This window comes from Hyaena hyaena, unplaced genomic scaffold (assembly GCF_003009895.1).
Source record: "Hyaena hyaena isolate Hyena2069 unplaced genomic scaffold, ASM300989v1 scaffold_386, whole genome shotgun sequence".
NCBI classification, from domain to species: domain Eukaryota; kingdom Metazoa; phylum Chordata; class Mammalia; order Carnivora; family Hyaenidae; genus Hyaena; species Hyaena hyaena.
In genome coordinates, this window is record NW_024081020.1 from 1,665,154 (window position 1) to 1,732,800 (window position 67,647).

At 59.2% G+C, this 67,647-nt stretch overlaps 3 protein-coding genes across 4 annotated transcripts; all 3 read left to right on the forward strand.

The window, feature by feature from the left end:
* Positions 1–2,207: 2,207 nt before the first annotated feature.
* On the forward strand, positions 2,208–14,628 carry LBHD2 (LBH domain containing 2). 2 transcript variants are annotated; one of them, XM_039251208.1, is made up of 7 exons: positions 3,246–3,273; positions 5,997–6,069; positions 6,590–6,928; positions 7,367–7,646; positions 12,043–12,128; positions 13,217–13,373; positions 14,325–14,628. In XM_039251208.1, the coding sequence occupies exons 4-7, from the start codon at positions 7,619–7,621 to the stop codon at positions 14,414–14,416; spliced, it is 363 nt and encodes a 120-aa protein (XP_039107139.1). In that variant the 5' UTR covers positions 3,246–3,273; positions 5,997–6,069; positions 6,590–6,928; positions 7,367–7,618; the 3' UTR covers positions 14,417–14,628. The 2 variants fall into 2 exon arrangements, with proteins under 2 accessions (XP_039107140.1, XP_039107139.1); XM_039251209.1 differs by lacking the exons at positions 3,246–3,273; positions 5,997–6,069; positions 6,590–6,928; positions 7,367–7,646 and adding an exon at positions 2,208–2,387.
* A 5,198-nt stretch (positions 14,629–19,826) lies between these two features.
* On the forward strand, positions 19,827–32,426 carry EXOC3L4 (exocyst complex component 3 like 4). Its single transcript, XM_039251207.1, has 12 exons — positions 19,827–19,912; positions 23,619–24,028; positions 24,946–25,597; positions 26,310–26,421; positions 26,694–26,816; positions 27,182–27,282; positions 27,520–27,600; positions 29,103–29,217; positions 29,769–29,888; positions 29,977–30,129; positions 30,714–30,835; positions 31,885–32,426. Exons 2-12 carry the CDS (start codon positions 23,635–23,637, stop codon positions 32,075–32,077), a joined length of 2,166 nt encoding a protein of 721 aa, XP_039107138.1. The 5' UTR covers positions 19,827–19,912; positions 23,619–23,634; the 3' UTR covers positions 32,078–32,426.
* An 8,862-nt stretch (positions 32,427–41,288) lies between these two features.
* Positions 41,289–53,063, forward strand: TNFAIP2 (TNF alpha induced protein 2). The gene is made up of 12 exons (XM_039251171.1): positions 41,289–41,395; positions 44,275–44,641; positions 44,886–45,552; positions 47,554–47,668; positions 47,822–47,944; positions 48,122–48,222; positions 48,820–48,918; positions 49,425–49,545; positions 50,432–50,554; positions 50,803–50,958; positions 51,143–51,264; positions 52,916–53,063. Exons 2-12 carry the CDS (start codon positions 44,290–44,292, stop codon positions 53,055–53,057), a joined length of 2,121 nt encoding a protein of 706 aa, XP_039107102.1. The 5' UTR covers positions 41,289–41,395; positions 44,275–44,289; the 3' UTR covers positions 53,058–53,063.
* The last annotated feature ends 14,584 nt before the right edge of the window (positions 53,064–67,647 follow it).

Below are 67,647 nucleotides of genomic sequence, written 5' to 3' on the forward strand. Positions count from 1 at the left end.
TGACTTCTGTTACAGCTGAGTGCCCACCTTGCCAACATTAGGGACTCACAGGGGGCTCTTAATATGGCCCCGTTCCCCAGGGAGAACAGGCACTTGCCTAGTGGCAGGGTGATGACATTGGCCCCCTTCCATTGTGGATCGGGCAGTGATTTGCCCTTGCGTATTTCAGGTCAATACTTGCCTTTCCAGCACGTCGCTTCTACCAGCACCACCATTTGTAGACTTGGAGAATGTTTTATTTATCCATCACCATGGCAACTCAGGCAACACTGCGTTAGACCAAAGGCCTCATTTTATGGTGAAGGAAGTAAGGCAGAGAGAGCCCATGCCCATGAAATTCCCTGGACTTACCGTGTGCCCCAACACCCCAAAGGAGCTGGCTTCAGAGAATGCTAGAATGGTCTGCAGAGTTCTAGTTCCAGTGCTAGATCACAGGCAATGCCCGGCAAGGTCACACCGTTGTCCTGCAGGCTATGGTGTGTGCCTTGACCCCCAAGATAATATGGTGCCCTCCCTCCACAGCCTGCACGCCTGGGTCCAGGACCCACACTGGAGGTGAGCGAGTCCCCTCTTGCTATAACAGCAAATAGCACACGGGAGGAATTTTTGCTTTCCTTCCTGTGACCTTGGGCTAGTGTCCAAGAGAGGAATGCCTTCATCAGGAAACCCAGTCATGCTTCCAGTGAATTAAAGCCGAGGCTGCCCCTCCCCCACGGCTCTTCCTGGTTCCTCATGCCACGAAACCAGCAGGCAGAAGAGCAGTCACTGACTGCCTGAGATACTGAACCCAAGCGTCAGAGGGAATTGGAATTGGTTCCACACACTGGGTGGGGGCACTGTGCCTGGGGCCCAGAGGTGTCACCGTGGTGATTCAGGGTTCTTACTGGGATAGGGAAGGGAGCTCATTGATGACAGGCCCATAAAGGACTCGCTCCTGAAGGAACACAAGTCTGAGTCACCCCACCAAGACTAAAAGAGCAGTGCTGCTGAGGGGCCTGTGGAAGGAGGGACATGGTCAGTGGTTGAAGAACGTGCCCGGAGGCAGGAGCGATGGTAAGCGTACCCCTTGCTGACTGTTTCCTGCCCGCCTGTCTCCCCCTTCTCCCCTTATACTGCTGATGCCCAAAGCCTTGGGCTCAGCATGGCACACTCCCCAGTGGTCGTCACTCGGGACGATCAGTGGAGGACTCGTTTCCCCCGTAGGACCAGGGTGGACGCCGAAGGGCACGAGGGAGGGTAGTGTGCCTCTGCCTCCACAGGCCCACTCTGCCCTCCTCTGCCTGCTTCGTGCCCCCGGTGGGTTGTACCCACAGGATGGGGAGCTCAGCACAGAGTCAGACGGCCATCGATTCCCCTCCCTGCCTTCCCTGTTGCTGCGGCCACAGCCTCTGGAGCAGCTGTCCCCAGGCTCCAGCCACCCCCCTTTCCTGCTGCCCCTGGGGGACCCAGCGGTAGTAAAATCTCCCCACCACTGCCAGCCCGGGAGCTTGCCCACCCTTCCTCAGTGGCTCCGGGCCCTGCCCACACGTTGGTTACCAGGCCACTTTTTCTGCTGCCCTTGATTTCCCTGCTCTCTTGTGCCCTTGCTGGGACTCTGACAGGTACAGTCACACATACAGCAATAGTCATTATCAGTTACTTGCAGTTGGAATCATGAAAACCTGAATCTCCATCATCAGACAATAGATAAATCATGGTCCACGTAGCCATGAAAAGATTAAATAGGCCCAGGGCGCCTGCGCGGTTCAGTCGGTTGAGCATCCGACTCTTGGTTTCAGCTCAGGTCCTAATCTCAACGGTTCATGGGTTCAAGCCCCACATCAGGCTCTGTGCTCACAGTGTGAAGCCTGCTTGGGATTCTCTCTCCCTCTCTCTCTACCCCTCCCCTGCTCGGCTCTCTATCCCTCTCTCTTTCTCAAAATAAATAAATAGGGGCGTCTGGGTGGCTTAGTCGGTTAAGCGTCCGACTTTCACTTAGGTCATGATCTCGCGGTTCGTGGGTTCGAGCCCCGCGTCAGGCTCTGTGCTGACAGCCAGCTCAGAGCCTGGAACCTGTTTCAGAGTCTGTGACTCCTTCTCTCTCTGACCCTCCCCTGCTCACGCTGTCTCTCTCTCTCTCTCCTAGAAATAAATAAAACATTTTTTAAAAAATAACAAAATAAATAAACAATTTTTTAAATTATGTTGATCCATTCATTCAACCAGCCCAGAGCTGCCAAATGCCTGCTTTACACCAGTGCCGCTGTAGGTCTGGGGGCCACCGCAGGGGCCAGGCCGGGAAGCTGAGGGTCCACTCCAGGCCCGGGACAGACTGCAGACCCATGCACAGAAGACTGGGAAGAATTTTGAAGAGTGGTGATTGTTTCAAGGAGAGCTGACACGGCAAGGTGATGGGGGGGGGCCTGCCTGCCTTACAGATGGGGGGCTCAGGGGGGCCCCTCTGCAGCTATGATCTCTCTCCAGGCAGAGAACCCCCCAGTGCAGAGTGAGAGCAGAAGGTGGCCAGCGTGAGATGCCAGAGAGGGGGGCGGGCCTGCACACGCGTGGGGGCGGCTGATGGGACTCCCGCCGTGGTCCCACTTTTCCCGCCAGTCGCCACGGGGTCCTGCTGTGACCCTGGTGGTGCTTCCTGCGGTTTCCTGCCACCCACATCTCTGGGCCACGGCTCTTCCCGCACCGCTGTCCTTTCCGCCGCCCATACAACAGCATGGGGGACCTGGACAGTCAGAGGCATGAGCGAGTGCCCCGCCCGGATCAGACACAGAGAAAGCGCCCGCAGAGACGCGTGTGCATGAAGGAAGGAGGCTGGGAGCCCGGTGGGCGGCGAGGGTGGCGCGAGGAGGGAGGGCCAGACAGCTTCTCAAGTGCCACTTCCTGTTCCCCTGGCACCTTGACCCAGCCCCGAGTGTGAGTTTGCAAGCCCTGCCCTGCTGATCCCCTCTCGCATGTGCTTGCCAGAGGCTCCCCAGCACCTCGGGAGTGTCTCTGCACCTTCAGGGTGACATCTGCTTTGGACACGGCCTGTGGCCAGTCCCCTCCGGGAGAAGATTAAACCCATTAGCAAATTACCCCTTACCTGCTGAATGGGTATAATGCTCCCCACCTGGTGAGGATTAAGCGAGGTAATGGGCAGAGTGAGCATCCAGGGCACTTCATCACTCCCTTCTCTTTCCTCGTTAGAATTGCTGCTGTCACAGACCTCATGGCCCCTCGCCCCAGGCAGAGCTCAGAAGATAATCTCCCGAAATGGGCTTTCAAGACCCTCAGTGCCAGGTCTCCCTGCTGACTGTGGGGGAGGGGGCTCTGCTTCCCCCAGGGCCTGCTGCCCGGGTGCCACCACACCAGTTCTTCTTTGGTCTTTCCCCACCCGTTCACCCTACCCCTGCGTCGCTCAGGGCGCCCACTCCCGACGTGCAGGGTTTGGTGGCCTCTGCTCCCAACTCACAATCCTCACCTGGTGCGTCTGCAGTCTTGTGGTCTGCAGAATGACCTGCCAGGGGTGCGGTGGGGGTGGGGCGGGACCAAGATGGGGTGCCAGGCAGTAGGGGAAGTGCCTGGGCCTGGGCGTGCATTCTCTCTGGCTGCTCCCGGCACAGGACAGGGCAGGGCAGGATCAGGGGTGCCGGGCCCCACCTCTCAGCCTGCTCGGCCTCTGCCTCCGGGCCGTGACCCCCGCAGTTGGGGCTGGGGAAGAGGGGCTGTTCCTCCCATCCCCATGCCATCTGACTCCTCCTCCCCAGGCCCACTGTCAGGGCTTTGACTCCCAGCACTCGGTTCACACAGGGCTTTTAGAGCTCAGCTCCCATAGGCCCAAAGAACCGATCAAACAGGAGGCTGCCAGGAGTGGGCAGTTTCTATGCCATCCCTGAGCCTAACACCCACCCACACTGCCCCCCCCCCCCGGGGGCTTCAGGAGAGGGGCTCCAGGGTTCGCCTGCGGCCCCCCCATCTTGGAAGGCAGGAATCGAGCTCAGTTCAGCACTGAGAGCCCTGAGGCAAGCTGCTTCCCTCAAAGCCTGTGTCTAGCACTTACAGGGAACGGAGGTTGACAGCCCCCCTCCCCAGGGTTGCCAAGAGGGCTGGCAGACCAGCTGGGATGTGGCCAGTATTAAATGGAGGTATGGCCAGAGGTGTGCCCCCCCCCACCTCCTCTAGGACGCCGGAGCAGCAACCGAGCCCTGTGTGAGCAGTCTCATGTGCCGCCCCTAAATCCCAGCCTCGCCTCTCACTCAGCTCTGTGACCGTGGGCAAGTTCCAGCCTCTCTGTGCCTTGGTCTCCTCCATAGAATGGGCTAATAATGTACCATCCTTCCAGGGTCCCCACGATTAGCTCAGCTAGGCAAAGCATCCAGACAGTACCTTATACACAGGAAGTGCTATATAAACTCTGCCAGAATTACCGTGTATCATTCCAGAACATCCCATGCTATGCACACATCCGTGCATTAAAGGGGCACGTATTCTAAACACAATTGTTACACAAAGGCGGCTCACGGCAGGGTCATTTACCATCACTCCCGGAAGGACCTGTCACCACCTTTGTGACCAGAAACTGCGGCTTGGTGGGGTGGGGATGGGTGGCCACATCTGGTGAGACCCGGGGTGTCTCCCAGGGTCCTGGCAGTGGGCCAACCTCTGGAGGCTCTAAAGATCGAACCCCTGACACCCCACCCCCACCTCACCACCACGTGTCCTGCCCATCCTCAGTTTCTCAGAATGTGTTGGGGTGAGGAAGCAGGAAGGGCTGGGGACAGGGGTCCCCCGGTCCCCCAGTGGTGGGTGGTGGGTGGGCCCGAGGCCGGATGTGCCCTGCTCTCTGCTGGCAGGGTGCAGCTGGGAAGAGCTCAGCAGGCACCATGACCTTGGACAGCTCTCGTCCTCCCCTGCTGCCTGGGTGAGCTCTGCCCTGGGACCAGCCTCAGGTCCCAGCAGCGCCCTGCCCTCACCTGCCCCAGCCGGGGCCTCCACACTTGGGCTGCCTCTCTTGCTGCCGTCCCCACCTGTCCAAGGTCACCTGTCCTCCAAGCTGGAAATCAAGCACCGTCAGCTCCTCTCAGACCACGGAGCTGCAGATCAGACCCCACTGGGCTGTAACCAAAGCCCCTGCTCCCCTCCCCTCTGCTCCCAAATGGAGCTCCCAGCGCAGGGGACCAGCGGGCAAATGTGAAATGGGAAGCAAGCCCCTTCCTCCTCCTCCCTCCCAGGCCCCCCCGATCCTGGACAGCTCTGTCTCCCATTCTCCCGCCCACCCACTCTTCCGAGCCTGTTTTGCCTCTGTGCCAGGGGTAGAGGCCGCAGGCGGCGCGAGTGGGGAAGGAATATCAGCCAGATCCCCTCTGGCTCCCCCAGCCTGGAATCTGCGTCCGTCCCCACCCCACGGGGAGGAAGGGAGGGCCCAAGGCTCAGGGAAACTGAGACCAGGCCACAGACTCCGAGGGGAGAGCGGGGTGCAGCGCCCGCCGAGGGGGAGGCGTAGGGGTGGACGCCCCCAGGCTCTGGCTCTGCACGCGGCTGCCCCGTGGCCTGCCATCACCAGAGCCCAGGACACTGAGCGGCTGGTCTCCCAGGCTGGGAGGGGTGCGCAAACGAAGCGCTGCGGCCCACGGTGGGTGTCCAGCCCAGGCCCCTGGAGACCCGGAGCGGTGGGCCTGGCATCCCCGGTGGCACCCCGCCTGGGGCCCCCATTCACCCTGACGCCCCCTTCCCAGTCAGGCTCAGTCCTGCGCAGTGCAGGTCAAGAGGGGCGGTTCAGGTCTGGAGGACAGGCCCGGGCCCTCCTCCTGTCCCCACCCCCCAGGGAGGACAGATTCCGCCCCACCCCACAGGGGACCGTCCCACCCACTTGCAGGCCTCAGGGATGCTGTGTCGTGGCCACTGTGCGCTGTGCCCGCCCGCCTGCTCACCCTCATTCCGGGGGACTGTGGGAAGTGCCTCCATTGGTGTGACTCTCTTATTAAGGTATTTACAAAACTCTGAAATCTGATTATTTCCCTTAGAGAGAAACGTCCAGAAACTTGGTGCAGTCGATCAGTCTTTAAGGGCTGAAGATTCAGTGTTGGTGCAAGACAGGTGAAAATTTTATCGCGATGAGACAGTCATTAGAAGGGGGTTTTCTGTCGTCGACCTTCCTTCTTCCGTCCCCTGGCCGGTCCTCTCCTTGCCTGGGGTCATTTGCTTAGGACCCTTAGGACCAAGGGCCATAGCGGCTCAGTCCTTGACCTGCCTCTCATAGAGGATCAGCACGTGAGGAGAAAGCATAGGAAAATGGTGCTCAAAGTCGCACCTCAAAACATTAAATGTTTCAGATTGACACCCAAATGTATTGTCCCTGCTCTGCGGTGGCGACCCGGGAGTCTGGGCTGTTTTACCCCAGAATGACCGCAAGAGGGCGAGCAGAGCAAGCCTTCCTGGACCAGACCCAGGACCCCACCCACCCCAGGCCGGCCGCCCACACCGCGTTCAAGCCTTGGAGGGTGTGTGGGTGAGGGGTTGTTGAGGGGATAATTCTGGTCCGGCGGCGGCCGTCACCGCGGGAACACCAGCGACGGCTGGTCCTGACTCACACCTGGTCTCCTCTATCCTACGACAGAGGCAGCGGCGACGGGTCCAGAGAGGGGCAGGGCGCCCCCAGGACACACAGCAAAGGCCGGGCGTGGCCCGGACACAGCTCCTGCCTCCAGGTGTGCCTGTCTCCTGCGAGAGGCGCGGGACGGAGGGCAGGCAGCCGGGGTTGCCTCTGCAGGCTCAGATATGCGCCTCCAGGCCTGTCTTTAAAGACATCCCGGCCCCCGCCGGCTGCCCCACCAGCTGGGAGCCACCAGCTGGGAGCCCCAGGGGCCTGTATGCTTCCCGAGGACCCTATTAGGAGCATCCCCAGGAGCCTGAGGCCCTTGTCAGCTAACACCTTGGACGAAAACCAGCACCTCGGGTGACAGCCAGCGCCCTCCTTAACAAGCAGGGAAAGCAATTTCTGCCCACGTGGGAAGGGGGTAGGGTGGCCTTTAGGGGAGGGGGGGCGGGGGTGGAAATGGGAGCATGCCAGCACACTTTCCCGATGCAAGGGTGTCTGCTTGCCGAGACGGTGCAGTTGCAGACGCAGGGGCGGCTCTGGCATTGCTGTGTGACTCTCAGGCAAGCTCCTGCCCTCCTGGCTCAGGCACTCTCGGCGTGTGGGCATGGATGGGGGCTCCTCTGGCAGAACGCAGCTGACCGGGGCGCCTACCTGCCTAAAACCCTCCCAGAGGCCCCTGTTGTCACCAGGGACCCATCACCCGGCACCTATCCCCAAGCCGGGTATTCCTAGCCTTGCATGACCTCCGCCAACCTCCTTTTCCTTTCTTACCCCTCTTTATACCCACGTCATCAGGTCCCCCAAACCGCAGCCACCGTGCCAGCTCAGGCCTCTGCTGCGGCGTCTCCCCGCTCCCACCACCCTTCTCCAGGGGATCTTGTGCACAGAGCTCCACCCGTCCCATGGCCAGAAGATGGAGGCACTGAGATTTAGGCACAACATGCATTTCTACAATGACATCTCTCTGTCTGACTGGTTTACCCTTTTTGGGTCATCAGATTGTGAATTCATCAGACCGTGAATTTTGGATGGATCTGATTCATCCCGATGATCCTAGAACCCAGCACTACACTGAGTAAAACGTGTTTAATACTAATATTTATTAATAAATGTTTAGTGTATGAGTGAATGGGTGACAGAATGGTGAGAAGATGGGTGGGTGGATGAATGATGGAGATGGGTGGTAGAGAGAAGCAAGAAAGGTTACCCGATGTTTATGTGTACGGGTAACATAAGGAAATAAGAATAATGGATAAATGAATGGCAGAATGATGGATGGGTGAATTACAAGATGTCTGGCTGGCTGGTAGAGGATGAATAACTGGATGGAGAGGTGAATTAATGGAGGAAAGATGGATGCAATGGTAGAACGTGTGTGTGTGACATGAATGACCGTATAGATAATGGTTGGGTTAGTACTGGAAGCTTAGTAGATGGAGATGCTAGATGATGGAGAGATGGAAGATGGTGAATGGTGGATGCATTTGTGTAATGGTAATTGATTAAGTGATGAGCTGATAAATAGACTGTAGATTGATAGATGGAGGGTGGATGGATGTGGACACAAAATTGATAGATGGATACTGAGAGAATGTATAGATAGAAGGTGAATTGCAGGTAGTAGGTGGTGGATAGTGGATACTTGGTGTGTGGATGAATCATGGAAGCATGGGTGGATGGTGGATAAACAGTGAGTGGATGTTTTGATGCATCTATCCATAGAGAATGGATGGATAAATGGCAGGTACATGTGAGTAGATGTATGATTGATGGATGGACTGTGACTGGTGTAGAAGAAGCTGAATGGTACATGAATGAGGAATAGATGATAAATGAATGGGTGCTAGGCCAATGGATAATGGTTTGTGTACTATGGAAGTGCAGATGGAAGGCGAGTGGTGGATAGATAATGAATAGTTGGATCCTGGATGAATAGATGATGATTAGGTAATGAAATGATGATGATTAAATCACAGGTGGCTATATCTTGGAAAATGGATGAATGAAAGGTGAATTGTGAAGGGGAAGATGTTGGAGAGATGGTGGATGGATTGCAGATGGTGAGTGGTGTATGGTCAATGGCTGCTTTAATGTATAGATGGAGGAAGATGGATAGATGGCAAGTGGATGGTGAATGAATAATAAATAAAGATGGATATTGAATGGATAGTGAATAATGAGTGGGAGCTGATGTACAGATGATAAACGGATGGATCATAGATGGATTATAATGGTGGATGAGGTTATGGTGGGTGAATGCTCACTGCTATCTCTCTACTAGAACAATAGTTGGTACATAGAAGGCACTCAATAAATTTTTCTAGAATGGATGATGGTAGATGATACTTTACTGGGTTTTATTTTTTTTTAATTTTTCAAATGTTTATTTTGAGAGAGAGAGAAGAGGAGGGCAGCGAGAAAGAGAGATACAGAATCCAAAGTAGGCTCCAGGCTCTGAGCTGTCAGCACAGTGCCCGATGTGGGGCTCAGACTCATGTGTTGTGAGATCATGACCTGAACCAAAGTCTGATGCTTAACTGACTGAGCCACCCAGATGCCCCAAATGGGTTTTAGATGAATAGTGAATTACGGCTGGATGAGCGATAGATGGATAGAGGACAGTGTGAGATGGACAATGAGTGGACAGATATGTGGTGGATAGGGATAAGGGTTGGGTAAGCATTGGTGAGTGGGTGGATGGTGTGTTGTAGTTCATAGAAATATGAATAGAGGAGCGATGGCAACTAATTGGTAACTGAATTGTGGATGGATGAATTTGTGGCTTATTGGATAGATGGAGGCTAGTGGATGGGTGGTGGTGGATAAATCCAGATAAATGGAGAGTAGATAGATGATAGATTGAGTAGTGACAACCAGACATATGGTGGATGGATAAATGAATGGTAGACGGCTAGTAGTTAAGTGTTGATAGAAAGCTGATAGATTGTGGATGATGGGTGGATAGGTCATGGGTGAATAGAAGGTGAAGTAATGTTAGACTGATGGGTACTTTTGTGGTGTGTTGATGCTTGGCACATAGTGGGCATGGGTGGAATGGATGGATGCATGGTTGATGAATGGTGGTTGGATAGAGGGTGGTGATTGGGGTTAGATGGTTAATGAATGTTGGATGGTGGTTTGATGGTGACCAGATAATAGAAGATACATGAATAGGTGGTGGGTATAGACGATGGTTGGATGGTGGGCTGTGGATGTTGGCTAGAGGCTGGATGTTGATAACATCCAGATGGTGGATGTCAGGTGCTGGATGGTGGAAGGGTGGGGAGTCATGACGATTAGAGGTTACGCATCTTGGCCTCTGGTATCAGGTCTGCACACCAGGCTGAATGAAACTGTCCCAGGACTGTTTTGTTCCTTTTTTGGGAATGGCGTTGGGGATGAAGATGAGAGGTTAGCAGTGCAGGGACATACCCCACCCCCACCCCACCCCCATCACGTTGGCCATCCTACCTGGGTGTTTCCCTTCTTTTCCCTCCTTCAAACTGGAGGGTATCCTCTCTCCGTGCATCCGGCCCCATCGAATTTTCACCCCTCAGATTCCTGAACCACCAACCTGAGGCTTAGGGTCTCGAGCGGTTGGGGATCAGGCTGTGAGGGACACGGTTTTGTCACAGGGAGGATGAGGCCGAGGTGCTACCTGGGAGCTGGGACCGGGAGGGCGGAAGCGCCCAGGGGCCTGAGTGTGAATGGGGGACCCGGCGAGCGGGTGTGGGCGGAGAGCGCGGGGGAGGGAGGGCAGGAGCGAGGGCGGGCCAACCGGGCTGGCAGCTCCGAGCCCAGAGTGGCAACCCGGCGCAAGCAGCCAGCAGGAGAGGGTGAGTGTGAGTGAGGCGCAGGGGGCGCCCCCTCCCCACCCAGGTCTGGGCCCTCGCCCCCGGTGCGCCCTGGCGGCCAGGGCTGGGAGAGGAGGAAGGGGGAACTTGGAAGGGGGGCTCCGGAGTTCCCTGGGAGAGAGGAGGGAGTGGGGGCCGTGGTCAGTCCCCCGCTGCTGGGCGCCGGGCTTTGGGCCAGAGCAGTGCCCCTGGGGGCTGTGCACAGCCTGGCCTTCCGCACCTGGGGGCCTGCGGCGGTGTGGGTGGTGGGAGCCCTTGATGGTCCAGTGGCCGCTGGCGCCAGACAGGGGAGGCTGCCCTGAGGGACTTGCTCTCTGCCTGTCTGGCCCCTTGCTCAGCCCAAGGTAACAGCTGTCTCTCCCAACCCTGTCTCTCTCGTTTCGTCTGTCCATCTGTCTCTCCCTCTGTCCGTACCCTCCCTCCTGTCGTCTCTGCTTTGTCTCTGTGGCCAGCTGTTTTCTTGCCTTCCCTCTGGGCTCCTTCTGGAGTCTCTGCATCTCTGCGTCCAGTCTCTTGGTGCCCCCCACCCCAGCCCCCGGCTGCCCCGGGCTCTGGCTGAGGTTCTGAGTCCTGGGCTGGGATTGCAGGAGGGGCTCACGTGGAGGATCTGACCCCGGGCATTGCGCTCTGTGAGGGAGGGTAGGGGCTGCCTTCCTCGGGCTCTGGGATTGGCTAGAGGTATAGGGCCCCCCTCCCAGCCCTCCCTGGGCCTCCGTGGGACCTGAACTGAACCGAGCTGGGTGTTCAGTGAAAGAAACCCCATATATCAGAAGAGCAACCCTCCCCTCTGCACTGGGAGCCCACAGGACCCTCTCCCCCCGCCCCCACCAGCAAAGGTCTCACAAAGAGTCCATCCTACTGGTTACTGGTCGCTCTGCCCGCTTCCCTCCCAGCACTCCTGCCCCTTGCCTGGCCCCCTCCCAGGCTGCGCTGAAGTTAGATGTCGCCTGCCAGACCCACCCCCAGTCCGCCTGCGCCAGGTGCAGGTGGAGACTCAGGCTGGGGCCCCTCCTCCCAAGTTCTTGCTGTGCTGTCTCTGGCTGGGCTCCTGGCGCCTGCGTTGGCCTGAGCGGGCATGACCAAGTGCAGGATGCCGGGTTCCCTTTGGCTGTGGATGTCAAGGGCCCGGCCCTGGGTGTGTGTGGGCTGTCAGCTCTCCGAGAGGACCTGGCCACCTTTGCCTCAGGCCGACCTGAACCTGGCTCACGCTGCTCCCAGCCTCCTACGCAAGAACCCGATTGGGTCCTCCCATCTCTGTGCCCGCCTGTGCTGTTCCCTGCGCGGAACATCTTCTCTCCACTGGCCTGGCTGCCTCCTGCTCATCCCTGAGGCCTCAGATCAGCTGGCCCTCCTCAGGGAAGCCTTCACGGGCCTTGGGGCTGAGCCAGCCTCTCCAACTCTGCTCCTGCCTCTCTGCAACCCGGGCACGTTGTGTGGCGCCTGTCCAGTGCCCCTCCCCCATGGCGGGTGGGCGTGGGCAGGGAGCAGTGGTGACAGGGAGCCGAGGGGCAGTGGGCAGTAGGCCCAGGGCGGGCTGGCTGTGGGCTGGAGCGGTCCGAAGCTTCCGGGGGAGAGTGGATCCAGCACGTGGCCTCGTCTCTCCCCATCCTCATGCAGACGGACAGCAGACCAGCATGAGTGCTCCCCAGCCCACCGTGCCAGAGCCAAGCCCGGCTGAGGAGGCTGGAGGCCCAGCAGGGAAGGTACGTAGCTGGGGCCCTGGGGTCTTCCAGCGCTGGGGGACGGGAGGAAGCCAGCCTCAGGCCCTGGCCATGATTTGGAGCGTGCCTCAGTTTACCCATCTGGCTGGGAGAAGTGGTTGCTCTTCCATAGAAGTCTGAGGCATAAAGCACTTGGAGACCGAGCCTCGCCGGTGTCTCAGCAGCGGCCAGGGCTTGCCCCCCAAAGCACTGTGCTCTCTGCTGGCTGAGGCAATGCAGAGGCCTCTGCCCTCGGCTCTAGGTTTTGGGGGCTGCGCTGATACAGCTATAAAGTGAAGTCTCTGCAGGGAGTGCAGGCTGGATGTTCTGGATGCTCCTTCAAGCCCTCGTGCTAGCAGGGAAAGGAAGACAGGCACCAAGCGGCTGTCCTTGTATGTAGAAGAGGTGGGGGGTGGGGAGGTCCGGGAAGGGAGACCTGCTGGAGCAGAGGCCTGGACGTGGGACAGGGCGGGCGGCAGTGCTGCTGTGGCATTAGGGCCGGAGGGCTGGGCCTCTACCTTGGAAGGCCTTGAATGGGAGGCGGGGATGCTGAGGGCACCAGGAGGGCATGGGGAGGCAGCCCCCGCACACTCCTGTGGGCATTGAACAATGAGCCCAGAGCGCCCCACTCAGGTTGCCATGGCAACAGCTTCCCAGCTCCTCTGACGGGAGGGACCAAGGGCCTAGCAGCGAAGACCCCAGGAAGGGGCCGCACAGGACACAGGAGGGAGTTGGGGAGGCACAGAAGCCCTGTGGCCTTGGCCTCTCTGGCCTCAGGCTCTTGTCTGTGAAATGGGCCTGAGGGCTGAACCCAGGTGAGGCTTCTTTGGAGCCCCAGGGAGAGCTGCTGCTCCCCAGGGAGAGGTGCTGAGTGGTGCTCCGGCCACAGTGTGGGATGGGGGAGAGGCTGGCACCTGCATGGCCACACACACTCACACACACACACACACACACACACACACACCCTCATTCCTGCAGCCTGGGTGGGGAGAGCCCCGATTCCCCCAGTGGACACAATGCAGGACAGGTGTGGGGGGAGCAGGGAGCCCAGGGCCGGGCATTGCCCTGACCTGTGCCCTTCCTCCCTGCAGGCTGTGGCAGGTTCCCGGGAGAAGGGCCCTCGGCTGGGCCAGCGACTGCCCTCCATCGTGGTGGAGTCCAGCGAGGTGGGTTCTGTGGAGAGTGGGGAGCTGCGTTGGCCCCCAGAGGGCGCCCTGAGGGGGTCAGCCCAGAGCCAGGTTGCTTCTGGTGAGTGAGGGGCTGCCCATGGGGGTTGGTAGCCGGGGCTCCTCCTACCTGCTTGCACAAGCAGGGCCCTCCACCCCTGCAGCCTGTGTGCACTGCCCCCCCCACCCCCCCGCAATCTGCCGGTCCTCGAAGCCTCTGCTTGGGCACCCAGAAGCCTCCTGACCTTGACCTTCTTTGTCCACATGCCTCCTCCTCCTGCCCTTAAGGGCCCCATTGACTGTGGTGGCCCCAAGCCCAGTCCATCAGAGGTGCCCGTTAAGCATCTGATGGGCACAGGACTATATGCTCCCACTGTCCTAATTCCTCTTCCCCTCTCACTCCGGATTCATTGCCTATGGGACAAGCGGGTGTTAAAAGGGCCAGCCCAGGTGCCCGTGGGATGGGGCGGTGGGCCAGCCTGGCGGCAGGCTCCTGCACTAGCCATAGGTGCCTGGTCAAAGGCCAAAGGCCAAGGGACTGCCAGAGCCCTGGGGGAGGGTGTGTGGCTAGGAGAGGGGTGTTCCCGACACCAGGGGTGAGGCTGGGCATTGGGGGCCTCCACGGAGGCCACACGAGGGGTGAGCTGTGCCCTGGGAAGTTTTGTCCTCTGGGAAGTCTGTCCCCTGATGAGATAACAAATTCAGCCTCTCTGGGGCTGCCTGGCACCCAGCCTGTCCCCTCCCCCTCCTCACATGTCAGCCCCCCCACCAGCCTGGGCCCAGAAGGGGACCCCTCAGCTTCCCCCAAGGCCTCCTCCATCTCTATCACGTCCCCCCAGGGCCAAGAGCCGCACCCGGGACCATGCCACGGGTAACCGCCGGGCTCGGGCTGTGGGGAGGTCTCCAGGTGGGCAGATGCTCCCGGAGCGTGGCCTTGCCTGTCCCCACCTGGGTGCAGCCCCCTCCTCCCGTCTCATTGCAATCCCGTCAGGAAGGCAGCCTCACCAACACAGAGGTCTTTCTGTTTCTGCAGCCCCCTCAGCAAGTCTGCCAGGAGCACCAGGGAAGGTTCCGGATGACGCTGGCAGTGAGTGTGGCAGCTGCCAGGCCCAGGCCCCCCAGTGAGAAGACTAGGGCTCGGCACCCCTCACCCCTGCTCGCTGACAGCTGAGAGGCCTCAGCCCCAGGGCAGCAGGGCTGCTGCTTGGAGCAGGGAGAGCACAGCCTCATGGGGTGTGGCCAGGACCCCGGGCCGCCCTCACCAGTCCACAGCCCAGAGGGCCCATCACACCCTCCTTGCTCCTCGGTATGAAGCAGAAATAAAGGCTCTGCTGGTGGCCGGTGGGCATGCTTCCTGGGGACTCAAGGGGCTGGGGACGATTTGGGTTTGGCCGTGGCCTTCCAGACAAGGGCCTAGACTTGGAGCCCAGGCTGACAGGCCAGAGCACCAAGTGAGTGGCACTGGGTGCCCTACACTGGGGGTGGGGCAGGGGAGGGGCCGCCCAGGGCAGGACCAGCTTCCCCCACATGGCCTCCCCACCTCTCTTAGCCGTCTCCAGCTCTGGCTGGACCCCGAGGGCAGGAGTCCTTCCTCCTCGCTGGGTGCACAGGGCACAGGAATGAATGGTGCGTGGGGTGGGGAGTCCTGTTGCAGGCTGGATCCCATCAAATCCTTGCAAAAGTCCCACTTTACAGACGCAGAAACTGAAGTGTGAAGTGAGGTGCCCAAGGCTAGTCCTGGTCTCAGCTAGATGGGAGCCCTGGGGCTGGGAAGCACCTGGGTCCATGTTGGAGGGGCACCTCTTCCTGCCCACGTGAGGGTCCTGTCCCTCCATGGGATCCGGTGACACTGTCCCTTGGCGGTGCACTGTCCCACTGCACAAGGGGAGCCCTAGGGGCTGGTCGGGGTTGGCATGGGGGGAGCAGAGACCCGATCGGTGCCTGGGCCCAGGTTGCCTCCCCCTCTCCCCCATTCTGGTTCCCTGCCCTTGGCTAGCCTGACCCAGGCCTGAGGAAGCCCGGGGCCTGGCAGGAGGCAAGCCTGGATAAATGTTAGCTCAACCAAGTACGCAGGCCCAGGCAGGGTCGGACAAGACCCCGGTGAGCCTTGAGGGGCAGGAGGGAGACACAGTCCCCTCTGTTCTTTCTGGAGGCCTTGCTAACCTCAAGGATGAATAAGGCACTTTCTCCAGCATGCGTTCCTTCTAAAAATAACCACCCCCGACACGCAGGACAGGTGGGAGACGGAGGTGTGGAAGTTTGCCTGGCAGCCTGCTTTCATTGTAACCCTGTGGCCCCATGGGCCACGCGCACAGTCCCGATGCCCACACGTCCCCCCTGGTCTCTGGCTTAGGAGAGGTGCTGGACTGTCCTTCAAGTCCTTCCTGTTCTCCTCCAGCGCTTCGTGGTTCCTCAAGGAGGTGGGAAGGGGCAGCCATTTCTCAGGAAGCCCCACCAGGACTTGCTGACACATGTGATATGGGGCCCAGGACTTGAGCAGACGGGTGATTTCCATGTTCCTGGTGCAGAATGTGGGGTGGGCAACAGTGCCGTCTAGGAGATTTCATCCTAGCCCTTCCCAGGCACGGCGTCTCCCCCATTTATTTATTTTTTTAATGTTTTATTTATTTCTGAGAGAGAGAGAGAGAGAGAAAATCTGAAACAGGCCCTGGGCTCTGAGCCAGCACAGAGCCCAACGCGGGGCCCGAACCCACAGACCATGAGACCATGACCTGAGCCAAAGTCAGATGCTTAACCAACTGAGCCACCCAGGCGCCCCGCATCACCCCCATTTAAACACGACTCTCCCAGGGCACCTGAGTGGCTTAGTCGGTTAAGCGTCCGACTTCGGCTCAGGTCATGATCTCGCGGTTCGTGGGTTCGAGCCCCGCGTTGGGCTCTGTGCTGACTGCCAGCTCGGAGCCTGGAGCCTGTTTCAGTCTGTGACTCCCTCTCTCTCTGACCCTCCCCTGCTCACGCTGTCTCTCTCTCTCTCTCCTAGAAATAAATAAAAATATTTAAAAAAAAAAATAAATAAACACGACTCTCCCAAGGTTCCACAGCTGACAAACAGCTGAGCTGGGACAGGATCCGGGTCCACCTGAGACCCAGGCCCGAGTGGTACCCACAGTGCCACCTGGAGGCCACCAGCTAACAGGGCAGGTCTTGAGAGTGGAGGTGACCCATAAATGGAGGTCCCGGGACCCCGTCGTGCCCAGTGAGCTGGGGGAGTATCTGCTCGCCCCACAGAGCGCGGGCCCCCACCCTACAGGACACAGTCCCCTGATGTCGGCCCCAGCCTGCTCTCCGAAGAGCTCTTGTCCCCGGCACCAGCGGGGGACAGAAGTGGAGCCCCGCCCGCCGGGGCCCCGCCCGCCTGCACTCACGGGTGGACGACTGACTTGGGGAAAGGGCTTTGGGAATCATCCTGCGGCTCCCTCTGCCATCGGTTGGGGTCACTGCCTAGTGCCCTTCGGAGATGGGCCACCTAAACTTTGCAATATTCGCCCTGTCCCCTGCCCAGGCCCAAAGCCGGTGAGGGGCAGTGGGTGGAGCCCAGGCTTCCTGCTCTCCCACTGATCTGCGCCTTGGCCCCTCAGGCGGTGGTGTGGGTGAAGTTCACCCCCTCTGGCATCTCCATTCGCGCTGTGACAGCCTGGCGTTCCCGGAACCCCTAGGACAGGCAAGCATCTGGCGATGAGAGTCCTTCTTTCTCCCTGCCCTTCCCGACCTGAGAGCCAAGTCCTCTGCAGAAACAGACCCATTTGATGCCAACACCACCTCCATTTTATGGAGGAGTAAACTGAGACTCAGAGTCAGAAGTGCCTTTCCCACGTGCAGCCTCATGTGGGGGAGCTGAACTTGTACTCTAAGTGGGATCCCCAGCTGTGCCTTCCCTTCCCAGCTGCCCCCTCTGCTCTGCCTTTTGCTGACCCCAGCCTGACCAGCCCTCTGTCCAGGGCCCCTGAGAAGGCTGGGACTTTTCCAAAGGGATTTTACTGAGAAAGTTGGGGGGATACAACGTGGACATGGGATAAAAGAAACATCACAATCTCCTGCTGAAAAGTGGACGCAGACTAGAGGGGGCGGAGCTGGGAGCTGGGGAGAGGTCTGGCCCCCGCCAGCTTTTCAGGGACCTCACTCTTGAAAGGAAGTGACCCATAATTGGAGGCCCCAGGAGCCTAACATGCCCTGTGAACTGGAGACCAAGAAGATCAGACAGAGGAGCCCCCGTGTCTGTCCTCCAGGGCCTGGCCCTAAGGAAAGACCCAGTCCTCAGAGGCAGAAACCTCGGCTACACCCTAACCCCCGTCCCGCTAGCTGTGCAGCCCTGAGCAGGGTCCTGTGCCTCTCTGAGCCTTGTTCCCATGCAATGAGGTGGAGAATATTTACTCCACAGAGGCTCCAGGACTCCCACTGAAGGGCCCTGGGAAGTCACCTTGGGGTGTCCCCTCTGTCTCCTGAATCGTGCCGGCCCCTCCCATCTCTCAGTTTCTGACTGCCGGAGACACAGGGCACAGGAGGCCTGAGAGCAGACCAGCCCGAGCCAGGGGTAAAGGCCCAGCCAGCCAGCTGGGTGTGAACTGGGGCCCTATGACCAACCCTACTTCACAGGGGGCACCCAGGGCTCAAAGGGCTAATGATTCAGCTGTAAGCCAGAGGGCTTTCTGGAGGAGGTACTGGCATCTCTGGGTACAACTTGGCCTGTCTACAGAGGGCTATGGGGTGCTGCCATCTCCCAGGTGCCTTCCAATCTGTTATGGGCTGGATTTTGTCCTCAAACAATTCTTATGTTGAAGTCATAACCCCCAGTACCTCAGAAGGTGGCTGTATTTGGAGACAGGGCCTTTAAAGAGTGATTAAGGGAACGCTCAGTCAGTTAAGCTTTGTATTTAGGCTCAGGTCATGATCTCGCGATTTGTGAGTTCGAGCCCCGCATTGGACTCTGTACTGACAGCTCAGAGCCTGGAGCCTGTTTCAGATTCTGTCTCCATCTCTGTCTGCCCCTCCTCCTCCCCCACTCATGCTCTGCCTCTGTCTCTCTCAAAAATAAATAAACATTTAAGACTATTTTAAAGAGGGGTGCCTAGGTGGCTTAGTCAGTTAGGCGTCTGACTCTGGCTCAGCCCATGATCTCGTGGTCTGTGGGTTCAAGCCCTGCGTAGGTCTCTGTGCTGACAGCTTGGAGCCTGGAGCCTGCTTCGGATTCTCTCCTCCTCTTTCCCTGTCCCTCCCCCACTCACTCTCTCTCTCTCTCTCTAAATAAACATTTACAAATTTTTTAAAAAGATGGTTACGTTAAATGAGGCCATTAGTTTGAAGCCTAATCCTGTATGCCTGGTGTCCTTAGGAGAACAGGAGACACACGCGGACGCGCACGGAGGGACGGCATGTGGGACGGCCGTGTGAGGATGCCGGAGAGACCCTGTGGACACACCGGGAGGCCTGCGGAGGAAGCAGCCCTGCTGACATCCGGGTCTTGGTTTCCAGCCTCCAGATCCTTGAGAAAGTCAATGTGTGTTGTTTAAGCCCCAGCCAGCGGCACCACGTCGCAGCAGCGCTCGGCCAACAGCACACAGGCTTGTCCCCGCGTCCTCAGCATGCTGCCCAGAGCACCTGCCCTGCTCGGCCTCGGGCCGCGGTGGCTCCAGCCCGGCCAGGACAGGCCTGGATCTGTCCTCCCTGGATTTTCCCTAAGATTTTTCCTAGGATGCCAGCAGTGGTATTCCCCCGTGAAGATGTGTAGCCGCCTCTTCTGGGAAGTCTCAGTGACCCTCTCCACTAGACGCCTCCAACCTGATGGACTGTGGAGGAGGAGGCCCTGGGGCCTCCATTCAGCAGGCCCGGGGCCCATCTACACCTTTGCCGACCCCTGACCAGAACACCCACCATCCCTCCTCACCTGAGTGTAACCCTTCTTCCCTCTAGCCCCATCCACTCCAGCTCCTGAAGCCTTAAGGAATGGCTGTGGCTTAGCGCATTCCCTCTGCTGTCACTGTGACAGGACACTGCTGTCACTGTGACATCCCCTCCCTGTGCCCCCCAGCCCATGTTTCTGCCTGCCTGGCTCTCAGGATGAGCCTTGCACGTGGGCCTGGTGCCAGCATCTCTGTCCTGGAGGGAGGGGTTCTTCTGGGCTTTTGGGCTTTGGTGCCTTGGGCTGGATGTACCCCTGTTCCCCCATTCCCCCCCCCCACCCGGGCAGCCCTGCCTCTGCCCCTCTGGCCTCGGTAGGAGCACAGCAGGGGGCGGCAGCGCCCATCCCCCATCCATGCCTGGAGCTCTCCAGCGCTGCCCTTCCCCCCCCCTTCCCCACAGCCTCCCGGACTCTCAGCCAGAGCCGAAGCTGCCACGAATCAAAGGTTGTAGCGATAGTCTCTGGACCGGGGAGAGAGTAAAAGCCTTTCTGAAAGTGAAACTCTGGGGTCGGGGTGGAGGGTGGGGCTCGGGGTGGGGCTGACGGGCCCAGGGCGGTGCGACCTGGCTGGGAAGTCCCAGCTGCTGCTGCGGGTCCTTCGCTCCGGCTGCTCTGGAGGCCAGGCCACCGAGGCCCAGCTTGGAGGGCCCGGCGTCCCCGGCAGCCCTGATCTGCCTGGGGCCTGGCGTCCACTCGCTCAGCAGGTACGTTGGGTGCAGGTGGAGTCGGCGGGCACCGGGGTGCTGTGGATGGTGGGCGGGGATTCAAGGTGCTGAGAGTTCTGGCCCTGCTTGTGGCTTTCTGAGCCAAGAGCCTTAGCTCAGAGCCCAGGCCAGACGCCAGCGCAAATCGCAGTGTACGCGCACACCCATGCGGAACGCAGATCCATGTGGACACCAGGACATGCTCGTGGGCACAGACACACATCTGTGGACTCAATGGAGAGAGCGCTTGCACACAGACTGGGAAACACACTCGGGTCGACACGCAAAGCCCATACACACCCCAGAGCGGCAGCACACCCCCAGGCTACACTTTCACATTAGATTGCTTACCTGTGTTCCCTGGGTACCTGCCCTGGCAAGGGGCAGACTCCCCAGACTATGCACCTGTCCCTCGGTCAGGAGAGAAGCTACACCCAGGGCTGGGGCCAAGCCCAGAGCGGGAGGTGCTGACCTGGTCAGGAGAGGCTGCTTGGTATCGAAGCTCGAAGGTGGGTCAAGAAGGTGGGGGTGAGGTCCCTGCTGACAGAAGGAACAGCCTGTACAAGGTGTGGAGGAGAGAGAGGCGGGAGGTTAGGGTGGGTGAGCGAGGGGGGAAGGAGCTGAGGGCCGTGGGTTAGGAAGGGCCTCGAGTGCCCAGTTGAGGAGAAGTGTGCTTTTCCTGAGGGTGAAGGCACCTCAGGAGGCCTTTGCTTTGTCACTATTAAGAGGAACCTTTTTAGCACTTTTTCCTAACAGGCTTTTCCTAATACATAGGAAAGCTCTTGTAAGCAGATAGCCTACCGCCTACGAATAACGAATAACGACAGATTTAATGACAGATTTACCGGCCTTCCCAATATCCAAACCTCATTTATTCTCTTGCCTTGTTGCTTAACTAATCCTTCCTGGCAAATGTGGAATGGAATGGGCCAACAGACACCAGGCCCGAGCCCCAGGCCAGCAGCCAGCGCCTCTGAACATTCAGGACAATGGGCCGGAGGGCCAGAGAGAGAAAGAGCCAGAGAGAGTCCTGCTGGGTACGGGGTGGCAGGTACGGGGCGGGCCAAGGTAGAGTCAGCAGGGCATCCAGTCCGCCAGGTACCGGTGTGGCGAGGGCGGACCTGGTCCTGACGGCCACGCCTCCTTCAGGCTGGCTCTGGGCCGACAGGGAGGCTCAGGGGGACCGGGGCCCCCAGGCCAGTAAGGAAGTGTAGCGTGGCCCAAGGACACCTTGGAGGTGGGGGCACCCTTGCTCCTGGGCCCTGAAACCCAGGTCAGACTTGGAGAGCAAAGATGGGGAGGCTGGGAGCGGATGCAGCCTGAGAGGAAGCTGGGCGGCTGGACATTCAGGGGACAGAGAGGTGCCCAGGAGGCTGGGTGGGTGCAGGTCAGGGAGGCAAGGCTGGAGAAAGTTCTGTCCGGGATAGGGGGGCTTCCGGTGCGGGGCTGTGGGGAGCCACGGAAGGGCTTAAAGCAAGCGAGTGAGCTGGTTGGCTTGTGCTGTGGGAAGGTCAACCATGGCTTGGGAAACGGAGCAGGCCCGGAGGTGGCTGCCAGATGGGCCTGAGGCCTCGGTGGGCCTTCATGGCGGGACTAGCTCTGGACGCGGGTGGCTGAGCAGGCTGGGGGCACCCATCTGCTTCTGTGCCTCACATAAGACCCAACTGCCAGCTGCTTCTCCTTCCCCCAGAATCTGCCTCTAGACCCCCGTCCTGGCATCTGAGATCTGTCCCTACAGCGGGCCCCTCGGCTGGGGGAAATGGGTCCTCGGGCAGCAGCCCTGGCTCACGGCACTGGGAAATGCGGGAGCCCAGCCTCTGCTCCCCTTTCTACACAAGCCTGGGTTGGCTGTGGCTCCCCAGCCCAGAGCTGTGTGACTAGAGGCAAGGCCCCGCCCCTTTCTGAGCCTGTCTTCGCTTCTAGGAAATGAAATGACATCTTACAGCTTTGTTATTACGGGCATCTGTGTGCTCCAGGCTGTGGGCCTGGCACACAGTAGGTGCTTACTAAGTGTAAGCTCCACCCATCCAAGGCAGGGCCCACTTGTCCTTTCCCCACGTCCCCTGGTGATAGAGCTTGAAGCACATCTGGGCACAGCACAGGCCCAGATGATTCTCTTCATCATCCCCCAGACCCTGCTGGACGCTGAGGGCCACCAGGGAGAGGGGAGTTGGGGGGGGGTGCAAAGAGCTCTTGTGACCATGTTCCATGCGTGTGTGGGTTAGTCTGAGTCAGGGCAGTGTCCCTGAGTCCCGGTGCCAGGAGAGGACAAAGACCTGTGGCCTGGGAGGGGCAGATAAGGCCTCATCAGTCACCTGGGCCTGCCCCTCTCTGTGAGGCCCGTCCAGCTGTCAGATGGCATCTGGGAAGAGGAAAGCGGGCCTCGGCTGCCCCCTTCCATGTCTGACCCCTGGACAGACATCACTGGAGGGCGTAGGGGGGTGGATGAGGGTCTGGGCTCTGCCTATCCCAATGTCATCCCACCCAAGGCAAAATGGGGGCCTGGGGAGAGGTGTCCCACCCAATGTCAGCCAAGGGTCAGGTGCTGACCTTTGTCCCAGGGATGGGGCAGCCTGGAGAGGGCTGGGGGTTCTGGCCTCTGGTTGGCCAGTGACTTCAGTAGGTCCAGCCCTCCTTTCGGCTGCTTTCTCCAAGGCTAAAGTAAGATCTTGCTGGTCTAGTACAGCCCCCATCCCCAAACACAACACCCTCTTGATGGGGTGGGCGGGAGGTCCCAGCAGCCTAAGAAATCTTTCTCCTCTCTCCCACCCCAGCTTAACCTAAAGCCAGAAAATCAAACACCACTGGGCTGTGTTGAAAGGAGTGTGGGTGCAGCCCAGGTGGGGCCTGGAGCCCCGGGTGGGGCCTGGCCGCCCCAGCTTTGCACTTCCATGGCCTAGGGCCTCCCACACCACCCCTTATAGGGGAGCGGCCGGATCACAGCAGGATGGGTGGTGGGGAGATGCAATGAGTGCAGAACAGCCTGGGAACCCCCAGGCCCTGGTTAAATATAGACCTGTGGCCCCTCCCACCACCTCCGCCCACAGGGCTGCAAGGCCCGGATAAGCGGATAAGTTGGGGCAGCCTCAGGGGCAGCCAGAGGTGGCCAGAGACCCCGAAGCCTGGCCCTGCCTCCCTCCAGGTCTAAACACGGAGAGTTCTCCGAGCTCCCCTTTGAGCAGAAGCAGCTGGGCCTGATGGGCTGAATGGGGGTGAGCTGAGGGCTTTGGGGGAAGGGGGAGTGAGTGCTAGGGGGTGGGGAGAGTGGACATTTTAGGTCTCAGGACCTAAGGTCCAGGAAATCCTGGATGTGGTTGCTGGGCCCAGCCCTGGGGACTGTGGGCTGCGGGTTCGGCTGTGCCCCCAGAATCTGCCTGTTCAACTCCCCTCTCCAAGTCTGAGGGTGGGAGGCTCTGGCCTGGCAGGACCAGTGAGGGTGGGCACCGGGGGGATACCCGTTGGAAGGCGGTATCAGGGAGTTTTCCAGAAGGAAGTATCTGCCTACATCTCAGTGCCAGCTGCAGTCTGGCATGAATGGAGCTCTGGCCATGAGACAGCCTGGGGGTCATCTCCTGGGAGACGCTTCTCTGACCCAGGCAAGCCACTGGGCTCCTCCAGGCCTCCCAGGCCCTCACGAGGTTCCCGTGCCCATTCCCCAGGGCCGTCTCCCCCACCCCGGCCTCCTGAGACCCCTTTTCATCCCCAGCTTTCCTGCTGCCAAAATGCCGTTGCCGGAGACGGTGACCTCCTGGCCGGAACTGCACAGCCCGGAGGAGTCGGAGAAGGCACAGACCCCAGTGCGGGGTGCTCAGCAGGCAAGCAAGGGGGACGCGCCCAGCACCCACCACGAGGACACTCGGCCCGGCCTGGGCACCCTTCGGCGGGCCTTCTCCCGGGCAAGCTGGCGGGCATTGGGCCAGGCCCCCGGGGAGGACCCGAGCCTGCTGCAACGCAGCTCCCGGTTCCTGCTGCGGCCTTTCCGGCGCTCCCTAGATGGCGGCCCCGCTGCTGCGCCACGGGGGGGCCACAGCCCAGAGGGGCCCTCAGACATCACGGACGGTGGCAGTGGGCTGTCAACCACCAGGGTGGGGCCTGAGGAACCAGAACAAGAGGAAGGTGAGAGCTTCACAAAGAATACTGAGCATGGGAGGAAACAGGGCAGAGAGGGGGCCGCAGAGGCCAGGCTTCCCGGCAGTTCCCCCAAACACCCCTGCGCAGAATTGCATTTTACATTCTCCCAGCCTTTCAAGCAGGGGAGCATCCCCTGGGCAGCTCAGAGAGGCCAGAGTGAGCGAAGTGAGGCTCAGAGAGGTTAAGTGGTCTGCCTCACATCCCACAGCCAGGAAGCGGAGAAATGGGAGTTGAACCCACATTTGTAGGACCCCAGAACCCTCACCTCCCCACAGCCTTCCACAGGCAGGCCCCTGGCCAGACTACAGTGATGGACAAGGCGGGGCCCTCTCAGAGCACAGGGTCGCGGAGGGTGTGTGGCAGCCACGTGCCTGGAGGGGAGGTCACGGGGGGCTGCGGGCGCAGGACACATTGGCCCCGGGGCCCCGAAGGGGCGGCTGCAGGTGTTGGGGGAGGGCTGCTGGGGGCGGGCCCAGAGCGGGGGGGGGGGGGAGGCAGCAAGAAGCGCAGGGACCGGGGGGCGCGCACAGCCGGAGCTCTGACCCCAACAGCCCTGCAGTCAAGGCTGCGACTGAGGCCACCAGGCCCAGCTCAGCAGAGCCGGGGGTGGAGGTGGGAGCCTGGGAGAAGGTAGGGGCTGAAGGCCGGGAAGGCAGGGCCTGATCCCACCTGCTGTCTTCAGCCAGGTTTCGGGGGGCTTGGGGATACCCCTCTCCACGAGTGATTCCGAGGACGATCCCGGCAGGTGGGGGCCGTTGCTCCGGGAGCAGACTTCAGTGGAGCTCTGTGGCCGGGCGGCCCGGCTCCGATGGGCGAGAACAGGGCCCCCCGGGTCTTAGTTTGGGGCCAAGGGTCCGACGAAGCCCCCCCACCGCCCCTCTCCCTGCCTGCCCTTGCACAAGGCAAATCTGTGGCGGATCTCATCACGGAGCGGCGACTGCTCGCGGCCTTCGAGCAGCTGCGGCAGCTGGAGACGCGGCTTGTGGCGCAGAAGGCCTCGGGCACCTTCGAGCAGGACCCCACGGGCTTCGCGCGGCGCGCCATGGACGTGTGCCTGCACTACGACGGGCTGGCGGCGGAGATCGGCGCCGTCGTGCGCGAGACGCTGGGCGCGGGCGGCGCGGGCGCGGCCGCGCTCGCCGAGGTGGCCCGCGTGGTGCGCGCCGAGGAGGAGGCCCACCCGGCGGCGCCCGCCGACGGCGACTTCCTGCTCACGCCGCGCCGCTGGCGGCAGCTCTGGGAGGACGCGGTGCGGCGGAGCGCGCGGGAGCGCGTGCGGCAGGCGGGCGCGCGGGCAGCCCCCGCGGCGGCCGAGGGTGCGTCGGGCCTGGCGCAGCTCCTGGCCGAGCTCGGCGGCCTGGTCCGCGGCGACCTGCTCAGGGTGCGGCGGGAGGTGCAGCCCGCCTACTCGGCCGCCGGCCTCCCGGCGTGGGAAGCCTACCTGCGCGCCTTCCACGACGCGGTGGCCCAGCGCCTCCAGGAGCTCGCGCGCGACGCCCGGGGCTGCGAGCAGCTCTACGTCCTGCTGGACTGGGCCGCCAACGTCTACTGCAGGTGGGGCCCCGGCCGGAGCGCCCAGAGGGGCAGGGAGGGGCTGGGATCGCCCACCCGGGGGCGCGCAGGGCACCTTTTCTCTCTTTCTTCCCGGGAGAGGGCTGGTGGACGGGCGTCAGAGACCCCGGGGACTTTGACGTTCTTTTTTTCTTGGTCTGGGCCTCGGTACTCTGTCCCCAGACAGGGGTTTTCCTACGGTGCTACCCATGCACCCGCTCCCGCGAGCCGACAGCACCTGAGGGGAGGTTGCTTCCCGACGGGGAGCCCAGGCCGAGGCCTCTGTAGTCCTCAGGATGCCTTTGAGCATTTAGAAAAGGGCACCCCACCCCGGCAGGACACAACTGCAGCTCAGAGGTGCCTGACATGGGTTGGATTTCACCCCCACTCTTCCCCTTGGATGGGCACCTGCTCCCAGCTCCAGCCCTGTGGGGTGCGGTGGGGTGGGTTACCTTTGGCACTGAGCACTCTTCAGCTGCGAAGACCAGAGAGCGGGTGGGAGGAGGGTGCCTACACTCCTGGGCTCATTAATTTACTGTGTGGCCTTGGGCAGGTACCCATCACTCTCTGCACCTCCCTGGTGGGGCTTGGAGAGAGGCAGGTCCCTGAAGCTGTGTGGTGCTTGGGGGCTGAGGCTTTGGCCAGGGGGGAATTAGGGTAGCCGCTGGTGTGTCAGAGCCCGGCCCAGGCCCTCAGCCCCTACCCTGCCTTCCAGTCCTGACTTCCTGGGTGCCCCGGACCTCACTCTGTCCACAGAGCCGCTGCCCCCACTCCTGGCACCCGCCGTGTGGGCACGCCTGGAGAGCGACTACACCAGCTTCCTAGAGGTGAGGCCAGGGCAGGGCCAGGCCCGAGGGGCGCTGTCCAGGTTGAACGTGGCTGCCTCACTGTGGGGAAGGGTGGAGCCCAGAATCACCCTGAGTGTGTGGTCCTGGCTCAGGGGAGAGCCACTTCTCACCCTGTGGCCTTCAGCGTGGGCCTGGGCCCCAGCAGGGTGGGCCAGTTTCTCCCAGGGCGCGTGAACGGGCTCCGGACGCAGGGGAACCCGGACCTCTTTCTTGGGAGGGGCTCACTCTGCCCCCTTCCCCACCTTGCACAGACCAAGATCACAAGCTGCTTCGATGGCATCCTGCAGCTAGAGCAGAGTCGCTGGGTGTCCGTCGAGGCCCCCGATGTGCTCCAGGGCCTCTACCACACACCGCTGTCCATCGACATCCACATGGTGAGTCTCGGGAGGGGGGATGTGTGTCTGGGCCACAGGTGGTGTTTGGTCCCCTTCAAGGTTGGGGACACCCAGAGCTATACAGTCGGGTCTCGACCTCCCTTCCCCATTAGACAAGAGCCCAAGGCCCCACCTGGGTGGAATCAGGGACCCTGGGTCGCACAGCCAGGCTGGGAATGCCAGGACACCATGCCCAGTTTAGCAAGTGGCCTATGGATGTGGGGGGTTGGGAGGCTGTTGGAAGCTAAAGCCGAGACCATGAGAGCAGGTCAGCTTGGAGATGTCACTGGGCCACAGGTGAGGGACAGGGGGCATCAGGTGGGATCTGGGCTTCGGCGTGGGTTCAGCGCGTGGCATCCTTGCAGCTCGTGGCCGAGCACGTGAAGGCAGCTGGTGCCATCTCTGCGGAACTGAAGGCCACCACCCTGCGCATCTGCTCACGGGCGCTCGGCCTCTTTCTGGCCAGGTGCAGGGACATCCTTGGCCCGGGGTGGGGTGGTGGAGTGACCAGGGTAGGGATGGTGGTCGTCCCGGGGTGAGGGCCATCCTGTTTGCTCCAAGTCCGAGATCCAGGGACAGATGAGAGAGAGGAGCCTCGTTGTAAGGCCCCAGGTCTGGGTAGAGACCTGAGGGAAGCAGACCCCGGGTCATAGCACCACGGATAGGTAAGCGTCCCTAAGGCTTTTGCATACTTTGCCCCCAGGTTTGAAAAGGCTTTTCTGCAATCGGAGGCGGTGAGCGAACCTCATCTGGGCGCCTGTATCAACGCCTTCGAGGAGCTTAGGTGAGTCTCCTTTGCGCCTCCGCAGGGAGGTGCCTGGCGCGGCCAGCAGGCGGCATGCGAGCTCCGGGAACCAGGGCGCAGTAGGCTCCCGTGGCGGCCCGTGCGCACGGAATGGTCTGGACTTGGAGCCCGGCGGGTGGCGTTGGAGAGACTTCCCAGAAAGCCTCCCTAGATGGCCCCCCTCTCCGCTCTCTCCCCGGCTGGAAGTTCTCCCTCCGCCCTGCGGGGGTGAGGCCCTGGAAGAGATGCAGGGAGTTTCAACGCTGAGCAGAGGCTGAGAAGTTCCCGCTGCCCCAGTTCCCGCCTGTTGCCTGCCCAGTGTGTCCCCAGCCGCCCTGGGCTCCTTTCTTTCCTCCCTTCATCCAAGTTCGCCGGCTTCCTTTTTAGGGACACCCCCTCCTCTGGGTAGCCCTCCCTTACACTCCCGCCTCCTCCCCACTACCCTGAGGGTGAGACCTGGGTCCCTCTGCCCCCAGAAGGCAGATGCCCTCCCTTTCTGCAGGCAGTGGCTGCCCCCCTTCTGTGCCCTCACCAGCAGGGCAGGCTTCGGTGCACCCCACATTGTGGATGCACCAGCTGCTGCAAGGCATGGACCTTGAGCCTCCGGTCTGGGCTCCGATCCCACCTCTGCCACCTGCCCACCAGAGATAAGTCACTTCCCCCTCTGTGCCTCTTTTTGTCAACCGTCAAATGGAGATTGGAGCACCTGCTCCCTAGGGCTGTGTGGGGACTCAGTGCCTTAGAGGAATCATTCCGTATTCACTTTTTGGGAGCACTTGGGACCCAGGCACTGTGCTGGGGCTTTAGCCGCCTGATGTATTTCATCCCGAGGGTCGCGTCCCCATGGACGGGGCAAGTGGAGGCTCAGCAAAGAAATGCCTCTTGGCCACCATCATGCACCATCCAGTATGTGCTGGACTTGGGGCCTGAACCCAGAGTGCGACCATGATGAGGACCGCTTCTCCAACACTCTCTCACCCCTCATGTGTGCCAGCTGGTCTGTTCATTCAGCCCCAGGAAACATTCTCTGACCCCTGGGTAGACAGCCTCCGGCCCAGCCCCTGGTGGAAACTGAGCCTGCCTTTCTGTGTCCCTGTTCTGGGGACTGGGCATAGCCTGGCCCTCAGTCGCCTCAAAAGTGAAATGGGGACATTGTCACCTTCAGAGAGACAGTTGTGAGGCTCAAAGGAGGGCCTCTGTGCCAGTCATGGCCGGGCTGCGCTGTCTCATCACCAAGACAGTTGGAGGTTTGGTCCAGAGACGCAACAGGGGAGTTCTGCTCTGCATGGGGCCACCACCATCACCCTGCTGACCTACCCTCTGTGATCAGCTCCCGGGGCTTTGTGCCTTCAGGCTACTACTACTACTGTGCAGCCCCGTGGGCTGCCCTTCACACTATAGTCTAAGTGAATGGCACCTGGCCTCCACGGCTGTATACTGGAACTTGTTCTACAACCTGCCCCTCCTTGCCCACTCCATCTCCTGTCCTGGCCCCTCCCCAGGACCAGACTTCTGGCCATATTCCCAGGAACCTTTGAAGAGCTGGAGAAACCTCTAGTGACAGCCATCTGTGTCTTCCAGAAGCGGCTGCTCCAGGGCTTGCAGTGTGATGTGCAGGTGAGTGGGGCAGGCCCTTGTCGCCCTGCTTTCCACACCCAGCGGGTGCTCCTGCGCCCTGAGCCTGGGGGTCCAAGTCCTAGCATTCACTTATGTCAGGGGCAGTTTTGGGGGGTGTGTTGAGGTGTGGGCAAGGGACCCAGATAAATCCCTAGCTGTGCAGTGAGGTCAGGAAACGCCTACCTACATCAGGCTCTGCCTCTCAGAGAGGATGGGTTCAAGAAACCAGACCCTTCACCCAGTCCCTCAAGGCCTCCCCAGGCTCCCCTAAGCAAGGCCTGCCTAGAGGCTTGAACTCAAACCCTGTCCCCTGGTGCTCAGGGCCCGGAGGAGTCATTCTTGCAAAAGGCCTGTTGACACTCGTGGCTGAGAGAGGAGATGTAACTCGGGTGACATTAGAAGGGTGTCAGCTAGCCCCCCCCCAAGTTTCTTCCTGGTGACGATTGTCCCTCGGCCTGAAACACCCCTGTTGGGAGCCATGCACCGGCTCTGAGGAGAGAGGCTAGGGGACGAGGAGAGGGTTAGAAGACTCCTGTCCCCTCTGCTCCTAGCCGCTGTTCAGGGTCCTGTGCACCAAGGCCTGGCTGACACAGGACGTGCTGCAGCCCCTCATGGACAAAGTGGTGGCCTTCGCCCACCACCTGGAGCATGTGGCCCCACTGTGGGCACAGGTATCTCAAGGGGACAGGGCTCTGGTGGGGGCATGCCCAGGGCTAGGGCCGGGGGCTCTGACTCTGACGCTGGTCCCGGATGGCCCAGGAGACTCTGCAGGAGGCACACCGGTTCGTGGTCCGCGAATACCTGGCGCAGGTGCTGAGGCCTCGTGAGCGCTTCCGCGGTGTCGAGCGCATGACTGGCTCCCAGAAGATGGGCCTCGACGCCCAGGCCATTGGCGACACCTTCCAGGGCTTGGTAGGAGCATCGACTGACTGCCTGTCCCCAGTGCTAGCCTCCTCCTAGGGCCTCTGGCCTGAGGAGCCTCCCCTGGCACCCTCTATTCTCATTTCGGGGGGAGGGCCTCCGCAAGAGGCCCCTGGGGCGAGCTTTGGCAGAGCGGGTTCTCCCCACTCTCCGTCAACACCGGACGGTTTGGGAGGTCTGGCACGGCTGGGGCGGGGCCAGGCAGAACAATCTGCATATATCTGCATATAGTCTGGGAGTGAGCAGCCAGGGGGCGGGGCCTGCTGGAGGCCCCGCCCCCCCGGGCCTTCGGATCCGGGCCCGGGGCACCTCCTCCGGGTGCAGACACGCTGTAGGGTTCCCGGCAGGACTTCCAGGCCCGGGCCTCGGTTTACCCATCTGGGCAGAGACCGGAAGACATCTCTGATCGTGCTGCGGCTCCGTCCACAGCGCCAAGAGCCGAGCCCCCTAACGCCACGCGTGCGGGAGGCAGTCACAGCGGGGACGGTGCATTAGCATCCGGGTTACAGGCAGGGGCGGCAAGGCGGCCCCCACCGGAGGAGGCCCATGCCGCCAGGGGCCCCCTTTCCGCGCAGGGCTCAGAGGCCACGTGGCTGGGCCAGGCTATCCCGTGCGTTGCTGACATTCTCGGGGAGACTTCCAAGGACGACATCGGGCGGCACCTGGAGACACTCATCGGGAGCTACCCAGACATCAGGTCCTGCCCCACCCGCTCCCTCCCTGGGCGCCGCCGGCCCGGGGTCGGGGGCCTGTGGCCTTGTGAAGGGACCCAGCGGCTCTGGGTGGGCGGTGGATGCGGAGCTGGGCCGAGGCGCGGGCGGGGCGCGGGCGGCGAGCGCTCGTGTGCGCGGGTGCGCAGGTGCGGGCGGTCGTCCGCGCACGGGGCGGGGGCGGGGCGGGGGAGCGGGGCTGCCCCGCCTTCCGCTGTTCTCGGTTTGGCATTAGGTGCCTCGGGATCCCGAGGCCTCTAGAGCGTGAGGGGGGTCGGGCCTCTCCTCAGGCGCCCGAGGACGAGGACAAGTACCCGTCCGGGACTCTGAAAGGGAGGCTCGGCCCCCTTGCCAAAAAGCCCTTCTGGGAGCCTGAGATCCTGAGACCCGGCCAAGAGGAAAGAAGCTTTGATCCCGGGGTTCGGGGGGAGTTTGGGGGGGGGGATGGTGAGTCATCGAACTCGCGGAAATTCCAGCCTGAATCTCTCTATAGCCTTGGAGATTCCGGGATGGGGAGGCCGCAGAGAGCCCGGGGCAAAGCCCGTTTCCCCAGCCCGGACAGGGCCTTTGGCCGGAGGTGACTACCCCCGCCCCCCACAGTGCTGCGGGGGTTCCCCCTGGTCGCTGGGGCTGCCCTACCCGGGGCTGCCCACCCTTCTCTACCGCCACTTCCTGGAGGCGGACTCTCCTTGCTGCCTGTCTGTGGCTCCCTGCACAATGCTCACAGTAAGAGGCTTCTTGGCCTGCACCCGCTCTTCCTGAGACCGACTCACTTCTCGCACTCCACGGTTCCTTGAATCTCTGCTTAGGCTGTGTTCCCCCAGGGCCATGCCCCTCCCCCTCCCTACCCAGCTCCCCTTCCTTCCAGTCCCAGTCAGAGTGTCCAGGGCTCTGCCCCTCCTGGCTCCCCTCCTTCTCAGGCCAGGCTCAGGAATGCTGGGTGCACCTGCCACTTGCGCCCAGGGGCTCCCCTCACTCCAGGCTGGAAGCGCTGTGGAGATGCCAGGCCTGCAGTGAAAGGGATGTGTCTTTGCAGGCGGGACCACGTGGTGGCCATCCTGGCGCTGCGCAGGCTCGGCCGCCGTCGCAACCAGCGCCTCCTGCAGCAGGCCCAGCACCTGCTGAGGGCTGCGGCCAAGGCAGAGGGCTCCGGGGCTTCTGGAAGCCATGTGCTCTTCGAGGAGATCCAAGTGCCTACCTCCGTGGACCTGCTGATCACCTGCATCTAATGTTCCCGGTCTGAGAGGGGGTGGGCCTCAGGTGGGGGACTGCGTTAGCCAGAGGGTGAGCACCTTCTCCTAGGCACTAAGCTCCCAGCTAGGACCCTAGGGAGGTGCTCTCAGCCTGGCCCCCAGCCTGGAAGCCCATAATCACGCAATGCTCTCCTCAGCCACGCATGGCTGCCTACCAGAAGGAACAGCAAGAGAGGCATTTCAGGCATTTGTGGGGGAGTGTTTGGGGGCGGCTGAGGTTCAACCCTGCCCACAGGGAAGGCCTCCCAGCCTATGTCCGGCACCACCCCCAGTCTGAAAGTGAAACGGAGTATTTATTTTTAAAATAAAGGTGAATTAAAATGGTGCTTCCCTGAAGAGGGTGCAGGGCCAAGTTGGCCGGGAGCAGAAGGTCTGGGTGTCCAGGTACCAAGGGGTTGGGATGGAAGGTTCTTTGGTGACTCCACTTGGTAGATGGTCCTTTCCTGTGCATTGTAGAAATGGGGAGACTGAGGCAGGCCCAGAGCTGGGGGGGCTTGTGGCTGTGGCTGCAGAGGAAAATAGTCTTCAACCCCGGGAACCTGGGTGCACTGGCCTCATGTGCCAAGTGAGTCTCACCGAGCAGGGGTGGGCACTGTTCTGTCCCGTTCTAACAGGCCTAGGCCCCTAGGAGACAAGAAAAGGCCAAGGCTTGTACTGTGGCCTGAAGTATTTGGGTTACATGTGAGAGGGACTTCCCAGCAGTGAAAGCTGTAGAACTGGTGCAGGGCAGATGTGAGCCACGGGGTGCGCGGGGTGGGGTGATCCTGCCGGCCTCAGCTCTGCAGGCGGGGCTGCAAGGAGATTGCTCCAGTGTGCACCTGTTACCCGCCCCCTCCCCCCTGTCCTTCTCTCCCAGAAAGCTGGCACTGAAATTTGACTCTAGCCTCTGGCGAGGCTACTGGGAAACCCATTTGCATTGGCAGCCTCCAGCTTGCCAGGGAGGCTGAGTGCTGAGATGGTGTGTGTGGGGGGCGGGAGGGTGGAGAGACACTGAATAAGGCAGTGACTGATGACTTCCCCACCCATCCCTCTGCAGCAAAGCCCCACGAGCCTGACCTTGACCTTGGCAGAGGTGGGGGGCAAGGAACTGCAGGTGGGCCAAGGTTCTAAGAACCCAGTGAAGTTGAGTCTCCCAAGGACAGGGTGAGAGTTCTGAAGGGCTGCAGGGCCAGGCAGGTGGGGGGTCTGACTCTCCTAGCTCCTTCTAGGCCCACCTCCCGGCACTGTGGACAGCCAGGGGCAGGTCTGCCACAAGCCTACACCAAGGCTGGAGAACTGAGTCTTGTTGGGGTGCTGAAGGGAGCGGGAGCAGGTACTAGGGGCAGCGCCTCCGTGGATACATGGGGGTCAGGCGTGGGGCAGGCAGGAGGCCCAGGGGGTGTCCAGACTTCCCTACGCAGGGAATGCAGTGGGGTGGGGCGGGTGGGGCAGGAATACGGATGAGGAGTGGTTTGGGCTCCCAGGCTCCAGGCCAAGGATGGGGACACAGTGTTTTCCGGTGTTGACACTGATGGGCAGTTCTCTGTCTTTCTCTTGTGGGGAAACTGAGGCCAGCAGAGCGTGGAGGTTGCTTCATACCAGGCCCCAGCACAGATAGCCTGAGACCCTCACAGCCAGGGGAAAGGGAGGTATCAGAGGGGCACCTCTTTCCCCAGGGAGGGCAGGGACTGACAGGCCAGCCTGACTCCACATTTGACCTCAGTAGCCATAGTGGCCTGGGTGAGTCCAAGGCGGAGGGGGGGCGGGGGGGCGCATATAAGGTTTGATTTGGTCCTGGCCAGGTTCTCCCTAGGGAACCCATACCCCGTGTTTGAGACCCAGTCTCCTCACGGAAATCTCCCCTGGCAGCCCCTGCCCCTAACAGGCCTGGCCCCCCCTGCTGAAGCCCTGGGGCTGGGTTCCCAAGGCAGGCTGCAGGAAAGCTCTGCCACCTTCTAGTCATGAGACTGCAGGCACATTCCTTTACTTCTCCATGCCTCTGTTTTCCTGGCTGTGAAATGGGGGTGCTGTCTGTGCCTCCCAGGCTGGGAAGGGTTAAGTACGAGCCAGCCAGAAAACCAGATCCCTGGCTCTCCTATAATCCCCTGTCCCCAGGGCCTGGCCAGGCCACAGTCTGCGAACAAAGGTTAAAAAGGTCCTGGTGCAGGAGTGAGGGACCTCTGAGTGATAGCAAAGCCCGAGGCCGGTGGGGTCGGCGAGTAGGGAGAATGCCCAGAAGGAGGCTGGGAAGAGGCCGCAAAGTGCAGTAGCCCCTCGCTGACGGAGCTCCTGGTTGCAGTGGAAAGGACTCAGGCTGAGACCCAGGGCCATCTTCCTGAGTGTGTCTGGGCCTGGAGACAGGAAATCAGATTTTCCTGGCAGGAACCTTCGTGCCCAGGCGGGTATGTATGCCTCGTGTGCTCCTGCGAGCCCAGTGGCATCTGGAGACGGGCTGGCTGTCCGAGGCCGAGCTGAGCTGGGCGGGAGGCCGGGCAGCAGCTCCTACGAGGGTGCAGTTGGGAAGGCTGGGGCCCGGAGGTGGGCCAGCCTGGGGGCACCGGTCTGGCCGTGGACGGCTTTGCTGCAGAGCCCCCAGCTCTCCCAGCCCGCCAGGTCCAGCGAGGCCTTGCAGGGAGCCTAGAGCCTTTCGTTGGCCATCCTGTTGTCCAGGCCAAGTTGGGGGGGTGCCGGCCCTCAGAGGCTTCCGGACTTGCGGGCCAGGTTGTCTGGCTGATAAGGAAGCATGTGTGCATGTGTGTTCCTGGAATGTGCCTGGGGATGGAGGGGCCGTGCCCCGGGTCTGCATTCCTCAGGTGGAGCAGGACATCCGATGTGCCCCTAAAACTCGGGTCCTGGGCCCTCCCAGCTGGTCCCTGGTCCCGTCCCTGTCTGGCCACCCGCTTTCTCCTGCACAGCTCCCTTCTCTTTCCTCCCCAGCTCAGCTTGGCTTCCTTCAGTGCCCACATTTCTTGGGGTTCCTTCCTGGGTTGGGGGTTGCTTCTGGTCTCTGGCCCCGAGCCCTGCAGGTTCTTGAAACAAGGCCTGCTCTGAGAAGTTGTGGGGACCCTGGCCCAACCTGGGGAGGGCGGTGAGAACACGCGGAGGGCCACCCTGCCCAAGGCACAGAGCCCGGGCCCGAGGACTGATGAGCCACAGCCTGCCAGTGCTTCTGCCAGCCCCGGGACAATCCTGGGGTAACGGGCGGGGACGTGAGTGTCCCCTAGGAGTCCAGCCCTAGCTCAGCCTGGGACTCGTGTGTGGGCCCCGCTCCCCTCGAGAGGGCTGTGCTGTACAAGCCCCCGGGGCCATACCAAGCAGGGGTGCGTTCAGGCGTCCGCTCTGCCCTCCTCACTGGTAATGGGGGCCGTTCCCTCCCTGAGGCTCGGTCTCCTGGCCTGCAGTTCGGGAGAGCACCAGGTGAGGGAGGCCGCAGTGCACGAGACCAGATCTGGGCACCAAGGGCGCACTGTGGATGGCCGTCAGTGTCGCCTCTGTCCCCGCACAGCCTCCCTCTCTTCCTTGTTTGCCTGGTGAACCCAGCCCCTTCCTTCCAGGCCCCTGACCACATGGGGCCCCAGTGCACGGGGGCCAGCACGCCGTCCAGACAGGCCCCTACGCCTGCAGAGGAGGGGAGGGGAGAGGCCGCAGTGTTCCCAGAGTTCCCCTGCAGCCCTCTTGTCACTTCCTTCCTTTGCTACCACAAAGTCTCTTTGGGAACTCCAGCAAGCCAGGGGGCCCCCTCCCAGGTCAGGCCGGCCCCTCCCCCGCCGGCTGTGGCGCTGGCAGCAGGCTGGTGCTGAGGGCCCGCTAAGGGCGCTGCTGACGAGGCCCAGCGCCACCAAGGCCTGGGTCTGGGAGGACCAGGCCCTCTTGAAGGAGAGATGTGCTGGGAGCCGGGAGCTCCCCGGGGGGAGCCCCGCCAGGGTCTCAGCCCGGCCCCCCCGGCGCCCCTCCCCTGGTGAAATGGTTAGAGGGGACTGAACGCTGGACAAGTCAAACCCACCCCTGGGTCCACTTCTCTCCTGGGGCCCGTGGGGCCTGGACTAGTCATTGCAAAGACTGCCCTCCTCCCCGGGGGTCCCCTACTCTGCACATATAGCTCACATTTATTTGTGAAATGTTTTCATTTTTAACTCTCATAATGTTTTGGATAGTGACACAATCACATAGCTCAGACTTTTTAAAAACGTTTACTTACCGATTTTGAGAGAGAAAGGCCAGAGAGAGGGGGAGAGAAAAAGAATCCCAAGCAGGCTCAGCACTGTCAGCACAAAGCCTGACGCGGGGCTTGAACTCACGAACTGTAAGATCATGACCTGAGCTGAAATCAAGAGTCAGATGCTTAACTGAGTGAGCCACCCAGGCAACCCCGCATAGCTCAGAATTGTAAAAGTACAAAAAAGTTAAACTGAGGGTTGATGGGGGTGAGGGAGAGGGGAGAGTGGGTGATGGGCATTGAGGAGGGCACTTGTTGGGATGAGCACTAGGTGTTGTATGGAAACCAATTTGACAATAAATTATGTTTTAAACAATAAACAAAAATAAACATCTGTGCAAACTTGGAGGGGGGGAGTACAAAAAACGTTGTAAGGTGAGATGTCTCCATATTCCCTTCCCCTGTTCCTTCCCCAGAAGCAAGCAGGGACCCTCATAGGATTCTGGCATCTGTAAAAAGCGATGCTCATCTGAGGAATATCCGTGAATAATGAAATGTCAGGCGTCCATGAAGCCCCTTGCCGGAGGTGGCTTGGCTGGGGACGGGGGCAGTCCTGTAAAAGCAAGTGATGACGGACCCAGTGCTGTCCGATTGCCAGAGCCCTCAAATCCTCAAAACTCAGGACCTCGGAGAAGAGGAATGTCACGAAGAGCCCTGCCATTTCCAGGGCACCCACTGTGGGCCTGGCGGTGCTCAGCGACTTATGGCTTTCCTCCTTCCCGTGGGTTCCGGGCAGGGCTGAGAGTCAGCTCTGGATTCAGACACTTCCAGCCCAGAACCCCAGTTCTGCACCTTCCTTGCTGTGTGACTATGAGCAAGTTACTCCATCGGTTCTATCTCCAGGCGTAGAATTGGGAACATTACAAGAGAAAGTGCAAATATGGTGCGGGGTGAGGGCCTGGCTCACGGTGCTCACTCACTGAGAGGAGCGTCAGAGTTCTTTACAAGCATCATCTCTTGGAAACCTTTCCTGAGCGTGTGTCCCCTCCATTTCCAGAAGGGAAGACTGAGGCCTGAGGGAAGGAAAATACAGAAAGTAAGTGATGGAGCTCTGAAAATACAGATGTGATGGAGCTCTCCAGGGACCAGGTGGTCTTCATGCCTAAGCCCCCATCATCATGCCTTCCATCTCCAAAATCCAGAAGCTCACAGCTCCCTGGAGGCCAGTTGGATGAGGGGGAGTTCCCATGGCCCAGGCCCTGAGAGGCTTCAGGGAAGCCTCCCTCTCCTCCTCACCTGGCCAGGCCCTTGCAGGGCTGGGATTCCCAGAGAGCTCCAGCCCTGTGACTTGCCTCTGTCATCAGTGGGGCCTTTTGGGGAGCAAGCCTCCCGGCTGTTTTCCTGGAAATCCTACTGACTCAGAGAAGGGCCCCAGGGCAGCCCCAGGCCACAAGAGATAGGAGTTGAACTTGACCGTCTTGCATCACCACCTGCACTTCCCTGCACTCCTTGAAAGAGTGCTGGGCTTGAGGTGGGCCAGGCTCATGGAACACCTGCAGAAGCCATTTCTCCTTGCCTCAGTTTCTCCATCTGCCAGACTCTAAAAGGACTGTGTGGCCTGGCTTCCTCTGGGGGAGGCGGGGAGAGGAGGGGCTTCATGGGTAATGGGAGGGACACTATCTATTGGTAAACATTTGGTCTGCTGAGTGCCCTCATGGGAGGGCATGCCCTGTGAGGGAGGTTCCTGGTCAGCTGTCCTGGCCATCCCGTGGTCCCTGGGGAGGTCAGCAGACTCCAGCGGAGGTCCAGTGCATCTTCAGTTACCCCCCCGACAAATGACTTCCCCCTTTGCGAAAGGCTGGTGGCAGCAGGGACCACAGCCTCAAGGCCTCAAAACTCTGTGTCCACTTACACTCTGAGACTCAGTTTCCTTATCTGTCAACATGGGATCCAATCGCTCTGCCCAATGTCATTGGTGAACGGGGCATCCCCAGGACGTGGGGAAGGGTCCCAGGCCAGTGACGTAAAGGGAAAAGCAGGACTGTCAGGGACAGCCGGGGTTAGGGCAGTGGTAAGTGCAAGTCATCTCACAAAAGGAAGTGGGCCTGTGCCGTGGGGGAAGGGCTCAGTGTCATCCTGGAATGCCCTAGACGCCCGGTCCTGGGCAATCCATTGCACTGCCAGCCCCGGCCGGTCTTCCCAGTGAATCCCCGCCCTTCATTCCTGCGCCACCCCTTCCCTGGGCCTTTGCTCCTGGGGGCCCCTGCCGCAAGCTGCACCCTCCTTCTACGCATGACTGGACCTATCTGTGCCTTGGTTTCCCTCGTCCGTGGAAAGGGGGTAACCAGGGAGTATCCGTGAATGCATGCAAAGCACGTAGAGCAGAGCCCAGCACCTGTGGAGGTCGACAAACGTCAACTGACCTCCCACGGAATTGAAGGCAGGGTCTTAAAGGGATATTTGCACACCCATGTTCAAAGCAGCGTCATTCACGATGGCCACAAGGTAGCAACAATCCAAGCGTCCAGTGACAGACTATGTTGGATAAACAACGAAATATTCAATCTAAAAAAGGAAGGCGAGTCTGACACAGGCTGCACACAGATGGACCCTGGGGGCAGCATGCTGAGTGCCACAAGCCAGTTACAAAAGGAGTAATACTCTTGTGATTCCACTTCTGTGAGCTACTTGGAATAGTCCAGTTTATAAAGAGAAAGTGGAACGGTGATTGCCAGGGGCTCAGGGAAGAGGGAACGGGGAATTAATGTTCAATAAGTATGGAGTTTCATTCTTGCAAGGTGAAGGATGCTCTGGAGATGGATGGTGGTGAAATAATCCTATCATAATACTGCATGGTAATGGAAACATTACTGAATTGTATACCTAAAATGGTCAAAATGGGAAATTACGTTCCGTGTATTTTATCACAACTTAAAAAACCATCCAATTGTCATTTCTGAGCAGAGGGAAGGGAGGCGTCCTGGGCTTCGGGGCCCGGGGTTGCCGGTGAGGAGCTGACCACTGCTCCTGGTCGGGTGCTGTACACTTGACTTCTGGGCTAGGCTGGGGAGGGCGGATGCCAGTCTGCCTCTGCCTGCTGTCCACTCCTCTCTTCCGGGTGGAGCTGGCCTGCTCTCCCCTACTCATCCCCCAGGGAGGTGGTAACTGGGACAGCAGCTGGCCAGGAACACTCCCAACCAGCATCTGATGCTCATTTCCTGCGGAGAGTGGACGTCTTGGCTGGCCTTCTCTGGAAGTGTCTGGCCTCTTGGGGAGGTTTCCTCATCTCTCCAGAGGGGATAAGAAGAGCGCGTGCCCCACTGGCTGTCATCCCTTGGCCGTCTATGCAGCCCTGTTTTCAGAGGCTTTCCCTTGTGTTGGGGGCTCCATGTAGGCAACCCTTGACCCTCCTATCTCAACTCAGGGAAAGGGGAAGTGAGTGGTGCAACCGCAAAGGAGAAGGCAACTTTTCCCAATCCCTGGCTGCTTCCTAGGGTGAGGCCACGGAGAGGGAGCTCAGGCAGCAGCTGCCCTATGAAGTGTCCATCCTGCCTCTGCTGATGAGGATGGGGGGGTCCCTGACAGCCCCCCACCCCCACAACGGCCCAGAAAGCTTCAGATTCTCCAGTGATTTCCCAATCTGTTTGGGGTGAGGAGAGGAGGTCTGGCAGGAAAGCGTGGGGATTGCACAATGCGGCCACAGGAGGCGGTGAGCCAGAACCCCTTGGTTCCCACCCTCCTCACCCTTGTCTGGCTGGATGAACTTGGGGGTGTGGCCTTTCATCCCCCCAATCTGTTCGCTAGGGAGGAAATGGAATGACCCTCCCAGCCCTGGGGCACCATGGCTCTGTTGGCTCATCTGAAAACTGCCACACACATACCCCCAACCCCCCACCGGACTCAGGGAAAGAGTGTGGAATCTGTCTTACTGACATTTCCTGAGGTCCCCCCCACGAGTGCCCCCCCCCCCAGGGACAGAATCTATAGCCAAGGCCAAGACTGGTACTTGTCCACCTCTCCCAAGGAGGAAGAGGAAGTTCTTAGTCCCAAGGGGCACCCCCAGCTCCCCCCTACCCCCTACTCCCTGGCCTCAGAGACCTTTGCCCAGGTGACAAGGGGAGCAGGAATTTACACGTTGGGGGAGACCAAGGGTAGGGGCAAACAAAAGGTTGGCAAGGGCAGAGGCTCAAGCAAGAAGTAAAAAGGGAAGCTGGTGCCCAGCCGGGGAATTCCTTAATGACACTGGCTCTTTCCAGAAGGCAAGAATTCCTAAAACAAGAAACGGGGAAGGGGGCGAGTCGCCAACGGTTGCTCTTCACCAGCAACAGCCCCCCACTCTCCCAGACCCAGAGGGACGGAGAAACTGGGTTTCGAGGGAAACTGAGGCCCAGAAAGGGGTCTGACCTGCTCAAGGCCAGCCGAGTCAGACACAGCTGCAAGGAGCGCTGGCCTGGCCTGAGCTGTGGGGGTCTGGGCCTGGTGCCCCCGGAGCCTGTGCTGGCCCAGCCCCAATCCCGGAAAGGGAAAGGGCCCCGGCGGGAGTCCCGCCACACGGTGTGCAACCTCGGGAGACTTGTGGGTCGCCTTTCTGAGCCATTTCCCCCTCTCGAGCAAGGCTTGTGAAGCTGAGCGGCTGCAAAGCCCCCGGCACAGCGCGCACGGTCGGCAGCTGGCGGTCCCCGCAGCCCCCGGCCCGGCCCACCGCCTCCAGCGGCGCCGCGCCCCTGCCTCCCTGGGGCCGCGCCGGTGCCCGAGGCGGGAACGCGCTACCCGGAGGGAGCAAGCCTCGCGCGCCACAGGCACCGGGGGGGGGGACGGTCCCCGGGACCCTGCGGGGTCGGCGCCGGCTCTGTGACGCGAGAAAGTGGTCCCGAGCCCCTTCCAGGCAGCCAATCAGAAGCCGTGGTCGGACAATGCCAGCGCCAGACCGACCCCGGTCCGCCCCGCCACCCCGCACCGGCCACCCCGCCCGGACCGCTGCGAGGCGGCGACGCCCCCACTCCCCGCGGCGGGGCGCGCGCGACTCGGGGCTCGCGGACGCGGGCCGCCTCCGCCCGCGGGTTTTCCGCGCCTGCCGCGGGCGGGGCGGGGGCGGAGTCTGCGACTATTTCAGGCGGCGCCGGGCTCTGCTGCCACAGCGGCGGCCCGGCCCGGACGCAGTAAGTGACCTCCGCCCGCACAGCGTCTGTCCCCCGCCGCTCCGCGCGGCTGCGCGCCCGCCTCCACCCCGAGTTCCCGGCCGGATCCCCCGACGGAGCGGCCGGGGCGCGCCCGGACCGAGGGGGCAGAAGGCTCCGAGGGCCCCAGGCCTCCGGCAGCCCCACTTCTAGGGAAACTGAGGTCCCTGCGCTGCGCTGCGGCGCGTCAGGGTGCAGGAGACCCGGATCTGGTAGCCCCACAGCCAAGAGCTCAGTCCTGCAAAAGGCAGGGAGGGAGGAGTGTGGGGGAAAGGCGCAGGGGTCTCTGGTCCTTTTACAGGAGGAAGGCTGAGGGGGTGCGGCTGGCTGGCTTCTGTGACCTAGGCCAGGTTCCTCTGCCTGCCCTCACTGAGGGGGGCGGCGGGGGGGGACAGCTGTGGAACCAGGCACAGAGGCCATGAGAAACTGTGGGCATCAGCCCTGACTCAGGAAGGATTGTAAGGGGGTGTGCGGTGCCTGAGGAGAAGCTGGGAGGCTGGGATCCGCGGGTGGGGGGGTCACTGCTGGGCCACAGGCGGTGGTCACATGATATGACTGAGCAGGCCCCTTGTGTCAGTGTGCCCAGCCTAGAGCCCAGGCTTGAAGGACGCCTTTCCCGCCCTCCTCTGGCCTACCCCAATGCCTTGGCGGGCTTGACAGACAAGGGGACAAAGGACAACCTCCCCTTACAAAGGCTGGCTAGGGGCCAGCACATAGCTGTGGGGTTTTGCCATTTCCTCTCAGCAGCACTACGAGGTGGGGGTCCTCATCCTCATTTCACAGATGGGGAAACTGAGGCCGGTGAAGGTAGGGAGGTATTGCCCACACGCTAGAGAGAGGTGCAGCTGATCTCCTAGCCGTTTAGCTTTCCACTGCACCAGCCGCCTCTGAAAATCAAGTCCCGAGACCGAGCCACAGGGGCTGCCACAGGACCTCAAAAGGGTGAGGGGGATCTTGTGTCACAGGCAAGGAGGCAGCGATGTCATGTGGGGACCCGCGGGAGCCAGGCCTGAGGTCAGATAGAGCCCAGCATGTGCGGGCACCGAGGGGGTATCGGACGAGGCAGGGAGAGGTGAGGCTGGTGGGCAGCACTGCTGTCAGGGCGGCCCGTCCCTCCCCCTAGCTGATGGGCAGAGGTGGGGCCTGGCCATTCGAGGCGCTGGACCAGCTCCCGCGGCTGTGTGGCAGGGAAGCGGGATGGATGGGGGAGAGCGCTGGGGCGGGGGTGGGCGGAGCAGGAGAGCCTGTGGCCTTGCACCTTGGCTTTGGGGCTCCCCAGAGCACCCCCTGCTTGGCCCTGGTGTGGACCCCTCAGCCCAGGGGGCACGGGAGACAGCTGAGGTCCAGCGGTGTTGGACTCTGCTGAGGGCACTTGGTGAAGCCACTTGGGAGACACTCAGGCCACTTGTCCCCCCAGATGGCTCTGGCCAAACTCAGGGATTTGTGACGAGGCCCTGGAGGGATGGGCTGGGGGTAGTTGGGCTGGTGGGGAGGTAGCAGGGGCTGTGAGAAGGGCCTGACAGCCCTGATCCATGCCTGCCAGGGGCTTATAGCCACCTCTCCCACGACCCCCCTCGCCTCAGTTTCTCCCAGATGAGGGATCACCCTGTCTGCCTTGCAGGGTTGCTGCAGAAGTGGGTCAAAGTCATTGTGTTCCATGAGTCACAACTCGTGTTTACCCTTGGGTGGTGGGGCAGATGCCAGGTGGTGGATAACCCGGCCATCAGGGAGGCCTGATCCTATCTGCCCCCCCCGTTCCCAGGCCTGCCTTGCTGCCCTCTCATGGCCTCAGCCAGGTTCCCGGCTGGTTATCCTCCACTGGCCTTGCTCTGACGATGGTCACGGTGGGGGGGGAGCATGATGCTGGGCACAAGGGGGTCCTGCTCTCCTACGCAGCCTGCGATGTGGTGGGGGACCGGGAGGTGGGAAGACGCAGCACCAGGTGATTGGAGTTCCAAGCCCAAGCTGTTGGCACAGGCACATTTCCCTGAGTCAATTTTGTGTAATGAGGATAATAAATCCCCTCCTTGAAGGGAATGAGGAAGAGATGGGCTAGGCATCTGGGGAGGGCCCAGAAAGTGGAAACTTTTGTGACAGCGATGTCACCAAATTTGGAGCAGGCAGGGTGGAGCAGGAGCCGGAAGCCTGGCTCCTGGTCTGAGTTGCTGGGTAACCTCAGATAGCTCGGTGCATCATTGGGCCCCTTGTCTCTGCTGACGTGTGGAAGCCTCTCTGAGACCCTTTCCCACCCCTTGAATTTGAGGGGGCACGTGATTTCTAGATCTGAGCCCCGAGGCCAGGATGGCAGCTGGGCTCTGCTCCCCTCACGATCCCAGCAGGGGCGCCGTGCTTCTGCTCAGGGCCTCCCTCTTGGACTGCACACAGAGAAGAGCCAGGCACGGGGAGGATGGAGCAGCCTCGGTGCCATGACCCTCCTGGACCTCAGTTCTTGCTCTACGCGGTGCCACAGCGGCCCGTGCTCTGCCCCCTCTCCCGGGGTCTCACGGGGGAAGGAGGCACTCACGCCCTCCGGTCCTCTCTCCTTGCTCGGGAAGACTTGCCAAAATGAAGTGAAGGCCCCCTCTGTCTGGGGCATTTGACACGTCCCAGATTCCTCCCTGCCTCTGGCGGTCTTGGGAGGGTTGGGGGGGGGGTGTACTGGAAGAAAAACTGCAGGTGCTGAGAAACTGGTTGTGCGGGGAGGGAGCTGAATCGTTCGTGCTGCTCTGGGCCAGGATCGCCAGACCCGGAAGGTCACATGGTGAAAACAGACCAAGCAGGCTCACGCGCCGCGGAGGCTGTGTACTTGCGCCTGTGGCTGCAGCTGCTCTTACCTTCCCTCTCCCCTTGCCTGTCTGCAGGCCCGAGCCTGGGTGATGCTGAAGATGATGACCTTCTTCCAAAGCCTGCCAGGCCAGCAGACTGGCCGAGGGGTTCTTGACCTCCCCGGAAGCTCCCAGAAGCTGCCCTCCACCTCAGAGGTGGAATCGGAGGCCTCCATGTCAGAGGCCTCTTCTGAGGACCTGGTGCCTCCCCTGGAGGCCAAGGGGGTCCCGGACAGGGACGAAGACGAGGCTATGAAGAAGAAGAAGAAGAAGAGGCCAAAAGGACTGGCCAACGTGTTCAGCGTCTTCACCAAAGGAAGGAAGAAGAAGGGTCAGCCGGGCCCAGCAGAGCCCGAGGGCCGGCCGGAGTGCCAGCATGAGCTGGGCGGCCCGCTGCCCACAGGTAGGCTGGGGCCCCCAGGCGGCCTGAGCACCCCGGGGTCAGAGCCGGCCCGGGCCGGGCAGGGCTGGGGCTCATCCCGCTGAGATGAGCAGGAGGGCAGAGAGACGGGCTGGGCCTTAGCTTCCACCCGGCCCGTCGGAGCGGGGGTTTGGGGGGGGGGGGGCGGGCCTCGCGTCCCCTCCCGTGGGCGCCGCGGGGTGGGGACCCCGGCCGCCCCCGCTGACCCCGCGTCCCCGGCCCGCAGTGGAGGAGCTCAAGGCGGACCTGGAGCGCGGGCGGCTGGAGGCGGCGCGGCCGCTGCTGCTGCTGGAGCGCGAGCTGCAGGCGGCGGCGGCGGCGGGCGGCCAGAGCGCCGAGGAGCTGGTGCGGCGCCAGAGCAAGGTGGAGGCGCTGTACGCGCTGCTGCGCGCGCAGGTGCTCGGCCTGCTGCGCCGGCCCCTCGACGCGGCGCCCGAGCGGCTGCGCCAGGCGCTGGCCGTGCTGGCCGAGCAGGAGCGCGAGGACCGCCGCGCGGCCGAGGCGGCGGCGGCGGCGGCGGCGGCGGCGGGGCCCGCGGGGCCCGGGGCCTCGGCGCTGGCGGTCGCGCGCCCCCGGCGCTGGCTGCAGCTGTGGCGGCGCGGCGTGGCCGAGGCGGCCGAGGAGCGCCTGGGCCGCCGGCCGGCCGCGGGCCCCGACGGCCGCTCGGAGGCCGAGCGCACCTTCCTGCACATGGGCCGCACCATGAAGGAGGACCTGGAGGCCGTGGTGGAGCGGCTGAAGCCGCTGTTCCCCGCCGAGCTGGACGTGGTGGCCGCCTACGCCGAGAGCTACCACCGGCACTTCGCGGCCCAGCTGGCGGCCATGGCGCAGTTCGAGCTGTGCGAGCGCGACACCTACATGCTGCTGGTGTGGGCGCAGAACCTCTACCCCAAGTGAGTGGGCGCGGCGCCCCGGGGGGGCTGCGCGCCGAGTCCCTGGGGCTGTCTGATCCCCAGACACTCAGAGGAGGGGCGCCTGCGCTCGGTCTGCTTTGCACTTGGAACCCTTGATTTCCTGGCTTCTGCCACATCCCGCTGTTGGGGAAACTGAGCCTCCGAGAACGGCAGGGACTTCATCTTTCCTTCCTGAGCTCCCATTCCGAGGAGGGAGCGAGGCGGTGACCATCCCGGGCAGGAAGGGGGACAGGAAGGGCAGTGGCAGGGAGACCAGTGACCGTGGGAGCCAGGGGCCGGGGCCATCCTGAGTCACTTGAGGAAGCCATCTGCCAGGTGGAGGAGGAGGAGGGGAAGGGAGGAGGAACCAAATTCTGCTGGCTGCTGGCAGTGAGAGAGGCAGGCAGGGAGGGGACAGGGCAGGCCTGGAAGAAGGCAGAGAATGGTGCCCCCACAAAAGGAGTCATCTTCCAGCGCCTGAGGCCGAACCCTGACACTTTCTGACAGTTGTGCAGAACTTGCCAGCGTCTGGATTTACCCAGCGGGCCATGGGACAGTCCCAGGGGTGCAGCAGAGCCATGTGGCCATCGAGCCGGGTCACCGAGTGAGCCCACCGCAGAGCTGGGTTCTGGTCATTGAGGCCAGAGCTCCTTAGGTGGGAGGCCGGCTCTGCTAACAGAGCGCCTCAGGGTGCCTCGGCTCTCCTCTGATTTACCCAGACTCCGTGGGGCCCCGAGCGCATCTGTCATTTGTACACGCCAGGTGAGGAGAGACTGGCCATGCTGTGTGGAAAGGCCCAGGCCACGGAAAGCCAGGGGGTCCTATGGGGGCTGACCCTGGCCCCCAGTGTGGAGCCCGCAGGAAGCCTGGAGGTATAGACAGCGGGAGCAGTGTCTGAGGGTCTCGGAGATAAATCTGGGTGGCCAGGGGTCTCAGCTGGCGGGTCAGCCTGCAGCGGGGGCCCAGAGGAAGGGCCCTGCGGGGTGAGGCAGTAGGGCAGAGATTGGCATAGGGCAGGGGCTGTGGGAGAGACAGGCCAGCCGCGGGCCAGTTTCTTCTTGCTTATCCTGACTCACCAGGAAATGCTGGGCACTTACACCTCAGTCTTCCTGTCCCAGTGACCTTGGGGCGTTTGGCCTGGGGCCCACCGGGGTCAGTGCAGCAGGAAAGCGGGGCCAGCCGAGCGGAGCCGTGGGGAGAAGGAGTCCCGGGAGGTGCTGTGGGGGCCTGTGTGGCCAGAGGGGCCAGAATGCAGGGAGCAGAGGGACACAGCCAGATGCAGATGGGGAGAGGGGCGAGTGTCCGGGTGCACAAAGGCCCCTGAGGAAGTGCTGGGGCTGGGCAGTCCCTGGGGACCCAGGGTCCCACACAGGCGCCACGGAGTGAGTGGAGCAGCTGGGGTGGGGCGGCCCTTCCGGCCTGGACTCACCCACCCTCCGGGGGCAGCAGGGCCAGCCTGGGGGCGGTGGAATAGGCCAGGAGGCCGAGAGTGCAGTGTGGGGGTGCGGTCGGGAGGAGGCGGAGAGCCAGTGGCTGCTGCCCAAGGAGCCACATTATATCTGTGCGAGAGGGAGGCCTTGTGGCAGGGAGGAGGCCTGAGTCGGATTCAAAAGGCAGTTCCGCCTGCTGGGTGGCGGGGGGACTGCTGGGGACCAGGGGGGGAGGCAGGGGGCTGGAGAGGAGGCCTCTGCCCCGAGCCGGGTGGAGATGGTAGCGGCCGGGCATCGGGCTGGGTGGCTTGAGTCTGACGTAGCCGAGTATGTGGGGTAGGAGTCGCTGGGGGAATGAGAGAGCCGAGCAGACAGGAGGATTCCAGGGCTTCTGGCCCGAAGCACACTGGGCAGATAGGGGGCCCTCGGTCCGAGATGGAGAAGCAGGGATGGGGGAGGGCGAGCGAGTTCTGGGCCTGTCAGAGTCTGAGGCTGCGAAGGTGAGCTCCTGCGGGGGTGATGGTGCCAAGGGGGCGCAGGCTTCCTCACGCCGGCCCCCCTGTCCCCGCAGCGACATCATCAACAGCCCCAAGCTGGCCGGAGAGCTGCAGAGAATGAGGCTGGGGAGCCTCTTGCCCCCCCGGCAGATCCGGCTGCTGGAGGCCACGTTCCTGTCCAATGAGATGGTGAGTCCAGCGCTGCGCCGGGACGGGGGAGGGGCAGGAAGGAAGCCCGGGGAGGCTTGGAGACAGGACGCAGGCAAGGAGCTTGACAGGGACTTCCACGTGGGCAGGGTGATGGGCTCTGAGCCACCCTAACCTGCGTCTCCTCTCCCCCAGGCCAGTGTGAAGGAGCTGATGGCCCGTGCCCTGGAGCTAGAGAGTCAACGCTGGGCCCGGGATGTGGCTCCCCAGAGGCTGGACGGCCACTGCCACAGTGAGCTGGCCATTGACGTCATCCAGGTAGCACAGCCAGCCCCTGTGCTCCCATCCGCGGCGCACCGTGCGGGGCCCCCGCCCCTGGGAGCCCCGTGTGCACACGCACGTGTCTACTCTGAGCACTACCCGCCCCAGTTCCAGCATGTTCCCCAGTCCTGGTCCAGGTGGACTCTTACTCAGCTCCCACCTTCCTCCTTGCAGATCCTCTCCCAGAGCCAGGCCAAGGCCGAGAGCATTACCCTTGACCTGGGCACGCAGATAAAGCAGGTGCTGCTGGTAGAGCTGGCCACATTCCTGAAGAGGTGGGTGTGCGCCTGCCTGTGCATGGGGGGTCCGCGTAGCCACTGCTTTCAGAGCCAGCTCCCCACCTTGTGTCCCGGATGGGTATCCCTTTCCAGCCTCTGGGGTGTCTGTCATTATGAGCAGGAGTCCTTTCTCCCTCCGCACCTGCCCCGGGACCCCTGAGAGCCTCAGGGGATCTGACCACCCACCCCCTCCCAGCACCAGAGCCTCCGGCTGTAAGAAGGACCCCCCCCCCATGAGGAACTGAGGTCCTGGCCTCCCTTCTGGTGGCGCCCCGGGTCTCCAGCCCTGCATTTCTCTTGGCTGCCTCCCTCCCCAGGACTCCTCCGTCCCCGCCCCTCACCCCCTTTCCAGTCTTCCTGCTGTAGAGGGATCTGGGGGAAGGAGTGGGGGCAGCAGGAGCCTTGATCCCATGGCCTTCGCGTGTGAAGCCTGTTCCACGATGCTCTGGGGCCAGCAGCCCCTCCCCGCGCTGCAGGGAGCCTGCCAACCGGAAGAGCAGTCTGTGGACCCGGGGAGGCCGGTGGGCAGCCCGGAGGCTGCTATTGTCCCGGTGTTTGTGCGGGTCCAACATGTGCCCCTTCCGGTTTCAACAGCTACCAGCGAGCCTTTGATGAATTTCTGGAGAGATGCAAACAGCTGAGAAATTACAGGGCTAATGTCATTGCCAATATCAACAACTGCCTGTCCTTCCGGTAAGGGTGCTAGGAGGGGTTTGTGGGAGCGGGAACCACTGGGCCTGTTGGCCTGTTGGAGGGAAAGGCCGCTGGGAGGGGAGAGGAGGGTGGGGCTGCGGAGGGGTGGGGGGAGCAGCATAAGCGAAGACAGGGACTTAAAATGGGCGTGCCCTATGAGGAGTTGACCGGGGTCTGTTGAGGCAGCAGCAGCAAACGTTATCAAGTGCTAGTGGGTTGGTTTATTCCTTATTTTAAAATTTCTAAGGACAGCCCGAGGAGGTAGGCGCAGTGGTTACATCTGTGAAGCAGATGTGGATTAAGTGCACGTGTTCCCTGGGGCTGAGAAGGCTGGGTGCTGCCTGGGGCACAGAGATGGGATGACCTGGACTTGTTTCCACAAGGAATGGGGAGTCACAGAAGGTTCTAGAGTGAAAAGATGGTTCAGGAAGATTTGCCTAGGGCGTTGGGCTCCCTGGGTTTGGGGCTCTGGGTTGACCACCCTGCCTCTATCCGTGTCCTTCCAGGACAGCCATGCAGCAGAAGTGGCAGACACAGGACCCCCCGGGCTACCTGCTGGCCCCCCTGAGTGAGCTCCAGAGTCACAGCTTTGACATCCTGCTCCAGAGCCTGTTCGGGGACCTGAAGGTAGTGGGAGCCCCCCTCCCTGCGTGACTCACTGAGCTTAGCATCGGGGTGGGGGGAGGGGGATGGAGGGGCCCCGGGAGGTGAGGAAGGGCAGAAGCAAGGACCTGGCACTTGTGCAGCCAGCTGTTGAGGCCCGTGCTGCCCAGGCAATGGGGGCCATCGAGGGCTTTTGACCTCGTCCCCACCACTTCAGCCCGGGCTTGGCCTCAGAGGGGCTGCCAGGGCTGGGAGCACGCAGAGAAACGTTGATGCCCCTCCCCGCATTGAGACCCCATCCTGAGCCTGCACACTTTTTCTCCAACTCCCTCAGCACCACCTGCCCGTGCCACGTCCCCATGCCCGACTCCCAGCTGTGATGCCCAGAGCCTTTGGTGGCCGCTGCCACATCTGCTTGGGCCAAGAAATCCACAGAAAGCCCTTGGCTCCTTTGGCAGGGGGTGAGGCAGGGGTCCCTGGAAAGGAAGAGTAGAGGTCCCCTGCCTGCCCGCCTTGTTCCTGCTACCCAGGGCAGGCGGCCATCAGTGACCACGGGCGGTGAAGGCCGGGCGGTGACCCTGGGTGACTTGGCACAGGTCCTCAGAGGCCCAGCCAAGCACAAGCGCTTGTTTATGCAGGAATTTATTTATTTCAGAGGGGGCGGTGGAAGAGGCCCGCAGGCAGGCAGATGGCTGCCTAGCTCCAGAGCTGCAGCTGGCTGACCTTGGAGAAGGGTACATGGACCCTGTCTCCACTTCCTGTCTGTGAGCGGGGACTTGAGTTCCCCAGGGAGTCGTCGAGAGCCCCTTGCCCCTGCGTTGCACCCTGTGTGTCAGCCTGCGTGTGTCTGCGGCTGGTGGCCCTTCCTCCGCAGGGCGTGACCAGACATCCTGCCTCTCCCCTGTCACAGCCGCTGTTTAAGAGGTTTACGCAGACCCGCTGGGCCGCCCCCGCACAGACCCTGGAGGAAATCATCACCACCGTGGGCGAGAGGCTGCCTGAGTTTTTGGAACTCCATGACTGTTTCCGGGAGGTGAGGAGGTGCTGGGCTGGTGACTGGGCAAGGCGGGGCGGGGGCGGGAGGGGCAGTCTGGACACTCACGCTAACGTGCAGATACTTGGAAAAGACACACACACGCACATGCACGCACACATGCACACATACCTCGCTTTTGCTTGGCATCTGCCCCTCCCTGGACTCCTGGCTTCAAGGCCTCGAGGGAGGGTAGTGAGCTCCCCACCGGTGAGGGCTCACGCGTCCCCACTTGCTCGCCCTCCCAGGAGCTCATGGAGGTTGTCCACCTGCACCTGGTGAAGGAGTACATCATCCGCCTCAGCAAGCGGAGCCTCGTCCTCAAGACCGCGGAGCAGCAGCAGCAGCTGGCAGGTCACGTCCAGGCCAATGCCGACCTCATCGAGTGTTTCTGCACTCAGAACGTAAGCTCCAGCCAACCCCTCCCAAGCACCGCGGGGGTGGGCGGCCCCTGTCCCAAGTGCCTTCAGGGCCAGACACGTCCCCGGGCCTCTCCAAACCCGATCCATTCCGGCCGGAACTACCCTGAGCCCTCGGGTGCCTTTTGGGGAAGGGGCAGCCTACCCCCAACCAGACCTGTGTCTGCAGGGCTCCCCAGCGGCCTGGCTGCATCACGCCCTCCCCAAGCTCGCCGAGATCATTCGCCTGCAAGACCCCAGTGCCATCAAGATTGAGGTTGCCACTTACGCCACCTGGTACCCTGACTTCAGGTGAGAAACAAGGGCACCACGGGACCTGGGCAGCCAGCATGGCCCTGCTGGACCTGGGCAGAGCCTGGGAGGCCGGGGTCGGCCCCTTCAGGCTGGTAGAGCTCAGTCCCAGCAGTTAGCCCGTGCCGAGGGCTGACTGTGTGCCGGACACAGCGGCTCATGCATCTGATGCCCCACTGACAACCTTATGAAGCTGACGAGGCCCGGAGTGCTTACAGAGCTTGTCTAACACAGCTAGTCAGTCGTAAAGCTGAGACGGCAAAGCCAGGGAGTCTGGCTCCACAGCCCGTGGTTCTAGCCTAATGTGACACTGCTCTCAGAGGGGAAACGAAGACCAGAGAGGCTAGGGCCATAGCAAGTCAAGAGTGAAGCTGGGGACCCCATGGAGGTCAGCCTGGGGGTCTTCAGAGTGAAGGCACAGCCACTGGCTGCCTGAAGGTCTGGTGAACTAGGGCAGTTTTTTCCTTAGGCTGAGTCCTCTGACACGGTAGGGAAAGCTTGCACAGTCTTGAGTTGGATTGCTTCGCCTAGTCCAGCCCAGTGTAGCCTCTGGCTGATCCACTCCCTCCATTCATCTACCCATCTACTTGTCTACACACTCACCCATCCATCTACTGATCCACTCACCCATCCATCCATCCACCCACCCATACAAACACCCTTCTATGCATCTACTCATTTACCCATCTGTGTAGCTATCCAGCCATCTGCTCACTCATTCTTCTACCTATCTCCAACCATCTACCCATCCACCTACTTGTTCATCTATCTATCCATCCATTTACCTACCTATTTATCCACCCATCTACCCATCCATCCATTCATCCCATCCATCTACCCCCTTACCTACCTATCCATCCACACATCCTCTTACCCATCCATCCACCCACCCATACCAAACCAATCTATTCATCTACCCATCCATCTGGCTATCCGTCCACTTGCTCACCCACCTGTCTACCTATCCAACAATCCAGCTACCCACCCACCCACTCATTCATCCATCCATCCATTCACCCACCTATTCATCCATCCATCTACCCATCCATCTACCCACCCACCCACATATCCATCCATCTACCCACCCGTCCTCTCTCCCTCCATCCATCCACCCATTATTGAGTCGTCTCCTGCTTAGTACCTAGCCCTGTTCTAGGTATATGCATTGCTTGTGCAATGAAGTCTGAGACAGACCAGGTCTCCGTTCTCTCTCATGTAGGTTACAGTCTAATGAGGGTTAGCAATTATAAAGTAATCAGGCAAAGAAATAAACTTACAAGCTGTAAAGATAGTTTAACCAAGGTTGTGAATGACAGGAGGCGCTGAGTTGGGACATGGGAAACCTTGGGGGAGGTGACATTTTAGCTGAGACCCGAAGGGTGAGAAAGAGCTCTTCACCTCCAGAGTGTGGGGGAGAACATTTCGGGAGGAACAGCCAGCGCAGAGGTCTGAGATGCGCAGGGGTTTGGTGCACTCCAGGGAAGGACGGGTGGCCGGGGCTGTGGGGCACAGTGGGCAAAGGAGAATATGGCCCCCTCGTGGGCAGGGCTGGGCTGCAGGGCCCTGCGGCTTGCACCAGGTGTCTGGGGAGCTGGGAAGAGGTGTGAGCAGGGGTGACTCGGCTGGACTGACGGGATGCTTTCCTTACCAGCAAAGGCCACTTGAGTGCCATCTTGGCCATCAAGGGAAACCTGTCGAGCAGTGAGGTCAAGAGCATCCGAAGCATCCTGGACGTCAGCACGGGGACGCATGAGCCCTTCAAGCCCCTATTTTCGCTTATAAAAGTTGGTTAGCTTTTCCTGCCGCCTGACCTGCTTGTGAGCACCCAGGAAGCATCGGACAGCACCCCCCTTGGTGGGCCAGCACCCCCCTTGGGGTGCCCTGCTTCTTGGCCCCTCAGCAAAGCCTGCTGCTGCTGCTTCTGCCCAGCATGGCTAAGGCACCAGCCCCTGAGCAGCCAGGATTGGATGGGCCCTGGGTTGTTTACCTGCCCAGCTGGGGGCGGGACACCCAGTGTGGGGAGCAGCACTGAGCTGAGCTCAGCACGTCTATGGAATGGAAGGCAGAATTAGAAAGGAAAGAAGGAAAAGATGAACTTTTAGCTGGGGCCTGGGCCTCCTGGGTCCTCCATGCACAGACAGGGGCGCCTCCATGGGTCCTCCGGGAAGTCAGCCTGAGGTCTAGGCAGGGCAGACTTGACCTCTGGCCCTTTGGCCTCTGTATCAGTGTCCTATTGCTGCTATAGCCCATTCCCACCGACGCAGTGGTTTCAACTGGATCTAACCTTTCAGTCCTGGAGGTCAGAAGTCTGATACACGTCTCGTGGGCTAAAACCAAGGTCTGAGCAGGGCTGGTTCCTTCTGGAGGCTCTGGAGGGAATTTCCTTGCTTTTCCCAGCTTTTAGAGGCTGCCTGAGTATCGCGGCACCAGCTGTCTTCCATCTTCAAAGCTAGCTGTGGCCAGTCAGATCCCTTTCACATCACAGACCTCAGACCTCCTCTCCTGGCCTCCGTCTTTCACTTTTAAGGATCCTTTCGATGACCTTTGGCCCACCTGTATAATGTGGGATCATCCCCAATTTTAAGGTTAGCTGATCAGCAGCCTTAATTCCACCTGCGACCTTTGCCCCCTTGGCCGTCCAGGTGTCAGGACGTGGGCAGGGGGGTGGGGTGCCGGGGGGAGGGCATTCTTTTGCCCACTGCAGTGTTCATGCACCCCTGCCTGTAGGACACCTTATCCTACCCGGGGAGCTCGAGGCCGCCGTACGCTCCCGGGCCCCTGCCCACCCACGAGCCCCTCGGCTCCAGCAGGCGCGGTTCAGACTTAGGCGTGCCTCAGCACGTGCCCCTGAGAGTGCTGGGCTGGGGCGCGTCCCCTCTTTCCAGGTACTGTGGCCAGGAGCTGGCCCTTGTAAATGGTGCACAAAGGCCTTTGTACAGCTGTAGGAATTAGCGTGTTTGATGTCGTTAATATTATTTTTGATAGTACCGCTTTTGTACGTATGTACCCAGGACAAAGTCCGGATTTTTATAGCTTAATATAAAAAACTGATTTCAGAAGTGGCTTGGAATGATTTATTTGGGGAGCAGGAATCGGGGACAGCAGCGGCTTTCTTAGCCTCCAGGGGCCTGGGCAAACCCCGTCTCCCCAGGCTCTGTGTCAGACCCACAGTGAGTCAGGTCCCACGGTGCCCCTCCCCCTTCTCCCATGAGCATGAGCTTTGGGAAAGTCTGAGTGGGGGGCATGGCCAGCCCCTTCACTCTCTCATGTCTCAGTCTCCTTACCTGTAAATAGAGACCATGAGCCGGTTTGGCCTCCCCCACAGTCCTCCTGAGGATGCAGCGTAGGCAGTGGACTCCAGACAATCATCTCAGCCCCGCCCACAGGCCTCTGGGGGAACTTAGCCTTACATTTCTGGACCTGATCGCACAATGCTGCAGCTGTGATCAGGGGAGCCCCACAGTCGGCCTTCAGAGATGGCCCCAGCTCATCTGGACACCAGTCCACCAGGCCCAGGATTTGGGGAGGGGCAGGGTCCCTTCCATTCCACATAGCTGAGGGAGGGTCCCCAAGGGAGCCCGTGTGGAGTCTGGGGGCCCCTTGGATGAGGGACAGAGGAGGGGAGAGGGGCCTTACTGCTCCTGTGGGATGGGATGGGGTGGAGCCAGCCTACCATTGAGGGTCAAGGAGGGAAGGGGGACGGTGGCCCCGGGACACCCTCTCCCCCAGAGCTGAGGCCGCAGGTCCTGGCGGGCTGGAACCTCGCCGGTGGGTGTCTAGCTTGCCGCTCACTGCTCCCACGGAGCTCGGGGTGGGAGAGGCAGGGGGTCCTGGGACCAGCGCCCCCACCACAGGAACCATCTGCGGGAGCTCCCACACCCAGCACCCGAGACAAGCTGGAAACTTCAAATCCCTCCGGCCAGGCCGACCTGAGGGACCTAAAGGCCTGAAAAGGCTGGGCTGTCCGGTCTCCAGCCTGGCTGCGGCGGGGCGGGTTGGGGGGTCCTCAGAGAGCCCTGAACCCCTCCCCGCCCCCCACCTCCATGCCCTGCCTCCCCCCTCAGCCAGCAGAACTCCAGGAGGGATGAGGAAGAGGACACAGGAGTGGGGAAGGGACCGAGGTCGCTGGCCCTGGCCACCACCAAGGGTTCCACTTCAGGGACTTCCCCGTCCCCACAGGACCTATGGCAGAGTGAGTCACCAGGCTCAGGGCACAGAGGGGCAGCCTGGACAGGGGGCCTTCTGTGGCCACCTGCTCTCAGTTGTACATGGCTGTGAGGCCCGTGTGAATGGAGAGGGAGGGGCACAAGCCTTGATGGGGCCCTCCACCCCTCCCCCATCCCTGCTGGGGGCGGGGCAGTGGGGAGAGTTGGCCAAGGCCACCCAGAAGGGCTGACATTCCCGGAGGCACACAGGAAACACGGAGCAAGTAAATACACAGTTCAGGTCCCACGGCAGTGGGGTGGCAGTGGGTGGCAGTGACTCGGTAGAGATTAAGGCGGGGCGGCGGGGAGTGCTCACAGAGAAGATACTTGGTTTGGGCCCCCAAACTTGATAAGGCCACTTACACAGACCTGGACAGAGCAGCGCAGGGGAGGGAGCAGCCGCAAAGGAAGGTGGCATGGGTGGGGGTGCTGGGCTCTAGGGGAAGAGCTCCAGGGTTGGGTGGGGGAAGGTAGGAGATGGAGCAGGTCCCACCAGAGAGGCAGGCAGGGGTCTGAGAACCTTAGTTGGGGCTGGGAGGTGGGGGCTCCAGCTGTAAAAGGAAAGCACTGAGGGCTTTGAAGAGGAAGGGGGGACGATGTGATGTGGAGGGAGATGGGGCCGGCTCTGGGGTGGCATGTGAGATAAGAGCAAGTCCCTGAACCATCAAAAGACGCTAAGCAAGCCATGGGGACCGTGGTGCCACCTCCCAAATACGGAAGTCCTGACAGGGAGAGTGGGGAGGCCCCGGGGGAGAGACGTGGGGGGTTAAGTCCGAGAGGTCTACGGAAAGAGTATGTCTCCTAAGATTGTCCAAAGCACGGCAAGGCCAACAGCCGTCAGGTGCGCTCACTAACTCCTCTGGGAGGGTAACCTGACACAGCCCCTGCCGAGGGCCAATAGCAGTCAAGTCAACAAAACCTCTCTGATCCAGCCATTCCCCTTCTAGCAATGTATCTTCTATTTTCTTTTGAGAGAGAGAGAAAGCTAAAGAGTAGGGAGGGGCAGAGAGAGAGAGAGAGAGAGAGAGAGAGAGAATCCCAAGCAGTCTCCATGCTTCGTGAGGAGCCCAAGGCGGGATCCCTGGGATCTTGACCTGAGCCAATATCAAGAGTCAGATGCCCAATGTACTGAGCCACCCAGGTGCCCCTTCCAGGAACGTATCTTATCCATGTTGGAAACTCCCTGTGTGTCCATCGGTAACCCTAGGCAAAGAAGTGCAGTGCACCACACAATGGAGCTCTATGCAGCCACAAAGAAGGAAGTTCTCTCTGTCCTGATGTGGAAACTGTTTTAATATACAGTATCAAGGAGAAGAAAGCCCCTTGCACAACAGCCTGTGGTATGTTACATTCAATAAGTACAAGTGGGAAAAGATATCTATAGAATTTTATATCTACATACCGTATGTATATGCATATCTATATTACATTCATTTGCATTTGCCTGTGTGTGCATTGAGACAGCCTGGAGGAATACACCAGGAACTAATCAGAGCGCTTACTTGTGGGTGTGTGAGCAGGCAGGTGTGCGTCTGCACACCAGAAACGGGGAGGAAGAGAGCAGGAGGCAGGAGGGTGGTGGGGAGGGAGATCGCGAAGGAGGTATTTCACTGCCTATCCTGTGTAAAATTTTTATTACGGAACCTCATGGACATGTTATGCATCAACATGTTATAATGTGACATTTGCGGGGCTGGAGGTTCAAGGAGAGAGGAGACCAGCCCTGGGGTCTCGGGGGTAGGGCTGTCAGGCAACGTCAAGTGCCCTCTGAAGTGCATTCGGCAGGAGCGTGAGATCTCCTCCAGCCAAGTTCAGTACTCAGCTGCCGTCTGGAGTCCCAGAGTTGGGTTTAACTGAGATCAGGGCTTTGGGGATGAGCAGAGCTATGGTGTTGAGGAGGCTCCCTGGGGAGGTCATGGCCATGGGCCTGGGGGCTGGGGGAAAGTGTGAGGGGCTGTGATATCAGGCTGGGTCAGAGGAGGGGTCGGGAGCAGTGGAGCCGGGCCTGGGGTGGAGTCACAGGAGGGAGGGAGTGCCGGGCAGAGGGCTCTCTGGTCACAGAGGAGGACCCTTACAATTGAGATCGTGGCATTGATGCAGTTACTCGTGAGGACGCCCCGGGGGCACGACCTTGAGAGAGTGGGGCTGTCACTGGCAGTGCCGAGGGCTCGAGGAACAGGAGGCAGCCTGTGGATGCCGAAACCCTGAGAACGCTGACGAAATAGTGGAGGGATGTTGGGACGGGGGCTGCTGTCCCCTGAGGGTGCCAGGGAGAGACCTAGCGGTGAGCAGAGGACAGGAGACAGCAAGCCTGCCGCTGGAGGTGGGCGCCATCAGCTTTAGCTCCTGGCGTCCGTCCCTCGGCCTAGGGCAGTAGACACTCCTGGGCTGAGCGGATGCACCAGGCTCGTGATGGGCCGCGCCGCAGCCGGGGCCGGAAGGCTGAGCCTGTGGAAGGAGAGGTGCCTCCTGAGGGGGTGGTGCAGACAGCGGGCGCACTGAGGATCGCGGGGAGTCAGGTGGCCGTGCTCCCCCTGCGGAGACCCCCCGGGGGGCCTGGGGGTTGTCAGGGACCACCAGCCTGGGAGGCTAGCCCGGGGTTGTTCACAGACCCCACGGAAGTTTCCAGCAACAAGTGAAGACGAGCCTGGTGCACAAGTGCTTTTCCAGCTTCTGTCTGTGTTGCGTTTGCTCATGTCTCCGTGGTCAAAGCCAGTCACTCGACCAGGGCCAGAATCCAGGGGAGGAATAGGATCCCCTCTGATGAGAAACTGGAGGGCAGTGGCCTCTCCTCCAACCCGAGTGTGGCTGTACCCTCAGCTCACCCCGTCCCCAGGGCTCCCAGTCTCCTCCAGTTAAAGGTCAGACGGGCCACGCGTGCGGGGCCCAATGTCCACAGCTTCTCACGCGTGTTCCTGGGTCGGCAACTCCAGACCCAGACCCACACGCCGTGAGCTCAGAGGGCAAGTCAGCTGCTGGACACACTCGACACAGTGTGGTGGAGCCAGGGACAGGACGGCCACCACCCGCGACATCCCCCAAAAGGGAAAGGGGAGGAGGCAATGTGGGGTCCGACGGGCCTGCCTTTGCCCTAACAGACGGCCCACTGGGTAGCTGAGCAACTTCTTGAGTCTTTCTATCAGTCAGGGTCCAATCAAGAGGAGGAACCCCCAGTCACTGGAACAGGGGACGCTTGACGGACCGTGGCGGGGGGGGGGGGGGGAACAAGGGGCTGGCTACTGAGGGTGAGGGGAACGCTAAACGTACAGGAAGAGCAGCATGTGGCCACCACCCCAGAGAGGAGGCAGAGCTCCAAGCGGGGAGCAAATCTGAGTCTCCTCACTGACCCCCCAAACCCGGACTGGGATCCAGTCAGGTCTCGCTGGATGCAGCCTAGGGGAGGCTCACTGAGGTCCTCTGGCAGCGGAACTTGCTGGAAAGTCACTCCCTGGGATGCCAGGTAAGCCACGCACAGGCAAGCGCTGTGCCCAGGACTTGGAGGAAGCAGTCCCCGGGGGGGAGGGGGGGCTGGGGGGGTGCCAGCCCATAGCCAGGAGCCATCTAGAAAACCCCCTTCCTCCTTTGCCACCCCTGCAGTGCCCTCTGCTGACACAGTTTAGCACTCCGCCAGCGGGCAAGGCAGAAAAGTTCCAGAATGCCCAAGCAGGCCCATGAAAGATGAGTTCGGGGCTCAGCTTCCAGACACACTCCTCCCCGCACATTTAGCCTCTATGAAAAGGCCCAGCAAGCACCACACAAGTGAAGGCCCCTCTCCACCATGCGGAGACGCAGTCCCAAGAGTAACAACCCGCCCCGGTGGGTGTCCGTAACTCCCCAGGTGAGGCCCACGACCGTCCTGTTACCTGCAGACTGACTGGCACAGCTCGCCTCCAGGCACTGCCCACGCGGGGAGCGTGTCAAGGGGAGGAGAGCGGAAACGGCTAGCGTGGGCGACGGGCACACTGAGCAAGCAGAGAACGCAAAGCAAAGCTGCCACAGCCCGCTTCTGGGACGGCTGAGGAGGCCGCCTCCGGCACCCTGCCCTGCTCATCCCGAACCCCCACCCTCAGCCAGGGCCTCCGGGGTTGGGGTCTTTACTCGGTGAGCGGACCTGCCTTCATTCCTGAGGGTCTGAGTCCCGGCCACGCTGTCTTCTGGGGGGAGGGGGTGGCCTTCCATTAACCTGCGGGTCACGGAAGTCACAAGAGCTGTGGGAAGCCCTGCTTTCCAGTCGTGCCCCCCCCTTCCGTGTGGAGGCAGCACAGCTTCCCCACACCGAGCAGGGCCTGTCCCTCAGCCAGGACAGCAAGCCCTTCGTCCCTGCGCCATAACTTCGGCTATGCGGGCAGACACCCCGCGAGATGGTCTCTAGTTCACAGCGTGTGTGGACGCCTGTGAAACAGGACCCCACCCTCCCCGGACGCGGTCTCCGGACCGCGCGGAACTGAATCCTCAGCGGGCCACCCGGCCTTCCCGTCGGGCCAGCCACTTCCGGTCACCGGGCGTGTGGTGGGACCAGTGACTCCTGGGGCCACGAGCCCACACGGCTGCATTTCTCTGGTGGGGAAACGACTTCCTTGGTCAGAAGCAACTCTGTGTGGATATGACGGCGGTAGGCGAGGCGCTCTGTGGGTCTGTGAACTGCGGTGCCGACACCAACATGATGGGCGAGGGAGCCGAAGCCGTGTCCGGATCGCGCCTACTCCAGAGGGTGACTTTCGGCCCCTCCGTGATGGAGGAGCTCCATGCGATCAACCTGCTACCGGGTCGGCCGCTTCCCCCAGGGAGCGGTGCCGGCAAGAGCCAAGCCCTGGTCTGCGCCGTTGTCACACAGGATGCTTGGCAGTGGCCGGAGCAGCCTCGGCAGAGGACGCCCACGTTGTCGATCCCACAAGAGCCCCCATCCCTGTCACCATAGCTACTCTGTTTGTGGGTCTATTGAGAAAGCGCTGGAGTAGTTGGGAAAAGAGGCTCTTCTGGGCTGGCTTGTGTCCCCCGAAATTCACGTCGATGCCCTAGTGCCCAGTACCTGAGAATGTGGCCTTATTTGAAGACAGGATCTTTGCAGAGGCGAGCAAGTTAAAATGAGGTCTCTAGGGTGGGTCCTAATCCGATACGACCGTGTCCTTAGAGAAGGGGGGAACCTGGCGGTAGACACGCACGGGGGGAGCACACCGTGTGAGATGAAGGCAGACATCGGGGCGGCACTTCCAGAGGCCAAGGAAACACCAGACTTCCAGAGAACCACCGGCAAGGAGCAGACTGCTTCTCCCAGCCTCAGAGGGAAGCAACCTGCCAAAACTCGATCTTCCACTCCTAGCTTCCAGAACTCTGAGACATGCATTTCTGTTGCTTAAACCACCCAGTCTGTGGTTCTTTCTTATGGCAGCCCGGCCAACCAACACAGGGGCCGACAGACAGAATTTTTTACCATGTTTTTAGCGGCGGATGCACGAATTAACTTCCAACACGTCACTTGCACAGCCCCGGGAGTGAGTGTTTCCTTCCGAGGGAAGCACCTAGGGAGCAGCACGTGAGCGCAGGCTCGCTATTTGCACCTCACGCTGTGTGTCCTCACGCCTCCCTTCATCCCAGGCCCGGCTCTGATTGTGCACCTGGGTGACTGCAGAGACTAAATCCACCACGGATGACTTGGAAGAAGCCAGAATAGGAATACCCATCACTTTCCCATACATCTCACTCCCCGGCTTAGCCGGTGCAGATGCCGGATGGATCTCGGGGTGTGACCGTGAACTACCATGAGCGCCGTCACGAGGCAGCCCCACCCGCACCTGCAAGTTTACTGGAGCAGCTCAGCACGGTCCCTGGTCCCCGGTACGTAGCTACTCGTCTCTCATTAGCGAGACTTTTGAGGCCTGGCAGAAACAGTCTGCTTGCTCGTGGCAAGGCCAGCAGTACACCTTCCCAATGGGGCCTCCTCGCCAGCACGAAATTCCTGGAGGGCATTGTAACGTTTACTTAATAAAACGTAATTCCAAGGTTCCGCAGTTACCTTGTAACGGCTCAAGAATTTGTTCCGTCTTGCGAATTTTTAAATGTTCAACTTAAATTTTTACCAGACTAACATGTGAACATACTTTAAAAAGCCAAATAACAGCTTTAGGCTCATAGTGAAAATATCAGTCCTCTGTGCCTCCGGCCACCACCATGCCAGGCGCCCCTTGTACCTCAACCTGTGACTTCTGGTCCCCCTTCCTGATTTTTTTAGTTTCAGATCTTCTCTGTTGAGCTGTTGTCACACAGATCTTGAACAATTCTTTTCATAGTGTTAGCCTATATTATGAATCAGACCTTTTCCCATAAAAATTATCTTACTGGGTACTGGGAATAAAGTGCTAGTCTAGTGAGTTTTGTACATTTATTTTGTCGTTGGTGACCTTATCCAATTGTATTTTTTGTTCAAAAAGGCTTTTAGTTTAGTCTTCTGTTTTCTGGATGAACAATCCTATCATTTGGGGGATTATGCATTCCTACGTTCATTGTGTAATGTCTGTATAAACTACACACGCATTGGAGAAGATTCTGGGAAGACAGCAGAGTGGGAGCCGTCAGGAATCCATGTCCCCACTTAGACAACAGTTGGGCCAGCAGAATCCGTCTGATGTAACTATTTTGGAGCTCTGGAGTTTGTTGAAGCTTGCCGCCTCTCGGGTAGGACTTGGACAATAAATCGCAATTACTTTTGGTCAATCTCGGCTCTTAGCACAGTAGCAGCTACCCCTCCCCACCCCCATGCCTGACACGGGGCAGGCAGCTGTGCAGATGTTTCTGGAGCAGCCTGCACACAGCGTGTGGGAACCAGGGTGGGCAAAAAGGACCCTGTCCTCCAAATACCGGGGACCTGTGCTCCCATCACTGACTGCTGCCTCCAGTCACAGAACGCAGACAAGAAGGGAGGAGTCACTGTTGTTGCACCTCATCCACATTGTAACAGGACCCTCTTCCTCTGGCTCAAGTGACTTCCAGGGGATTTAAGTGGCCAGTGCCCTTCTACACCCTTCATTTCTTGCTCTCTCTCCCCTTTTCAAAGCCAGGCATTAAAGAGGAGGGCATTCAAAGACAACTGCGTATATGAGGGAGACTAGTAAGTGACCATGTAAACCCAGGGAACATCTCAGACAAGACCTGAGAAGACGTTGTGGTTGTACATGACATCAATCCTCGGCACAGAGACAGCCTACAAGTCTGTCTTTATTATATTTAAATGTCCCTGGTTCTAAATAAATGTCCATCATTCAGTGAAAAGTTACAATACATACAAAGAAACAGGAAGTAAAGGGGCGCCTGGGTGCCTCAGTCACCTGAGCATCTGACTTCGGCTCAGGTCATGATCTCGCGGTCTGTGGGTTCTAGACCCACGTTGGGGTCTATGCTGACAGCTCAGAGCCTGAAGCCTGTTTGGGATTCTGTGTCTCCCTCTCTGTCTGCTCCTCTCCTGTTCACACACACTCTCTCTCAAAAATAAATAACACATTAAAAAAAAGAAACAGGAAGTATGCTTCATGCAAAGAAAAAAGAAATGAATCAACAGAAACTGTCCCTGAAAAAGACCAGATGACACATCTACCAGATAAAGTCTTTCAAACAATCATCTTAAAGATGTTCAAAGACCTAAAGGAAGACGTGGAGAAAGTCAAGAGAGTGATGGTGTGAACAAAATGGAAATATCAAAAAGAGATAGAAACCTCGAAAGAAATCAAGAAGAAATTCTGGAACTGAAAAGTACAATAACTGGCATGAAAAATTCACTAGAGAGACTCAAAGGCAGATTTGAGCAAGAAGAAGAATCAGTGAACATAGAACAATGGAAATATCAAGGTTGAGGAACAGAAAGAAAAAAAGTAGAAGAAAAGTGAACAGAACCTAAGGGACCTGTATATGCAGACATACACACCATAGGAGTTATGGAGGGAAAGCCAAAGGAGGGGGGGTTAGTTAGAATATTTGAATATTTAATGGCTGAAAACGTCCCAAATTTGATGAAAGACATGAATATAAACATGCAAGAGGTTCAACAAACTTTAAGTAAAATGAACTCAAAGAGATCAACACCATAACACATTATAAACAAACCTTCAACTGAAAAAGAGAAGCTTGAAGGCAGCAAGAGAAGGAAATAGTCGCATCTGAAGAATCCTCAGGGAGATTTCCAGCAGATTTCTCATCAGAAACTTTGGAGGCCAGAAGGCAGTGGGTTGATATATGCAAAGGGTTAAAAGAAAAATCATCAACCAAGAATCCTGCATCTGACAAAAGAGAGAGAGAAATGAACACATTCCCAGATAAATAAAAATTGAGACTTTGTGACCACTGGCCTGCCCTGCAATAAACACCCAGGGGGGTGCCTGAGTGGCTCAGAGGGTTAAGCCTCTGGCTCTTGATCGTGGTTCAGGTCATGATCTCACAGTTCATTGGCTTGAGCCCTGCATTGGGTTCTGTGCTGACAGGATATAACGTGCTTGGGATTCTCTCTCTCTCTCTCTCTCTCTCTCTCTGTCTCTCTCTGCCTCTCCCTCCTTGCTATCTCTCTCTCTCTCTCTCAAAATAAATAAGTAAACTTTAAATTCATACATACATACATACATACAATATTCAGGAGAGTCCTACAAGATGAAAAGACATCAGACAGTAACTTGAAGACATATGGAGAAATAAAAATCTCAATAAAGGCAAATATATGGGCAATTATAAAAGCTAGTATTGTAACACTGGCTTCTAACTGTATGTTTGCTTATTTTCTCTGTGATTTAAAACAATTACTAATGTAAAAGCTAGTATTACGGTAACCTGGTTTGCAATTCCAAATCTTGTTTTCTACATAATTTAGGACACTAATGTCTTTAAAAGAATTATTAGTTTACGTATTTGAGAACACAAGTGTAAGTGCCTGACATTAAGCTTTTGACTGCTGACACATTCATTTCAAAAGATACCATTTATTAAAGTTTATTTATTTACTTTGAAAGAGAGAGAGAACATGCATAGAGGAAAGGTAGGGAGACAGAAGGAGAAAGAATTCCAAGCATACTCCATGCTGTCAGCAGAGTCCAATACGGGGCTCAATCCCACAAACCGTGAGATCAAGACTTGAGCCAAGATAAAGAGCCAGACCCTTGACTGACTGAGGCACCCAGGCACCCCAAGACACCCATTTTGAGTATAGGAATTGCCAGCTGTAAGATACAGCAAAACATCCAGATAAGGAATGAGGTCACCCACACCCATGAAGTTTCCCTTGCAGAAAACCATGGGCACATAGATAGGTGACCACTTGGTTGGCCCTACCCCCACTCTCTAACACCCTAATTCCCAGTCCTATGATTCAAATTAGGCAATACTGAGTAACCCCACAAAATCAGACACTCCACCCTGGGACCCTGATAGAGGCAGAGCCCCAGATCCACATTCTCTCTCTCTCTCTCTCTCCATGACCTCACTTTTTGGCCCTCGGGTATGCCGTGTGCCCTCCAAAACCTATGAGTAATAAAGCTTGTTCTGCAAAGTTCCATGATTTTTTTCCCCTGAAGTACATCTTGTGATCACAACAAGACATCAAGGGCCAGCCCAGCTAGATAATTGGCCCTAGCAAGGGAGGTGCCTGTGATGCTCTCTGTGAGCAATACTGGCCTGGGCCAGTGCCTCAGACATTCCTAACCAAGGGGATTACCATGGGACTGACACCGTGACAATGTATAAGGATGTGATTTTGTGATATTAGTAACCACAGGGGTGGGGGCAGAACTGTAAAGGAGCAGAGTTTCTGTGTGTTATTGAGGTTAAGCTGGTATAAATTCAAATGGGGCTATTATAACCTTAGGATGTTAAATGTAATCTTTATGGCAGTTAGAATGAACATAGCTATGGAATACACAGAAAAGGAATTTAAACATTTCATTAAAAAAAATAATCACCTAATCACAAAAGAAGATAGTAATGCAGAAACTGAAGGACAAAAAAGCTACATGGCATATAGAAAACAAACATTGACAGAGTGAGTCTTTTATCAGTAATTACCTCAAATGTAAAGGGTTACATTCTCCAGTCTAAAGACAGAGGCTGGGGGAAGGGATAAAAACACATGACCCAACTATCTTCTGCCCACAAGAGCCTCAGCTGAGATCCAAAGACACAAACAGGTTGAAAGTGAAGGGATAAAAAAAGATAGTCCATGCAAATAATAACCCAAACAGAGAAGGGTGGTTCTACCAACATCAGACAAAATAGACTGCAAATCAATAAGTTTATAAGAGACAAAGACTAATTTATACATTAATAAAAGGTTCATATATAAAATTGTCAAGTCACTAGATAGTACACCTGAAACTAATGTAACATTGTGTGTCCACTATACTCAAATAAAAAACTTTTTAAAAATAGAATCACAAATAAATAAATAAAAGGTTCAATACAGTCAGAAGATATAGCAATTATAAATATTTACATACTTAATGACATACCATCAAATATATGAAGTAGGGATGCCTGGGTGGCTCAGTCAGTTGAGCGTCCATCTCTTGATTTCAGCTCAAGTCATGATCCAAGTGTTGTGGGATCAAGCCCTGCACTGGGCTGTGTGCTGGCAGCATGGAAACTTCTTGGGATTTTCTCTCTCCCTCTCTCTGCCCCTCCCCCACTTATGTGCATGCGCTCTCGCTCGCTCTCTCAAAAGTAAATAAATAAATTTTTTAAAAAACTAAAGAAACTAGAGAAAGAAGAACAAATTGAACCCACAAGTACCAGAGAGAAGGAAATAATAAGGATTGGAGCAGAGATAAATGAGAGAGGAAACAGAAAGGCAATAGAGAAAATCAGTGAAACTAAAAGTTGGCTCCTTTAAAAAAAAAAGATCAACAAAACTGACAAACTGTTAGCTGGATGGATGAAGAAAAGGAGAGAAGATTCAAATTTCTAAAATCAGAAATGGAAGTGAGGATACTACTACTTATTCCTACAGAAATAAGAAAGATTAAAAGAGAGTAGCATGACCAATTGTACAGGAAAAAATTGGATAACCTAGATGAAATGGACAAATTCCTAGAAACGGGAAACCTACCAAGACCAAGTCATGAAGAAATAGAAATCTGAACAGATCTATAACTAGTAGGGAGATTGTATCAGTCATCAAAAATCTCCCAACATAGAAAAAGTCTTGGTCCTGATGACTTCACTGGTAAATTCTACCAAACATTTAAAGAAGAACCAATACCACTCTTCTTAAACCTTCCTAAAAATTTGAAAAAGAGGGAACACTTCCTAACTCATTCAGTGAGGCTAGCATAACCCTGAGGCCAAAGCCAGACAGACACCACAGGGAATTACAGACCAGTATTCTTTATAAACATTGATGAAAACATTCTCAACAAAATACTACAAACCAAATTCAGCACCACATTAAAAAGATTACGCACATGACCAAATGAGATTTATTACTGGAATGCAAGGGTGGTTTAACAAATGCAAATCAGTCAGGGTAGTATACTACAGAAACAAAATGAAGTTAAGAAACAACATGATCGGGGCGCCTGGGTGGCCTAGTCGGTTAAGCGTCCGACTTTCGCTTAGGTCATGATCTCGCGGTTCGTGGGTTCGAGCCCCGCGTTGGGCTCTGTGCTGACTGCCAGCTCAGAGCCTGGAGCCTGTTTCAGTCTGTGACTCCCTCTCTCTCTGACCCTCCCCTGCTCATGCTGTCTCTCTCTCTCTCTCTCTCCTAGAAATAAATAAAAAAACATAAAAAAAAAAAATAAAAAAAAAAAAAAAGAAACAACATGATCATCTCAACAGACGCAGAAAAAATGGACAAAATTCATCACCCTTTCGTGATAAAACACTCAGCAAAATAAGAATAGAAGGAAAATACCTCACCATAATAAAGTCCATATATAAAAAACCCACAGCAAACATCATACTCAATGGTGAAAGACTGAGAGCTTTTCCTTCAAGATCAGGGACATGGTAAGGATGCCTATTTTCACTGCCTTTCTTCAACGTAGCATTGGAAATTCTAGCCAGATCAATTAGCAAGAAAAATAAATAAAAGGCATTCTAATTGGAAAAGAAGTAAATTATCTATTTGTAGATGACAATATCTTATATGTAGAAGACCCTGAAGGTGCCACAAAAAGCCATCAGAACTAATAAATAAGTTCAGCAAAGTAGA

What these genes read in the sequence shown, in the direction of transcription:
- LBHD2 (XM_039251208.1), top strand. Translation starts at nt 7,619, where the DNA reads ATGATCCTAGAACCCAGCACTACACTGA. An exon ending in AGAACCCAGCACTACACTGA is followed by an intron (nt 7,647 to 12,042) that starts GTAAAACGTGTT and finishes ATCCTCATGCAG; the next exon opens with ACGGACAGCAGACCAGCATG. An exon ending in CCAGAGCCAGGTTGCTTCTG is followed by an intron (nt 13,374 to 14,324) that starts GTGAGTGAGGGG and finishes CTGTTTCTGCAG; the next exon opens with CCCCCTCAGCAAGTCTGCCA.
- EXOC3L4 (XM_039251207.1), top strand. Translation starts at nt 23,635, where the DNA reads ATGCCGTTGCCGGAGACGGTGACCTCCTGGCCGGAACTGCACAGCCCG. An exon ending in GCTTGCAGTGTGATGTGCAG is followed by an intron (nt 29,218 to 29,768) that starts GTGAGTGGGGCA and finishes CTCTGCTCCTAG; the next exon opens with CCGCTGTTCAGGGTCCTGTG. An exon ending in GGGAGCTACCCAGACATCAG is followed by an intron (nt 30,836 to 31,884) that starts GTCCTGCCCCAC and finishes GTGTCTTTGCAG; the next exon opens with GCGGGACCACGTGGTGGCCA.
- TNFAIP2 (XM_039251171.1), top strand. Translation starts at nt 44,290, where the DNA reads ATGCTGAAGATGATGACCTTCTTCCAAAGCCTGCCAGGCCAGCAGACT. An exon ending in GCGCAGAACCTCTACCCCAA is followed by an intron (nt 45,553 to 47,553) that starts GTGAGTGGGCGC and finishes CTGTCCCCGCAG; the next exon opens with CGACATCATCAACAGCCCCA. An exon ending in CTGGCCACATTCCTGAAGAG is followed by an intron (nt 48,223 to 48,819) that starts GTGGGTGTGCGC and finishes CGGTTTCAACAG; the next exon opens with CTACCAGCGAGCCTTTGATG.